Here is a 72,089-nt window from a genome sequence, read left to right on the forward strand (position 1 = left end):
ACCTCCACAGAAGTGAAATACCACATAAAGTTACTCACTGCCCATTCACGGGCTACTGGTTGAATAAACTGTGCAATCCGCAACAGAGGACTTGTAACCACAAAAAAGAATGAGGAACAGCTCCACAATCTGACGACACATGGAGTGACTTTTCAGGTTACATTAAGTAAAACAGGAAGATTCAAAAGAGGGTATATAGTATGCCACCTTTTGTGTAAGAAATGGAAAAAAGAATATTGCATAATTTTTGCAAAAAGAAACACAGGAGGTATAAACCAGAACCTAGTGATAATGACAACATATGGGGAGGCTGTGAGATTGGGATGGAAGTTGACAGGGATGGGAACATGACTTCTCTAATTTAGCTTTTTATTTGGTATTGACTTTTGAGCCATGTAAATGTTTTAATTATTCAAAAGATTAAATTAAAAGGGATGAAAAAAGTAAACCCTAAAACCGAACACATGCAGGAACGAATGAACTTATATCAAATAGATAAAATCACATAGCAAAAAAGAATTTATTCAAGTAATTTGAACACTTGACTATACGTCCATAGAGAAATAACACCTAAGGTCAAAAAGAATGTAAATAAATTTTTACTTTTTCTTAGTAGGTTCAGGATTGGTAGTTCTATTGGTACTGTAACTCTGAAATCATTTTGTAAGAGTGATTTAATTATACTTTTATTAATGAAAAGTGAACTGTGCAAGAGGTAAGTATAAACAGACATGTTTATAAAGGTACATGGTTATGCTCTCCAGCTAGTACTACAAGATTTATTAGTGTTGTTTTAGAGAAAACTTAGATGTTGGTTGTGTATTAACCTAAAAAAGGTGGTACGAGGGTGACACATGGGAATATTTAACTAGCTAAAAATTCCTAGTGAAGAAAATAGGGTAAATGAAGATGAATCTAAAAAGGACAGACCTTGTGGTCAGGAGCCTATACTATTTCCTGACACAGCAAGCTGAATACTTAGAGCACCCGTGGCATGTGCAGACTTCAGAGTGCTGAGACACATGGATGCTGTGTGGCTTGCGGTGAGGCCTGCTGTTAATATCCAGGTCTTTGCAATGGAGGGAACCTGGCACGATTCTCAACAGGTACCTCATTTGCATTTATCTACTCTACTTATAAATCACTATATCGTTTATTTCCAGTTCACTGTTCTAGACTACCTTTTTGCCTGTTAAAAAGACCACAGAGACAGGGACTGACCCAGTGGCGTAGTGGTTGGGTTCACACATTCATCTTCAGTGGCCCAGGGTTCATGGGTTCAGATCCCGGGCACAGACCTACACCCCACTTGTCAAGCCATTCTGTGGCAGCCGTCCCACGTATAAAGTGGAGGAAGGTGGGCACGGATGTTAGCCCTGGGCCAAACTTCCTCAGCAAAAAAAAGAGGAGGATTGGCAATAGATGTTAGCTCAGGGCTACCCTTCCTCACCAAAAAAAAAAAAAGAAAAAAAAAAGACCATGGGGACAAACTGCTTGCAAAAGGAAAACAAACATATGTGCACATGGAATGAGAAACTATAATCTTAGAAAAATAGTTTTTAAATGAATGTCTAATTTTGTTTCAGAAAAATTTTAAACCTTGAAAGAAAAAAATGCAGTTTTCTCTATGTGAATTATAGAAATTGACTTAAGGAACAATAGAAAAACTGAGAAGACCAACACCAAGATATGCTAATAATAACAGCTAACACTCATTGAAGTGCACCGTGTCGAGCTTTACACTCCCTAACTCATTTAATGCTCACGACAACCCTACAAAGTTGTTGAGAATATTATTATCCCCAATTTTCAACATGAAGAAACTGAGACCCAAAAAGGTTAAGTAACTGTCCCAAGATCATACAGTAGCAAAATAACTGAGCTGGGATATGAGATAACTCTGACCCCAAAAGGCCATACTAACCATTATGCTATACTGACTTCTAGGAAACTTGCAATGAACAGGCAATACCTATTTAAAAAAATTAAGTATTCCAGCATGCATAAAAAGATAGAATCTTCCCAATTTTATGAATCTTACAAAACAAGAAGTTAGCAACAACAGAAACAACAGCCCAGTCTCACTATGACTACATTAGAAAAAAGTCAGAAACTAGTGGATCCTAGGGTGAGCTTGGCCTATGGAAATCCAAGAGCCCTGGCCTTGGAGAGAGCTGGAAGGATCTGTGCTCCTGCCGGCCGAGGAGCTGTGTGACAGCGGCCTCTATGGAAGGCTGGGGTATGTAAGACTTAGCAGGAGTCGTGAAATGGGAGGTTTCCGCCAAACACTTTGTCAGGAAACAGACTCAAAACGGTATCAGAAACAAAACAGATGCCTGCAATTTCCTCTATGTAAACATATATTTAAAAATTACAATTTTATTTTTGCTATTTTACCTAGAAAACTAAAGAAACCCTAGTTTAAACCAAAGCACCGAACTGATCAGGTGGCTGGATACACAGAAAAGTCAATAGTTTTTCTTTATTAGCAACAATTACACATAGTTTCTGAAATGAGAAAACCAAATTCTATTCACACTAATGAAAAAAAATTCCTAGGAATAATTTTTAAAAAGAAGGTGCAGGATCTATATAAAGAAAACTATAAATCTAAAAAGCAGTATGAAATCTGAATAGACAGAAAGATATCCCATGTTTCCTAATGGCAAGTTTTATCATTATTAGTTTTCTCATAACTAATGTAGAAATATCATGTGAGTCTAATTAGAATCCCATTTGTAAAAAATTGATTAAAATGATTAAATTTTTGGTTTAAAAACATTTTAAATTATGCAGTATTTCAAGCAAATTCAAAAGACAAATCATTGATTGGAAGAAGACTCCGGCAATGTATCCTAATGACAAAGTATTAGTATCCCTAGGGCATTTTAGAAAAAACTTGTTTATTAAAAAGAAGGAACCACAAAGAGGCAAAATGGGCAAAGGATAAAGTGATCTTTAAGACTCATATGTAAAAAACAAGTTGCAAAAGAGTGAGAAAGGACTTGCCTTATCAGTCATGCACGCATTGTGGAGCCACTATCATCAAAACCCCCGTTTCACCAGCCTCTGCAGCAGTCTCATGAAACCTGCAGAGCCCTTCTAAGAATGTTTTTTAAAGCATAAATGAAATACACAGGATTAAAGAAAATCAATTACATTGAAATATATTACTTTTTGAGGTTGAGAGACACTAAAATAGAAGGCCAAAGTAGATTCCAGTACTCATGGGAATTTTATGTAGGAAAAAAGTGGTAATTCAGCTCAGTGGGAAAAAGAAAGTTTATTTAATGTGTAGTGTTGGCACAACTGGCTATCCATAAGAAGAGTAAAATGGCTCCCCATCTTGTGTCATAAACAAAGGTGAATTTCAAATTATTAAAGATTTAAAAAGAAAACAGAAGTCTCCGAAGACATTATAAGGAGATTGCATGTACAATCTAAGAGATGCAGAACCCAGAAGGTATAAAATATTTAAAAATAAATTGTAAGGAAAAACAGAGCATAAAAAAAGTGAAAAAAAAAACATTAGGTTAGAAAAAAATGCTTAAAACATACACATATAGGTTAATATCTATACTATACAAAAAGATCATAAAACAAAACCACAAAAAACTGAACAGGAAAACTGGCAAAGGATATAAATTATCATTTCAAAAAAGAGCAATACCAAATAGCCTACAAACATGAAAAAATGCTCTGCAGAGAAGCAAAGGAAAAAAACAGTTAACACCTTACAAATATCAAAGCAGCAAAAATTAAAATTTGAGAACACCCCCTGCTAATGGGGCATGGAGGGGGAAAAATGATACACTTACATATCGCTAGTAGAAATGCAAATTATTACAGATTTTTGGAAAGCAATCCACAAAATATATCAAAACTAAAAAATTACACATTTTGTTTGGCCCATATATCGAACTCTTAGATACCTACCCCACAGAAACAAAAAAATTTGTGTACAAGGATATTTAATGCAGCACCAACTGCAGAGGCAAAAGATGGAAACAATATAAATGACTTTTACTAGAGGAATGGTTAAATATGGATGTGGTACAATATGGATTAATATTGTACAGTCATTGAAACAGATGTTAGGTAAGTTGGCTTAGAAGGATTTTCACAATCTCTTATTAAGTAAGAAAAGCAACATGCAGAGATGAATATACAGATGATCCCATTTTTGTAAAATAGGTACATATACATATTTGCATATGATTATAGAGACATGGAGAAACAGAGAAACGGTACACATGCCAGGCTCTAACACTGACTACCTCAGGGAGGGGTGGGGAAGAGTGAGTGTTCAGGTGAGAGGAAATTAAACCAAAAAACATGAGACCCTATAAAACAAGGGGACCTTAAAATCACATTATTGCGTTAACTCATTTATATGTATATATCCAGAAAAAAGTACATGACAGTAACCTCACAAAAGTATTATTTAAGAGTAATGGTTTTTCAAGTGTTTTACTTTTTTCTTCTTTATGCATGTAAACATCAACATATTGAACTTGATGTACAAAGAGCCCCTACAAATAAGAACTCCTATACTCACACAGCATACATGCGGTTGCAAGAAAAAACAAAATCTAACTCAAACTGGCTTAAACAAAAAAGGAATTTATTGGCTCACATAAGTGAAAAGTCCAGAAGTAGATCTCACTTCAGGTCTAATTTGATGCAGAGGTTCCACAATGCAACAGGGCTCCAACTCAGACTCTCTCTTTTTCTTGGTACTGCCCTCAGGCTGGCTCCTTGGGATTAGAAAAATTAGCTGCAGCAAGTTCAGAACATGAATCCTCACACCACACTATCTCCAAGAAGATGTCTTCTTCAGCAGTTCCTGAGAAAGCCTCAGCAACCATCTTGTATCTACGTAGCCTGATCTGGGTCAGATGCTTATCCCTGACCATTTACTGGAGGGGAGTGGCACTAGTTAAAGGAAACCAGGCCAACTCGAGAGCTGGGAGTGTGATAATCTCATCCAAACCACATGCGAGATGACGGGGGCTAGTTATGTAAAGAAAAAGTGGATGGTATTGTGAGAGATGGAAGTGGATACTGGATGGGCAACCATGACATATATGAACAAGGAATTAAATAACACAAATATCCAATAAAATATTAAAAGCGCTCAATCTCACTAGCAACCAAAGAAATAAAGTTACATAATTTGTTGCTTATCAGGTTAATAAAAAAAGAAAAAAATATTTGTGTGTGTGTGAGAGAGATGGTGAGGTGGCAGAACTGAGAACAGGAGCTCACACTACTATTGGAAATGTGTGTGTGTACAATACAGCTGTAACTAAGACGTGCTTAAGCAAACTTTATACCAAATCAGAAACATTACTGATTCCTAAATATGAAAGAAAAAGCTAGCAACAAATAGTAAAATTTAAAGCCCATAACAGAAATTGATTACCTTTATTTTTTCCTCCAACCTGACAGATGTTTCCATTTTGGAAAAAATAAAATAAAACACATCAGAGATTCCTGGGTAAACCTATATTCCTTAGCTCCAAGTCTTGACTTAGCCTATCTACTTCTTTCCACTGTCTTCTTTCACCATTCCTAGATATAACCCAGAATTAAGTCTACAGCTGATCACCCTCAGCATAGCTGGGGTCAGAACTAGCAAAAAGTCTTCTGAAAACTGATTAAACGCTTTTACCCCTGTATCTAACTGGGGAAAATACACGCAGGACGAAAAACTTCTTAGGTATGACTGGTGAAGCAGACCCCAAGACCTAGAAGCATAACACTTGAATACTGAGAAGACCTACAATCTAGAGTACCTGGAGGATTATCCCAGTGCATCTGAAAATCAATTAGAAAAAATATATACTTAGCTGTATTTAAAGATATTATGGATATGAGGTAGGTCTGTGCCACCCCACAGGTAGAGTACGTAGTGGTGTAAGGATTCTCTTATGAGCTATAGGGCCAGTCCCACACTTAATACAGCATCATATATTTCTTAAATATGCAAAGTACAGTAAATCAAGATCAAATCCAATTCCATTGCCCTCTATTAGAAAGTCAACATCAAGTGTGAATTTGTAGATGGCAATCAAGTACATGAAATGAAAATATCCTCTAGATTTTAATTTTGAACAAAAGACTGTTCCCAGACTTAATTTTGTCTCTCAAGTCCAATAACAAATAGGAAGTTAAGGTGCCGTAAGTCCCCTGAATTTGAACTTTTTCTAAGTCAGGGATTTTCATTCCACCCTGACGAGGGAAAAGAACCGAGACACCTACTCCACTACCTTAACTTTTAGGTCAAATGACACACAGGGTTGGTTTACGTCAATGGGATTTGCTCTATAACGAAAAAAATCTGAAATACTTCTATTACATGTAACAAAAGAACAATCAAGAAACAGGGGAACTCTCTTAACCCTGCTGTGTTAAAACCAAAAGCCAGTAACTAGCCGTAGCAATGGGAGCAGTGGTTAAGAGCATGGACTCAGGAGTGAAAATGCCTTGACTGAATGCAGCTCCATCACGGATTAGCTACGTGATCTTTGGGAAGTTACCAACATACCTGTGTTTCATGAGTCTCATCTTTAAACTGGGCAGAATAGGAGTACTAACCAATTTCTTAAGGTTGCTGGGAGGTTTGATGAGATAATCCAGCACTTAGAACAGCACCTGGCACCAGGAAGCTTTCAATAAATGTTATTACTCTAAACTGAATAGTTATTTGTTTGTTCAGGTCTATGTCAGTATTCCTAGAACTCAAAACACTATATTCTAATTGTTCTAATTTGCACCATCTGCAAAAGGCACTTTAAAACTACTTCAAATGATTTGGAAAAAAAAGAAATTAACAAAATTCTCAGTTAAGTTAATTTTAGATATTACAATTATTTCACTTAGAAAACCTCGACTATGAAACAATAAGCCTGCAACAAAATAGTAAAGTGAAAGCTATATAATATAATAGAATTTGAGTAACACTATACTCAGATGTTCCTCAGCTGATGAGAGTAATAGAGAGATGTACAATACTTCCTGCACAAATACATCTAGGGAAAGCAGGCTATATTTATTCAAAAGCTATAAAAGGGTACAATATAAATCTATCAAACAAAATCAGTTTTTAAAAATTAAGTGACTAACATGTATCCAAATTCTGACCAAGACAACAATCCAATGCACAGAAAGATTATTATATAGCTCAAGAAGCAAAAAGCAATAAACAGAAACATCTTGTCAATACAGACACTACATAAATATACAAATCTACCGTTTTAATGTAACACAAACAAATCGTAGGTACATGTGTTAGCTACCTTTCTCCAACATTAAAGTAGTAAATGTTTAATATTTAGTAAAAGCATACAGAATGTATAAAGCCTTCAATTACATGTAATGTAGTCTAACAAATGTGAACCAAGTAGAATAGAAGGTTTTCTTATTTGAAGATGTACATTTCAGAAAGATCCAACTTGAAGTAAATACATTATCAAGCATATTGCAAAGGTGACCCACAAAAACGTTTACCATTTGAAATTGTATACAGAGAACAAACTGCCCAGAAATTAACATCAGAATTGTACCGAGAGGTATTATAGCGACCTGCCTGAAAGGACAAATTACTCACTTGGGGGCTTAACACAGCAGAGATCAATGTGAATTAAGTAACATAGGACTGAAAAAAAAAATACAATGTACAATAACCAAGAGGTTAGAAAACTGAATACTGTGAAAAGATTTATTAGTCTGTACAAGTTGGTTTTGATAAACTACTAGCTACTTGTTACAGTAAATTATCCAGATTTTCATCGCAACAGTATTGTCCCACACATATCAAAATCTGGAAGCAATATGCCTTTCTCAAATTGTCATTTAGTGTTCTTTTTTCCCCAACCCTCAAAACACAGACATACGTTTCTGAATATCAACTAGCCATTTATGGAAGTCATAAGATACAGATATTCGTAAACATTACACAAGCTACAACTGAGGTACCCAGACAAACACCACCAACATTTATGTAAAGAGGTGTTGGTTTTAAAAGTGGTAAGTACTACGTGAGTTACAGAAATACTATTTGTGTCCTTCCGAAACCAAAATGGGGGAAAACCTTATTGCCATTCTGTCAAACACCACACAAGTAAAAATGCTGCACACAGGGTCATGAATCCAATGCACGTATCACAGAATTAAAACTCCAGTTAAGCAGTGAGCTACTCATTGAAGTAAATTAAAAAGTAAGACCAAACTTCTTCTTTAACATATCAATGCTATTTTAGAAGCATCATCAGAACAGAGATTTAATTAAAGTTGGCCTGGACTATATCCTGTAAAGAGAATTTTGCTTAGTTACTAAAGGAGAATCTGTCAGCAAACATCCTAGAAAAGCTGTGGAATCATGCTCTTTGTTATTCCTGAGAGGAAAGTTGCCAGGTTTGATGATACCTGTATATCTCCCAGTGGTTCTAGGAGTTCTACATACCCAATAACTCAGTAATTGATAGGAGTATTTAAGCAAAAAGGAGACCAAAAGTAGACTTTGTATCAACATATACTAGGTAAGTGGATTTTTTTTAAATCACATGATAAATGTAAATCATAAAATCAAATGTACTTATAAAGGTACACCTATTTTATGTTACATAAAAAACTGTAGACTGCAAACCGTGCATGCTTACCATAACATTTTACCTGGGAAAGCCGGTGAGTGGGATTTCTTGCAAATATTTACTGCCATGATACAAAACAAATATGTGCAAACTGCAAGGTCCCTAAAATAGCAGTTAAAGAGTTTATATACAGAAAGATGTCACTATCTGATCAAATATGCAAGAGATGGAGCTTCCCAGAGTTTATAACACAGAACAATAACCACCACAGGCTCCTCCTCCATTGACTTCTTCCCTCTGTGACAGTTTGACTCCTTTATTCTGGTTCTCACTTTCCCACAGTCCAGGCGTCTGAATGATCTTTTCAACAAGTTCCTCAAAGGCACACTGCACACCATCACATGTTTTTGCACTTGCCTCTGAAATTCAAGGAAAAATGTCATAGTATATTCTTTTCTGGCGATATTCTTAAATTTTTCTGGGAAACTATTATGGCATAAAGACCAGCCTACAATATATAAAGACCCAAATTAGCAATTTCTCCCCACAGATTTAGTATTAGTAAATTTGCACCAACTGTCAAAGTTGAGCTACTTAAACTCTATCCATAAGAATATTCATATATAAGCCCAAGGTTTTATGATAGAATTGTGAATTGTAAAGCCTTACTTAAATACTATGCCAAAGTTCTTTCCTTTTTTTTCCGGGAATTCTTAAAACCAGCCGCTGAAGCAGATATTATTTCCATTTTAGAATAAGGAAATTTAGGCTCCAAGCTAAACAATTAATCTGGTTGTTCTGTGCCTACAACCAAGCAGCTACAGGTGGATGGATAAATGATATACAACCATGGACACTAGTCTCATTTTAAATTCATGCTTATGAAATGCATGTGGACATTTAGCATTGCTCCTCAATTGTTACTTTTCCCTGGTGATTACCTTTCTCACAGTCTATTTTATTCCTTCCTTTTAAAACTCCTCTAGCTTGATGCTGAGAAAAAGAGAAACAATCAGGCAAGAACCACCAACCATCCCACTAACAGCTTTACCAACATACCTGCATATGTATCCTTAGGCTCTGCCTTTACTCCTGTCACAACGGATGAACTGTCCCTGCTGCTATCTCAGGCCATTTCCTTTTCTAGTTCCTGGGATCCCACCCCTTCTCATCCACTGAAGGATCACGTACGCGCCCTCCCTACTGGATCATACCCATCAGTTTAAAAGCCTGCCAAAATTATTGTCCATCTTATTAACCAACCAACCAACCAATCAACTTGCCCTCCAGCCCACACATCCTTCTAGCAGCCACCCAGTTTCTCTATTCTCTTTCAAAGCAAAATTGTTGTAAAGAGTTATCTCTGCAAGCTGTTTCCACTGTCTTCGCTTGCATTCTTTCTTCAAACTACTCTACTTAAGCTTTTGTTCCCACCACTCCACTGAAACATTCTTCTCAAGACCACCACCACCCTCTATCTTTTCAAATCTAACGTCCTCATCTTATCTGACATCTTGCAGCATTTGATACAGCTGATCATTTTCTTCTTTAAATACTTTGTTCACCTGACTTCCAGGACACTGAACACTCCTGATATTCCTCCTCTCACTGGCATGTCATTCACAGCCTTATGTGCAGGCACCTCCTCTTTCTGTTGACTCTAATCGTTGGAGTACCCCGGGGTTCAACCTTCAGCCCTTTTCTATCCAGTTTTTCCCGTAGTGATTGTGCCAATCTATGACTTTAAATGCGAGTGGCCAGAATGTGGTTATCTGAAAGACGGTTCATTCTTATGCCTAAGCAGTATTCTTGATTCCTTATTCCCCCACCCAAACCTGTTCTTATCTCAGTCTTCCACATCCTAGTTAATGGCAGCACAATCCACCTAGTTGCTCATGCCAAAAACCTGGAGTTATCCTTGACTGCTCTCTCTCCTTATCCTCTACACCCAATCTATCAGCATAGCCTGTCAGCTTTACCGTCAGAGTTGGTGGATCTGCCAACTTTCCACCACCCACTACTCCTGTGGTAGTCACAGCCAGCAGCATCCTTCACCTGGGCCACTCCTGCTTCTGCTTCTCATGGTCCATTTTCTACACAAATGAGTCTTTTTTTTTTTTTTTTTTTAAAGAATATCAGATCACAGCACTACTCCCTTGCTTTCCACCACACTTAGAATAAAATCCATTTCTTTATCATATCCTATAAGGTCCAATATGGCCTTGTTAAATCTAATCTGCCATCATCACCACCCTTCCCCTCAACACACTCCATGCTCCAGCCAACAAGCCTTCATCCTGTTTCTTAAATACACTAAACTGGTTCCTACCTCAGGAAATATTTGCTATTCGCTCAGCCTGACATGCTTTCCTTCAAGATCTTCATATGATGGATTTGTGCTCGAATAGCACTGCCTCGAAGAACTTTTGCTAATCATCTTCCACCCCAGTCGTTCTCTCTCCCCTTACAACATTTTATTTCCTTCATAGCGCTACTTACTTATTTAAGGCTGTTTCCCATACTAGGGCAGGAGTTTGACCATTTTGTTCACTGTTATATCCTCAGTGTACAATAAATATTTATTGAACTAACGTACAGAAATGAAGGACACTCAGCAAATAAGCAGCAGAGATCGCACTCAATTCCTTTCTAGAATTCCCTAACCCTTCCACTTACACCACCCTGCTTCTATCTATATATGATCCATTTCCCGATTCCTAAAAGCTTCTAACAGTACAACAGCTAAATCAGTAATGCCTAAAACTGGCTTCACATCAGACACAAATAGGGTGCTTTTCATAAACTGCCTTCTAGGCTCCGTTTCAGACCTGTGATAAGGCCCAGGGATCTGTACTTTTAAAAAGCTCCCCACAAGATTCTGACATAGTCAGTTCACTTTTCTAGATGAGGGGTCAGCAAATTTTTCCTGTAAAGGGCCAGATAGTAAATATTTTAGGCTTTAAATGCCATACGGTTTCTTTTGTAACTACTGAACTCTGCCACGAAGCACAAAAGCAGCCACAGACAATATGGAGATGACGGGGCAAGGCTGTATTCCAATACAAACGGTGGGGCGAGTGTAGTCTGCCAACCCCTGCTCTACCGTGCTTCTCAAATATTAATGTGCCCACGAATCACACGAAGATCTTGTAAAATTGCAGATTCTAATTCAGAAAATCTGGGTTAGGGCCTGAGATGAAGCATTTCTAACAAGCTCCCAGGTAGTGCACTGCTGATGGCACATGGACCAGCAAGGTACAATTTTAGCATGGGTTCCTGGCTTTACTGAATGCCGTTATATCCTGAGAGGAATGATCTGACTGTGTTCCATATGACTTCACATAACGTTATCCTTTTTTTTTTTTTCCACAGAAGGGAAAATAAAGAACCTGGTTCTATAATTAGATTTTATAGCATGAGACAACCATAAACTAAACACATATTTTATGGTTCATAAAAAGAAAAATTCAGCAGAAACTCCATTTTAAAGTTCCTCATTAAAAAATAAAAGAATAAATATTCACACACCTACCTATAAATAACATGGAATGCTTGCGTGCAAATTTCAGGCCTTCATTTCTATCGACCTCACGATTTTCCTAAAAGATAAATGCAAAGATTAAGAAAAATGATCAAAATATACAGCCAAAATACCAAGAGTCTGACTTCTTACCTTATCAATTTTATTTCCAACTAGCATGTTCACTATGTCATTTCTCGTGCAGTATGTTTCCAATTCATTTAACCAATTATCCAGTTTAACAAAGGTGTCTCTTCTTGTGACATCATAAACTGAAATAAAGAGAGAGTAATTTATTAAATAAGCATTAAAAATAAGCAGCAATGACATTATGTTTCTGATATGTAACTAGGAGCTAATGTTACTACACAGACAAGTCTGTTTTTTTAAGCCTTCAATGCTTAACCATCAGTGTCTACTGATCCAGATGGAAGAAACAAGTATATTAAAAAAAACACACACATTTACATACATACACACTTCAATTTTATTAACACATACTGTGAGAAATAAAATTATATCCTGTGTGATAACTGAAAATTAATTTAAGTAAAACAACAGCTGCCCCCATTCATAACAATAAAAGGTTTGTCCAAAAACCAAAATGTGTTTAGATCCAAATCTGTGGGAAATACATAAAAATTTTACATGAATTTAAACATTTATGACTCTGTTAATTTGTTTCTTACAAGGATCAGAATTTGCAGCTTTGAAAACATATGTAAAGTTAGTGGATGAGATCCTGATTATCTTCCTGTTACCACTTTCATCTTACATCATTCTGCATCATAGTAAATAAAGAGCTTATTAATTTAAAAGTGTTTTCTAAACTTAAGAGATGCTAAACCAAAATAAGAGTCACTGTCAAATCAAGAGAAATGAAACCAAAGCCTCACAAGTCATGATATGAAAAAAGAATTCTCCCTACAATTGATCAGTATTCATTTTAAAGTTTCTCAGGAATATTAAGAACAAGACCTTTTCCACAAATTACACTGAGAATCACATTTGGTTTTTAAAGTCTGTGTGATTATGAATTAACAGTGTTAAGAGTTTTGTGCTATTTTTCAGGACAGATTCCAATTAGAAACAAATACACATCTTTTATAAACTGCAGCAAATATTAATATCTGCTGAGGATCAGTTTCCGGTAATACTCTATGACAGACTAACTATATGTGGGTTGATCCTCAATTATGTCCTCATCAACATGTGCTTTTAAACCAAATAAACTGCTCTGACCTTTATCTTTTAATTGGTAGACAAAAGGCTGAAAAGAAATTTAAAAAGTTTAAATATTCACTAAATGAAGTAAATATAACTTCAAGTTACATAAAAGTAGCCCTAAAGAAAAACAGAACAAAAACGTATTGACCTTCACAGACAAGGAAAATCAGAAATTCCAGCAATAAACAACAATATTTTTTAAACAGTATATTAAAGTAAAAACTTACCTAATATAACACCCTGTGCGCCTCTATAATAGCTGGGAGTTAATGTTCTGAACCTCTCTTGCCCAGCAGTATCCTAAAAGTAAAAATCAATTATTATTAAATAAAACGAAGCATAAATAAATAATAGACCTTCAATAGACTAATTTAGGAGTAGAAAGTCAAACAGCATTATTAAAAATAACATCAATGCATAAGTTCATTTAAAACTTGAAATTTAAATATGTGTTCTCTTACTGACAAGTGTTACGTAAAATAAAATTAATAAATACTGACATCTCTAGAAAAATGCAACTACGTAAAAGTTTTCTTATTGTTGTTAGTGCCATCCAGTCGATTCTGACTCCTAGCACCCTGTGGACAGCAGAGCAGAACCCTGCCTGGTCTTTCTGCGCCATCCTCTCACCTTCTGGCGCTGTATCAGACAATGCTCTGCTGCTATTCATAGGATTTCCATGGAATTTTTTCAGAAGTGGTTGGCCTGGTCCTTCTTCCTAGTCTGTCTTAGTCTGGAAGCTCCGCTGAAACCTGTCCACCATGGGTGACCCTGCTGGTATTTGAAAAACTGGTGGTAGAGCTTTCAGTATCCCAGCAACACATAGCTGCCACAGTATGACACCCGACAGATGAGTGGTGTGGTTCCCTGACCCCTGACTGGCAAACAAACCTGGGCCGTGGCTAAGAGAACGTCAAATCTTAACCACTAGACCACCAGGGCTGGCTGAAGGTTTTCTATCATTTTGGATTTAAGATTTTTATCACACCTGAAACCCATTTCATTGAAAACCATGCTTCTCAACCCTGGCTGAACAATAAAATTTCCTGGGAAACTAAAAATACCAATGACTAGGTTCAACCCCCAAAGATTCTGATTTAATTGGTCTAGGGTATGACAGAAGTTTTAAAAATCTTCGCAGGTGATTCTAACATAGAATCAAGACTAACAACCACTGATTTAAATAAAATTATAGGGGTGTCTTATCTGAGATAAGGAATTTTTAGGTTGGACTCTTTTAAGTGTTTCCTAGATATCTTGTTTTAGAAAAATGCATAAAACCAACCACTCATTATTACATGTTGTTTCTGACTCCTATCAGGGGTGATGAACAACATAAGATGTACACTAGCTGGGTAATGTAAATTTCATGAGGAAGGGACCTCATCTGCTATATTACCAGTTTAACCCCAGTGCCTAGGGCAATTTTTGCCTTAAGATAGCAGCTCAACTTTTGTTGGAGGGTGGGGTAGAGAGAATAACCTAATTAACAAGTCTCTACTTCTAGGCCTGGTTCCTTCTCTGTCTTCTTTCTACCATCCTTGGACTGTGGCTTCAAGGTACCTAAGATTATGCAAAGCAACAGCTGGTAAACTGCTGCCTCAGCCCACCACCTGTTTTATTATGTAAAGTTTTATTAAATAAACTTTTAGTGGCACAAAGCCAGGCCTATTTGCTTATATACAGCCATATGGCCCGCTTTAGGGTTGGACTAAATATTTACTATCCTGCCTTTTAAGAAAAAAGTTTGCAGTCTGTCAATGTTAAGTAACCTGAAGAAAAGTAAAGATGCGTATCAAACATCAACTTAACTACCAGTCCCACGGCTGTAAATGTGAGTTTAGCTATGGGACAAGTAGAAGCTCCTTTAGATATAAAAAGTGTTAATAATCTCTAAGAGGTTTGTAGGATTGGAGAGGAATTTTAAACCAGCAGTGATGGACTCCAACAATACCTAGTTTCTTTGTCTGGCCAAAGTAGAGAAAGCTTGAAGACAATAACAATAGGTAGAGAGTGTCTGAGGTAATTTATAGCCCAGAAGAGAAACTCAAGGGGAAAATTACTTTCAACATAAATCACTTGCACATCTACTACTCTTCCACAGGATAAGCTTACATAAATTCAGGCTGTCCTTGCTTCTAGATTCTCACCGCTACAGAAACTGCTCCCCTACCCCTGCCAAGCTGAAGTGATAAAACAACAACATTAAAATTAAACTTTCTAAACAGATAAATTTATAAGATGGAAAAAAATGATTTCTCTCTTTACAAAAATTCTCTTTGCCTCAAAGTTTCTTATAAAACCTGCCTCTGGTATTTAAGATTATTCTATTTGCATATTTAATCAACTTTTCAAAAACAATAATATAAATTAAAAGCTACATAGTTGAAGTGGACTTGCTATCTAAAGCAGATTATAATTTTGGTAATATGACATAGGTTAGGGCAAGGATGAAATATTTTAGTCCCAAGACTTTTTGTTATAATGGAGGGAAAATGTCACTCTATTTGCATAATGAAAATATCCACACTTTAATAAATTAATTTCCAGAACTAGCAGAAAGCATTTGAATATGAATTTTGTTCCCTTTGGTCTTCATTGAGATCAAATTCAATAACTGCCCTGATGAAACACAAAATCAGAACTGTAATTCCAGTAAAAATAACCATAAAGCCAAATGTTTTAAAAGTAAAGACTATAGCAAAAAATGTTTTAATGTTAAAATATTGCAAAAAAGTGATTTTGACACTTTATACGTGAATATTGAATTAGACCAGATGTTTCAAGTCTTGACATTTTTGATTCACTTATAAAAATGTTTAAATAGGTATAATAATCTGGGCAAAAAACTCTGTGCCATAGTATTGGATCAGGATTTATAACAACTATAGAAGTTAGATAAATAGCCAGATGTTAAATTTTTGCTTGTGTTTGTTTTCAAAACAGGAATATACAGTAAGTGTAACGACATTTTCGTAAGATAAAAGAAGCAGAGCTTGTTTTCTTTATCCTGTGGTTTTATTTTCTGATGGGAAAAGATAAAAGAGATTATTGAAGACAGAGATGTATGATGGCTAGAAAGGAGCTAGAAAAGCTAAATACTAGAATGTGGGGAGAGGAAGTGAGACAAGGACGTACAGAAAACCCCTTCCAGGTGCCAAGCAGGTCATGTGTATGCAGCACTTCCAGGAGGCAGTGGGGGCAGGACTCAGCTTGATTATCTTATTTGACTGATCCTAGAGGGAGCTTCCAAGTGGGAGAGGAACTGATTTTATTTATATAAATAAAACTACAGAAAAGTCAGAGGAAACAATGGATTCATATATTTTGAATATTGAGTGAGAAAGCCCTCCTAAATGTGACATGACACCGAGATGCATGAAGAAAATAATTGATCTGATCACATAAATACCAAAACCCTGGTATGGCAAAAAACATCTCTCCTCCTAGCCCCCACACCCCATACACACACACTTATCCTAAATAAGGTTTAAAGGTAAATGACAAACTGGAAAAAAAAGTCTACAGCATATGACAGAGTTACTAATACACACACACATAAGAACATCAACATATATTCAACTTAAGATTTTAAAGACAAATGACAGAGTGGAAAAAATGTAGCATATGACAAAAAGTTAGTATATTTATTATATAAAGACTTTAATCATGAAAAAGATGGATGCTAATATAGAATGGGGAAAGTATATAAAAAGAAAATTCATTAAAATATAATCCATAAATATGTGAAAGAAAAAACCTCACTGATCAAAAGAGAGCCAAATATAAGTAAACGATGATTACTAAGAGAGGTAAAAATAAGAAAGATTGGCAATATATAGTACAAAAGACCTTTTCCGTACGAAACAATGTTAAATTTTCACATTCTTTGAGCCAACAATTCTACTTTTAGGTATACACCCAAAAGTAACTGGACAAGTACACACATATGTATTAATTAGGATGCACATCACAGCATTGCTGATCTGTGTGTAAAACCAATAACAATGCAAATATCTTTCACTAAGGGTTGACGAAAGTAAGGTATAGCTATAAGATGGAATACAGGTGGCTACTTAAACTGATGTACCTCAATATTCATTGACAGAAAAACATACAGTGTATAGGTGTGTGTGTGTTTGGGGGAGGACAAACAGGTGAGAAAACACAAGATGTAATCTTTTCTTTTGGAAAACTGCATATGCATATACGTGTAACCATATGCACATGCCTAGATAATTTAAAGGATGTTCACTAAAATGCATACATTGGCTAAAGATGAACTTTCTTCTCTATTAATTTCTTATTGTTTCAATTATCCTTTTTAGAATGAACCTGTATTATCCTTATAGTCAGGGAGAGACCTCTCTTATTTATAATATATTTACAGGTCTATGATAAAGATGTCACTTCAATAATAACTGCCAGCCTTTTTATTAGGCAGGAACCAGAGAGTAAACTAAAAACAAACAAACAAAAAACCTCTTATATGAAAGAACCATCTCATGGCAAACATGAAGCCTCAGATCCTAGTCTAATCTTATATTTCACAAAGAAGTAGCAAGGGCAGAAAAGAGGTGATAAGTCAACAACGCAAAGCATTTGGAAAATCAGGCCTCCATTTTAGGACAGAAAGAAGTCAGCATTCTTTTGTTCAATATACTTTACTAGGCCTAGTCTAACATTTCCCAAATTGTTTTCTGCTAGACATTACTGTTCTGATTGATATTAAAATATATTTGAAGGAAGGCAAATAGGCCACCAATCATGTAAAGTACTGTATGTTAGAAAAAAGTAACAGAAAAACATTAGATAGACTTACACAGTTACTCGTTATTTCAGATAAAATGTGTGTTAGAAACAGCATACCATTCAGAGAATGCCAGGAAGATGAATGAGATCATACAATGCATGAACATTTCCTGTTTCAATCACAACTGATGCCCAGACAGCACTTACTGCTGAAGTACATCTCAATTTGATGATTGCTGACCAATTCTAATATCATTGTCATGTTATTAAAATATATATTTATCGTAGTATATGTGGGAATTAGATATATAAAATAGTATATTTTTATAAATTCTTATATATTTAATATATTAGCAGTCATATTTAGATAGACAGACATAGATAGGTAGGTAGGTAGGTAGGTAGATAGGAGAGAGGGAGAGATGAGCAGACAGGTATAGACATCTTGGATGTTTTTGACAGTTAATGCTACCTTATTCAGCACTACCATGAAGAGGTCTAGTTAGCAGAGCAATGTGGATGAGAATGGCTGGGTTCATAGGCAAATAAGAAGCCAGTAAGTAAAGACTGGGCATCAGTATTAAAAAATAAATCCAAAGTTGGCAAACTCACATTTTATATTTATACTAACAAATACGAAAAATATATAGTTTTTCTAAGTATCACTTCATTCATCTTCTCCCCCCCAACTGTCTTGAGAGTTAGTTCAGTCTAGATTGTCTTTTTAAAACTTTAAAGGAACACATTCAATAACAATGATTCTCTCTGGCAGACAAGATGACTTTTTTTAATACTTTGTTCTGTTTTTAAATATTCTGAAGGGATTATATATTTTTCAAATTTAAGTAAAACAAGTCTTTGTCTAATTACCCAATTAGGTAATTGGCAAGATATAAGATATAACTATTTATTGTTTACTCTTTAATCAACATCGTATCTCCCAAAAGTTATTTAATACAAATTGCTTGTTCACCTCTAGAACACTACACATATCAAGTTCTGCTTCTTTAAAAAGTACGAATTTAACATTTATACAAAATACATTTTAAAAACTCTTACCCATATTGCAAGTTTAGCCTTATTTCCATCCACTGAAATTGTTTTCACTTTAAAGTCAACACCTTGAAAAAATGAAAATTTTGATAAGAATCTCAATAAAATGTACTTTTAAGATGAATTACCAAGAAAACCAGAAAACAGAAAACTACTTGATCAAATATCCAAATTCACACCCCAAATTTTTCGAGTTATGAATGTGAAGATAAAAGAAAAAGTGTCACCAAAGTTCAGCAGCTTCGGACTTAATCAGGATAAATGAAAACCAAATGCTTGTAGAATTCAAACACTCACCTACCTGTGCTTCTTGAAAAAATAAAAATTTTATTGAAAAAATAAAAATCAAGGTAAGGTGGTGACTGACTATGCACATTAAAAGCCAGAAGCTAGAATTCACGGTGTTAATATAGAGAAGACTACCTACAGCTGACTGTGGATCAGGATAGTTTTCAGGGGCTCCCTAAACATCTACACACTATTATTAACAGTGTTGTCCACAGCCAGCCAACCCCCTAACTCAGTTTTGACTGTAGACAGCTTGGAGAATTGGTAAAAATGTAAAAGGGCCCACTCACTTATTTTCTTATGAATTCTTGCTTTTGTTTATATCCTAAAATACAGTAATTTGTTTTTTTTGAGGAAGATTAGCCCTGAGCTAACATCTGTTGCCAATCCTCCTCTTTACTGCTGAGGAAGATTGGCCCTGGGTTAACATCCGTGCCCACCTCCTATTACTCTACACGGGATGCCGCCACAGCATAGCTTGATGAGCAGTGCACAGGTCTGTGCCCGGGATCAGAACCTGCAAACCCCGGGCCGCTGAAGCTGAGCATGCGCACTTAACTGCTCTGCCACCGGGCCAGCCCTATAGTATCATTTTTATATAACCTTATCAATGTTCACTTGCTACTGCACAACTGCAAAATGAGAATTTACACACAAAAACATCTGTGCCCAACCCTCCAAGAATCTTCATCAGTGAAAGAGGGGTGCTCAAAGTTTTATGAAAATCTTCTATAAGTACTAAATAATTGATGTAAAGAGAAGAGCTTCCTAAGAAGTCACATAAGGTTTTACTATACCAGCCCAAAAAAACCCTCTCCCTTTCCAATATAAGGAGTTGACACATGCCATCTGGCTTAAATGAACAGTAATTGCCCACGTGTCTTTAAAGAGTTTCAAAAATAATGTGCAGCCTACCCCACTAGCCAGAGGGAGAGCATTAGCTCAAGAAGCTTGGAAAGAAATTTTCAAAAGATCTTATTAGCTTGTCACAATTAATTCAGAACAGCCCAACTAAGATGAACAGCACCCTCGTATACTAAACAGAATTCACCTGTCAGCAACATGAAACTATATTAGTAATTTTTGGATGATTTCTGGTGATCCATTACATACACAAATTAGGTAATAGAAATGCATTTCAAAATGTGCATTATGCCAGGTCTTTCTGTATGCCAAAGACTGAAAAAAAAATGTTTGGTGTTTTGCACTGGGATGATAAAGGAGTTGACAAAGCCATGCCTAGAATGATGGGCAACCTTTAGTTAAAGGACAGTGCTGATTACACAGTCCGAGGAAAACCTAAGTATAAGGTTTCTTTGTAGCCAAACAAACAAAAAATCCTGTATATTAAATAATCCTGTATTCACTGTGTATAGATCAAGATATATTATGCCACACCATCTATATAAAAGGATGAAATTATTTATATTTTATTCATATTGCTTTAAAAAAACCCAAAACTTGAGAAAATTCGGATGAGGGAAATGGTTCTGACTTGGTGCTGGTATTAAATGAAGGCCAATGGTATACACTACATAGAGACAACCTGTCATACATACTCTACAGCTAAATTCTCAAGGTTTTTCAGAGAGTATATTAAATCTGAAAGTTAGAGATAACACCCTCAGGAAACACTGCCCACTGGAGGCCTACCATCAAACCTAACAGACAAAGGTAGCCTAAAAAGGCACTCCATCTGGATCCAGACCCCTGAAGTCCCCATTAATCTTCTCTTCATTCCTCTGGTGTATCTCATGTACAGACATTGTGCTCTTTAGCTCTCATATGCTCCAACTGCTTCTTTACCAAGCCTGCTTCTTCCGTTTTGCAAGTGACTGCTAAATTTGTCTATATTGGTGGCAGCAGTGGCAATCGTTTTGATAAATCTGATGTTGCCAACTTCTTACTAGATTGGATTAAACTATCTTTTCAACCTCTTCATGTGGATGACTAGGAGCTCATAATAGAAGCAGAATGTCTAGGAAAAAACACTCCTATGTTTCTCCTCTTCTGTAGTACAATACTGAACACTTCTGTGACCAGATACATGAGGGGTTTTCCCACAGCAAGCTATTCTCTGACTCTCCAGGGATACCAGCTGGGTGTCCTACAATTGGATTCAGTTCTGACACCATCCACCTGGAGTTTGAGTCAGATCCCACAGGGTTAGGGCTCAGTTCCACAAGACCACCGCATCCCTCATTTCAGACACCAATCACACGTCCATGTTGTTACCTGTGCTTCTGACAAACTGGCTATAAATCAGAGGTTCCCACGATCCCCTCCTTGATTTGGTTAATTTTATGATAGCAGCTCACAGAACTCAGGAAACCAGTTTACTTACTAGATAGTTTTATTATAAAAGGATACAACCCAGGAACAGCCAGATAAAAGAGATGCATAGGGCAAGAGCTTCCATGCCCTCTCCAAGTGCACCATCCTCCTAGCACCTCCACATGTTTGCCAACATAGAACTCTCCGAATCCGTGGTTTAAGATTTTTATGGAGGCATCACTACATAGGCAGGACTGATTAAATCATTCACCTTTGGTGACTGAACAAAATCTCCAGCCCCTCTCCCCTTCCCAGAGGTGGGGGAGGTGTGGTGGGGCTGAAAGTTCCAATCCTCTAACCACATGGTTGGTTCTCCTGGCAACCAGCCCCCATCTTCAGGGGCTTTCTAGAATTCACCTTATTAACATAAACTCAGGTGTGGTTGAAAGGGGTTTGTTATGAAAAACAAAAGACATCTTTATTGCTCTTATCACTAAAGAAATTCCAAGGGTCTTAGAAGTTCTATGTCAAGAACCAAATACATATTTCTTATTATAAATCACAATATCACACAGAAGAACTGTCATTTCAGCTGTTTTCTTGCTGTTTTCTTGCTGTTTTCTTCATTTGGGCTTGCATTTTTAATTCAATATTTAATTCATTTTCTTTGTAGGAATCTTTTTTTAGGCACACTTGCCTATTTTATGAAGGTCTTAGTTAAAACTAGGTAATATAATTAATAAAACCTTTAAAACAAGGAGTAAGTAAAATATGAAAACTTCCCAAAGATAATATCAACAATATGATAAAGAGATACTTGTGAATAGAAACCAGAACATATCAATGGAATCATCTGCCTTGTGAAAAGGAGAAAAAGAAATCAATAGAAACTGACTCAGACCTAACAAAGATGTTAGAATTAGCAAACAAGGACATTAAACACAATTATAACTGCATACCACATGTTCAAAAAGTTAAGTAGACATGAAAGAGATTAGAAAGACCCATATCAAACATCCAGAGATGAAAATGACAATGTCTGAGATGAAAAATACAAAGGATGGAATTAACAGTAGATTTAGATATTGCAGAAGAAAATATTAGCGAATGTGAAGACAAAGCAATAGAAACTACTGAAAAGGAAACAGAGAGAAGAGAGTCAAAGAAATAAGAGAGCACCAGTGATCTGTGGGACAACTTCAAGCAGTCTAATATGCAAGCTACTGTAGATGACAAAAAATAAAAGAGAAAAGAAAGGCGGACAGAAGATATATCTGAAGAAATAATGGCCCCCAAATTTTCAAAATTAATAAAAAGTATAAACCCATAGATCAAAAAAAGCTTGATGAACCCCAAGCACAGAAACATGAAGAAAACTATACAAAGGGACATTATAATTAAATTGCTCAAAGGGACATTAGGAAGTATTTTAAAGTATTTCAAATGAAAAGAAAAACACATATTAAAATTTGTTGGGATCTCACTAAAGCAATACTTCTGGGAAAATTTATAGCACTAAATGCCCATATTAGAAAAGAAATAATCTCAAATCAATGACCTCAGCTTCCAACAATTTAAAAAGCAGACAAATTAAATCCAAAGCAAGCAGAAGAATGGAAGTAATACAGTTCAAATCAGAAATTGATAAAATCAAATCTTTAAAACAATTCAAAAAAATCAATGAAACAAAAAGATGGTTCTATAAGGAAAATCAATAAAACTGATAAACTTCTAGCCAAACTGATCAGGAGAAACAGAGAAGACAAAAATTACCATTTTAAAGAATGAGAAAGATCACATCATTTATAGATTGTACAGAGGTTAAAAGGATAATGAGGGAATGTTATGAACAAGTTTATGCCAACAAACTTGACAACTCACATGAAATGTTAACTTCCTGGAAAGAGTAAAAGCTACCAGAATTGACTCAAAAAGAAACAGATCACAAAGAAAATACCCATAAAATATTTACAAAAGGAAATGCAAAGAGAATCAAAGCATGTCACTATGAAAAACCAACTAAACACAAAATAAGGCAATAATGGAGGATGAGGGACAAAAACTCTTTAAAACATACAGAAAACAAATAGCAAAATGTCAGCAGTAAATCTTTATCAATAATTACATTAAATTAAGTAGATTAAACTCTCCAATCAAAAGTCAGAGACTGGCAGAATATATATTAAAAAAAAATCCAACTATATGCAGTCTACAAGAGACTCACTTTAGATCTAGAGATAAGTTGAAAGTAAAGGAATAAAAAGATATTCCATAATTATAGTAACCAAAAGAGAACATGGGTAGTTATACTAATATTAGATTAAAAAACTCTTACAACAGACAAAGGACAAAATATATTGATAAAAAGGTCAATTCATCAAGAAGATACAACAATTATAAATATATATACACCAAAGAAAAGAGCCACCAACATATATGAAGCAAACATTGACAGAATTGAAGGGAGAAACACAATAATACTTGGAGATTTCAATACACAACTTTTAATAATGGATAGAACAACCACATAGGAAACAGAGGATTTGAAAAATAATACAAACCAATTAGACTCAACAGAACACTCCACCCAACAACATTAGAATAAACATTTTTCTCAAGTGGACATGGAATATTCTCCAGGATAGATCATATGTTAGCTACAAGACAAGTATTAATAAATTTTAAAAGACTGAAATCATATGAAATATTTTTTTTGATCACAATGGAATGAAACTAGAATAACAGAAGGAAAAAGAGAAAATTCACAAATTTGTGGAAATTAAATAACACCCTTTTAAACAACCAATAGGTCAAAGATGAAATCATAAGGAAAAGAAAAGAATACTTGAGACAAATGAAAACACACAAAATTTGAGGTGTAGCAAAAGCAGTCCTAAGAGGAAAATTTATAACTATAAACACTTATATTATTAAAAAAGAAAGATCTCAAATCAATAATCTAACTTTACACTTTAAAGAGCTAGAAAAGAAGAGCAAACTAAATGCAAAGGTAGCAGAAGGAAGGAAATAATGAAGACTAGAACCAATACAAATGAAATAGAGAACTGAAACACAACAGAGAAAAATCAATGATCGACAATTGATTTTTTTAAAAGATCAACAAAATTGACGAACCTCTAACTAGACTAGGAAAAAAAGAGAGAAGATTCAAATTACAAAAATCAGATATGAAAGTGGGGACATTACTACCAATTTTACAGAAAAAAAAAGATTATTAGAGATACTATGGACAATTAAACACCAACAAATTGCATAACCTAGATGAAATGGACAAATTCTCAGAAATACATAATCTGACAAAACTGACTTATGAAGAAAAAGAAAATCTGAAGAAATCCATAACTAGTAAGGAGATTGAATCAGTAATCAAAAACCTCTCAAAAAAGAAAAGCCCAGGACCAGAGGGCTTCACTGAAGAATTCCACCAAACATTTAAAAACTTAGCACCAATTCTCCTCACTTTTCCAAAATATTGAAGGGAAAGGAATACTTCCAAGCTCATTCTATGAAGCCAGTACTGTCCTGATACCAAAGACACTACAAGTAAAGAAAACTACAGACTAATATCCCAGACGAATATTAAGGCAAAAATTCTCCACAAAATACAAAGTGAACTCAGTAGATTATTAAGAGGATTATACACCATCATAAAGTGAGTTTTAGTCCCATAATACAAGGATGGTTGAATATAAGAAAATCAATCAAAGATATATCACATTAACAGAATGAAGGGAAAAAACCCCATATGATCACCTCAATTGATGCAGAAAAAGTATTTGATAAAACTCAACATCCTTTTATGATAAAGACACTCAACAAACTAGGAATAGAAGGAAATTTCTTCAACATGATGAAAGCTACATAAGAAAAACCCATAGCTAACATCATATTTATTAGTAAAGGACTGAAAGCTCTTTCCCTCAGATCAGGAACAAGACAAGGATGCTTACTCTCACCATTTCTATCCTATAGAGTATTGGAAGTTCTAGCCAGAGCAATTAGGCAAGAAAAGGAAATAAAAGGCATCCAAATTGGAAACAAGGAAGTAAAATTACCTTTATTCACAGATGACATGATCTTATATGTGGAAACTCCTAATGATTCTATTCCCCCCCACCAACACAAACTGTGAGAACTAATAAAAGAACTCAGCAAAGTTGCAGATACAAAATCAACACACAAAAATCTATACACTAGCAATGAATAATCCAAAAAGAAAATTTTATAAAACCATTCCATTTACAATAGCATTAAAAACAGTAAAATACTTAGGAATAAATTTAACCAAGGAGGTTTAAGACTTGTACACTGAAAACTACAAAACACTACTGAAACAAATTAAAGAGGACATAAATAAGTGGAAAGACACGCTGTGTTCACGAATTAGAAGACTTAATATTGTTAAGATGACAATACTACCCAAAGCAATCTACAGATTCAACACAATCCCTATAAAAATCCAACAGCTTTTTTGCAGAAATGAAAAAGCTGACACTCAAATTCATACAGAAATGCAAGAGGCACTGAATAGCGAAATGATATCGAAAAAGAACAAAGCTGGAAGACTCATACTTTCCAACTTTGAAACTTACTTCATTAAAACAAATGGTACTAACATAAGGACAGACATTTAAACCAACGGAACAGAACAGAAAGCCCAGAAATAAACTCTCACCTATACAGCCAATTAATTTCAACAAGGTAGCCAAGACCATTCAATGGGAAAAGGACAGTCTTTTCAACAAATGGTGCTGGGAAAACTGGATATCCACATACAAAAGAATGAAGTTGGACCCTTACCTTACAGCATATACAAAAGTTAACACCAAATGGATCAAAGACCTAAAACGTAAGAGCTAAATCTTTAAATGTTTCTTAGAAGAAAACACAGGGAAAAATTTTTGTGATATGGGATTTGGCAATGGTCATTTGGATATGACACCAAAAGCACAGGCAACAAAACAGAAAAATTGGACTTTATCAAAATTAAAAACTTATTTATGTGCATCAAAGGACATTATCAAGAGAGAAAAGACAACTCATAGAATGGGAGAAAATATTTGCAAATCATGTATCTGGTAAGGGATTAATATCCAGAATATCTGAAAAACTCCTATAACTCAACAACAACAAAAAACAACCTAATTCAAAAATGAGCAAAGGATTTGAACAGACATTTGTCCAAAGAATATATACAAATGGCCAACAAGCACATGGCCAATAAGCACATAAAAAGATGTTCAACATCATTATCCATTAGGGAAATGCAAATCAAAACCACAATGAGATACTACTTCACACCCATTAAGATAGCTATTATTAAGAAAAGAAGAAAAAAAAGGAAAAAGAACAAGTGTTGACAAGGATATGGAGAAATTGGAACCCTTGGGCATTACAGTAGGAATGTGAAATGGTACAGCCACTACAAAAAATAATTTGGCTTTTCCTCAAAAAGTTAAAAATAGAATTACCATATAATGCAGCAATTCCACTCAGGTATACATTCAAAAGAGCTGACAGCAGGAACTCAAACACTCACTCAAACATATCTGTTTGAACAGATATGTTCATAGCAGTATTATTCACAATAGCCAAAAGGTAGAAGCAACCCAAGTGTCCGTGGATAGATGAATGGATAAACAAAATGTAAATACATAGAATGAAGCATTATTTAGCTATAAAATGGAATGAAATTCTGATACATGCTATAACATGGATGAACCTAAAACACACTATACTAACTGAAATAAGCTAGTCACAAAGGGACAAATATTATATGATTCTACTTATATTAGGTACCTAGAATAGGCTCATACAGACAGAAAGTAGAATAAAGGTTACCGGGGGTAAGGGGAGAGTGTAATGGGAGTTATTGTTACTTGGTACAGAGCTCCTGTTTGAGGTGATTAAAAAGTTCCGGAAATAAATAGTGGTAATGGTTAAGTAGTGGTAATGGTTGCAAAACAGTGTGAATGTACTTGAGGCCACTGAACTACACACTTAAAAATGGTTAAAATGGTAAATTTTATGTTATGTATATTTTACAATAAAAAATAGATAACTGGAGAACCCTTTCCACAAAAAAAACTCCAGGCCCAGAGTGAATTCTACTAAACATTTAAACAATAACCCATTCTAAACAAACTCTTCCAGGAAATTGAAGAGGAATGAATACTTCCTTACTCATTTTATGACTTCTACATTACCCTGATACCAAAACCAGACAAAGACATTACAGTTAAAGAAAACTAAAGACTAAGAGTCCTCATGTACATAGATGGAAATTCTAAACAAAATTTGATAACTAATCCAAATATGTATAAAAGAACAACACATCACAACCAAGTGGGTTTATATCAGAAACGAAAGGCTGATTTAACATTGAAAAACATCAATGTAGACTTTACTATATTAAACTAAAAAAGAAACTTCATAAGATCATCTAAACAGATGCAGAAAATGCATTTAACAAAATCCTACATGCATCCCTGATAAAGCCTCTCAGCAAACTAGAAATAGAAGGGAATTTCCTCAATCTGATAAAGAGCATCTATGAAAAACACACAGCTAACATTATAGTTAATGGTAAAAGACTGAATGTTTTTCCCTTAATATCAAGAAAAAAAGAAGGATATCAGCTCTCATCACTTCTATTCAACATTGTACTGGAAATTTTTAACCAGGGCAACAATACAAGAAATAAAAGGCATCCAGATTGGAAAGGAAGAATGTAGAAACCCAGTGGAATCTACAGGATAAAAAAAAGCTCCTAGAACTAATAAGAAAGTTTAGCAAGGGTTGGAGGCTACAAAATAAGTATTTAAAAAATCAATTGTATTTCACTACATTAGCAATAAACAAAAAGAAATTTAAACAAAAATTTTAAATAATATTTTACATAAAAATCTGTGACATATTTATGGCTAAATCTAACAAAAGATATGAAAGACATGTAACCACTCTGAGGGAAATTTTAAAAGACTTAAATGAATGGAAAGACATAACCTGCTCAGTGATCATAACCTGTTCAGTGATCATAAGACTCAATACTGTTAAGAGGTCAATTCTCCCCAAATTGAGCTATACGGATTCAATGCAATCCCTATGAAAATCCTAGCAGGCTCTTATTTTTAAATCAACAAGCTCATTCTAAAATTATTGGGAAATGTAAAGAAACTAGGATAGCCAAAACAACTTTGAAAAACACAAAGTTGATAGACTAACAATATATGATTGCAAGACTTATAAAGCTACAAAAATCTAGACACTGAGGTTCTGACATAAAGAAAGACAGATAAATGGAATAGAAGAGTCCAAAAAAAGACTCACACCTATATGGACAACTGATTTTTTACAAAGGTACAAACGCTATTCAGTGCAGAAAAGACAGTCTTTTCCACTGAGGGTGTTGGAACAACTGAATATCCATAAGCAAGAAAAGAAAAGAAAAAAAACCCTTCAATCCATATATTTCACATTGTATCCCAAAATTAATTCAAAATGAATCACAGACCTAATGTAACACATAAAATGATAAAACTTCTAGAGGAAAACATAGGAGAAAATCACTGCACCCTTCTGTTAAATAAAAGATACAACACTAACATCATCATCCATAAAAGAAAAAATTGATAAATTAGATTTCATCAAAATAAAAAAACTTCTGCTCTTAGAAATAAACTGTCAAGAGAATGACAAAAGGAGTCAGAGACTAAGAAAGTATTTGCAAAGCATAGATCATCTAATAAGGCTTATATGAAGAATATGTAAAGAACTCTCAAAACTCAACAATAAGAAAAAACCCAATTAAAAAATGAACAGAAGACTTGGAAACTTCACACACATCCACACCCACAATCTATGGATAGCAAATAAGAACTCTCAAAGATGCTTAATAGCGTTAGTCATTAGAGAACGTGAATTAAACCACCATGAAATAACCAATACACACCTATTAGAATGGCTAAAATTTAGAAATCTGATCATAATAAGCATAATAGGTGAGGACGTCACAGAACTTTCATATACTGCTAGTGGGAATGTAAAATGCTACAACCACTTTATTAAAAAATAGACAAACTGTTTTCCAAAGTTCAACATGCATTTACCATCTGATCCAGCAATCCCATTACTGGGTATTTACGCCAGAGAAATAAAAATTAATATTCATACAAAATCCTGTACCTGAATGTTTATAAAGGGTCTATTCATAACCATCAAAAACCGAAAATAACCCAAATGTTCTACAATGGGTGGATGGATAAACCAACTCTGAAATACCCACACAACGGAATACGACCCAGCAATAAAAAGGAATAACCTACTGACACACAACAATCTGATGCAGCTCAAAGGTATTATGCTAAGCAAGAAACCTTAGTTGGACAAGGTTACAAACTATATCATTCCATTTATATGACATTCTCAAAAAGACAAAACTATAGTGATGAAGACCTACCTAGTGGTTGCCAGTGGTTAGAGGCCGGGAAAAAGTCTATCTTAAAAAGGATAGCACTCGATAGCTTTTTGGGATGGTGGAACCGGTTGGTATTCTGATTGTGGTGGTGATATACACCATATGCATTTACCATATACATCTGTTATAATGCATATGTTAAAATTCAAAGAACTGTATACCAAAAAAAAAGTCAATTTTACCGTATGATATATATATTTTTAAATACTGCTATCGACTCATATGCTAGAACATAATAGATCAAAAATACTTTCTGAAAGAATAAATTATCAGAGAACGTGTATTGTAAAATTTTTGCTCTTTCCAATTTAAGACTTACTTTGCTGTCAAGTCCAAGACTGATTCTGTACAATTATTACACGGGCTTTGAAAGTAATGAGTTCTTTATTCAAAATATTTGTTGACTGTATTATTTATTCTATTACCCTACGGCCTTATCCTAATATAACTATATTTTCATGCAGTTCTTCTCTCTTGTTTGAACAGATTTTGCTTTTCTATATTGTTTCTAATGTTTGAATGCCTACTTGTTTACAACTGTTACAGCTGCTTTGTGGATTAACTGGGCCTTTCATCATTATGTAATATCCTATTTTATTCTTTCCAGTGTATTAACCTTAAATTCCACCTTAACTTACATTATACATTATACTACCACTTCTGCTTTTGTATTGTTTGCTTTTGCATGGCCTATCTCTTTATTTTCAACCTTTCCTAATTTAAGTTCGACTCCATCTGACCATGTGAATTATTAGGAGAAATGGATCCATTCACATTTAATTAACTGATACATTTAATTTTGCTGCTTCCCTCTTATGTTCAGCATTTTTGCCATTCTGTTCAAATCTGTGTTTCATCCTTTTTATTGCTGAGTTGTATTACTGTGATGTTATTAAAAGAATACCAACTTAGAAGTTGGGAGGCTGGGTTTAGTCTCAACTCTCTTACTAAGGTCTACATAGGCAAGAGGTTAACCTCTTTAAGTCAATTTTCCCCTTCTCATTAAGGAATATAAAAATTCCTTCTTTACCTGATTTTTAGTTATTTTTCAGGACGTGGGGTGGAGAGAAGTGGGCACCAAGAGAGATATATAAAAGCTTTAAGGATCCAATAGAGAACAAGAACCTAGATCCCCAAATCTGAGTTTACAAACAACTTAAAAATATTAACAATCAAAGGCGGTAAGTCCTCTGCTACCCTAGAGGACAGAAAAAATACATTTAAAGAGTAGAGAAGGAGCGGGAGCTGGAAGTGAGAAAAGTGGATGTACAAAACCTTATGAAGACTAGAATCAGGGTGAAAAAGAATAACCTGGGAGGCCAGGGCTTTTGTGGTGACTACTTAAAGAGGGGAAAACTGTATGATGTCTGATGATCTTGTGGCAGATGGCATAGCAAGATAAAAATGTCTGGAGAAGAAAGAGGGGTGTGGAGGAAGGTCTTGTCAGAAGCAGGCTAAATTCTGAGGCTCCATCTCAACTCCTGCTGATGGACACGATGCTGGCAGAGGAGTAGGTGGTCTTACTCTGAACAGGAATCATTATCCAATAAATAAGAAATAAAATAGTAACAAAAAAAGCCTGGAAATTAAGAAACATATTCCTAAATCAAAGATTTCAAATGTCCAAAACGGAAAGCAAAACAGAAAATTCAAACTATCCAGAGAGCAATGAAAAACACACCACACCAAAACCTATGGGACACAGTAAAATTTGTTCTTAGAGGAAGGACATCTTTACTAAAGAATAAAGAATAAAAAGAAGAGAATTTAATTCTTATCTTAAAAAACTAACAAAATAAACCAAAAGAAAAGTAGGAGGGAGAGAGAAGAAAAAATAAAGCAATTCCTCAAACAATAAAATAGATACAATCCTTAGGAAAACGCAGACTACAAAAATACACAAGTTTAGAAATGAGAGAGGAACACAGTCACAGATAATGAAGAGTTTAAAAGAATGCTATGAGCAATTGACTTAAGAGAGAAGTTGGGACGCTTTCCTAGTTACGCTCCCAAGGCTGTCCTAAGAAAGAGAAAACTTGAAGAGGCTGGAATGGTAAGAAAGGAGGAGGATCAGACTGACTTGGGGGTGAAATGTAAAGACAACTTAAAAAGATGGTGTAAAAGACCGACATGAGTGGAGCCACATTAAAATAGAGCTGGAGCAGCCGTTTCAGAAGAATTGCCTTGCACGTCTTGTTTTCTTTATCTTCCAAACTGGACCAAAACGCCAACATTCCAAGAAGTCAGTAAGGACACGTGTAGGGCCTGGGCCTTGCTTGCTCAGCAACAACCTGCATGCCCTATTACAACCGTGTGTCCTTCTGGCCCCCTTCTGGGCAGGACGCCAACGGTGTGGGCAGGACACCCAGCTTTGTAATGATCAAGGGCCTGGCCAGTCCAGATCATACCTTATCTCACTCAAAGAACATCACGTCTTAAAGGAACACAGAGCCCCTCCACGTGAGTTACTGTTCCTGGGAATGATGGCCGTACCAGGGACAGCCCTTCTTGGTAAGCACATAGCCTTCGTGCCCCCTGCCTATATAAGTAGCCCCCTCCCTGCCCGTGGTAGTGGTGAGCAGCTCCGTTCAGCCCCTAAGTAAATCCCAGTAAACCTATGTCTCATACGCTGTCTCCAGGTCTTTTGTTCGGTCTCTCCGCTACCTATCCCACACTGCTGGCACAACTGGGCATGCGGCCAGACAACAAGAGTATACTGTTTGTAAGGACCAACGAAATTGGGCTCGCTGATGACCGAATCGCTAACTAATCAATGATGTACAAGTCTAGCCTTTGGCCTAAAGACCGAATCACAAGCCAATCTATGAAGTACAAACCTAGTCTTACCTTATCTAGCACCAATGAACTCCTCTTTAATATACCTCAGCTCATCTTCCTCCCTTTTTCCCATAAAAACTCTGAGCCCCTCTCCTGTAATCAGGACACTATTTGGGTTTCTACCTGAAACTGTGCTCCCTGAACTGCAATTCTTTGATTCCAAATAAACGCTTTGCCTCTTAAACTGATTTCTGTTTTTGTAGGTTGACAATGGAAAGCTCCTTCATTTTATAAAGCAGTACAACTTTAATACCAAATTCTGATTTTAAAAAAATACAAAAAAGGAGAGACCATCTTAAGTACAAAAATAGATGTAAAAATTCTAAGTTAAATACTAGTCAATAGAATCCAGAAATATGTCAAACAATCTGACTGAATACTTATCTAGGAAAGCCAGGACATGTCAGTATAAAAAAGTCTATCAATCATTAATCAATGCTGAAAAGGCATATGAAAAAAATCACAACTTTTCCTAATAAAACCTCTAAGTAAAATAGAAAAAAGAAACTCTTTATATATCATGAAGACCACTTGTCATTATTTTAAATAGAGAAAAGCTAGAGACTTTTATTGCTTTATTCCAATTAGAATGCTTAATTGAATGAAATTATATGAAATAGAATCATTAACTTTTTCTTTGAATTACCTTATATTTCTAAATATTTTAACAAGTTTATGTCGTGACATTAAACAAGATGTATAAACTCATTACTTTCCACTTTAATTAAATTATTGTTTTGTTAAGTAAGCCCAAACTATAAGGTAACTTGTGGATGGAATAGATTTAGTCTCTGCCCTTAGAAGCCAGACACAGTTAATACGAGGGTACAGTTATGAGTATTTTTTAAAAGCTTATTGAGGAGTGATAAGAATCACTGATCTAAGTCAACCATTAACCAAAATTTGTTTAACTTTAGTTGAAATGTATCAACCGACAAAAAAACATTTTCACATATTTTAACAACTATAAATCTTACAAACAGATTAAGAAATAGTTTGTGAGCCTGTCTTAAGTAGAGAACTGGTTTTAAATTTTCTAATTTTTTTATTTCAGAAAAATTTTACTTAAAGCACTCTTTTTATATTCAAGGTAAAACGGCAAATCAAAAAAATCTTAACATGAAGCAAATTTTGCCTATTTAGTCAGATTATATAAAGTTAGTGTAACTAATTTCTACAAGGATCTAAGTTCCATGCTTAAATTGCAACCAATTCTACTTATCAGCTGATTAAGTACCCCAGGTAAATATCTAAGTACCATCATCTGGCCTTGCCATAGCAGAAAAAGAAATCTAATGTCTTTCCCCCCCCCCCCCACACTCCCATGTGACAAACAAAAAACCTGGTCAAAATATTCTTACAATTTTGTGTGTGTGTTTATTTTTATGTCAGAAATGTTACCTTGGATATCTTTAAATATTTGTTATGTTTCATTATCTTTCTTCTTCTGAGACTCAAATATACATATGTTGAATCTCCTTTCTGATTTCTGTATCTATCATTTTCTCTAATTTGTATTAACATTTTTATTCATTTTGGTAAATTCTACCCACTTTTTCCATTTCTAGCTTCTATGTCCTCTACTGTTTGCCAGTCTCTACTGTCCCTTGTGATCCTTCCAATTTCACTTTCATTTCAGTAACTGTTTTATTTTTTTCTTATTTCTTTTTCTTTCCGCTCAATCAGATTACATTGCATTTTCTCATGCAGTTACACCATCCCTTCCCTGACCTCTTATATCACTGCTTTGTGCCCTCAGTGGTAAACACTTCCATTAAGAATTTTAAACTCATGGCAAAATGTTTCATCATGATTTTCATCTACTTTACAGTAATATTTTTTCTGGTGAGTATTCTTCACCTGTCCTTTGTTTTTCTGTTCCTTTCTTCCTTTTTGATTCTTGAATGGTGGTAGCGGCCTTGAGCTGGATTCCTTTTGACTAATTCACCTCTGAAGGACGGGAGGTTTTCCTGGAGAAGCTATTTGTAGGAGGTTCATGCAGGCGGCGATAGTGGCTCCAGTTCTGGACTAGTAAAACTTTGTCTTGATCCAGGGTTTTACTTGAGAATTGTTTAGTTTTTTATTTCTCAACAGCCAGTGGAGATAGGCAGCCTTGAGGTTTTTCACTATGCAAAGGCATCTCCTCCCCTACTGCTACAGAGACAGGCAAACGCAAAAATGGCCTGTTTGTGTGACTCCTTGTTTGGCTTCATCTCCCCAACCTCTTAGAATCAAACCAGGTGCAGGAAACCTCCCGCCATTAGCTTAAGAAACCCATTTTGCTTTTGCAAACAAGGGATTTAGGTTTTGTGCCTCAGGGGGGGCCTCTCCATGAAACATCTCTCGCTGGCTCTGAGCTCTGCAGCTGTGGCATCCTCTCTCTACTTCTTCCCACACGCAGCCTGCTTCACCTCCACTGTTGTTGGCTGCCATTCCATCTATTTTGTGGCTTGGGGTTTTAGCCATCTTCTAGTTTAGTGGAATACGGGGTTTGTGCTTTAGTTTTTCCCTCTCTTCGGTGTTATTAGCTAATTGCCAGAACGCAAAAGAAGAAAATGCCAATTTCATAGTACCATCTTCAAACCCCAAATTCAACAATTATCTTAAAAGAATATTTTATATAAGACAGAAACTTGAATGTCAAACTATATTACTGAAAGATGAAGATGTGCTTTCCTTACCATTTTATTGAGGTAAAATACTAATTTTCAACAAAACACTAATTTTCACAAAAATGAACAACTGACCTAATTGTTTTTATTTTAAAAACTCATGTGTACATTGATTATAACCTAATGCAGAAAATAATCTGATGCCTAAATATAAAAGATACTTTTCAAGACCCAGGGCCCATCTGGGAAACAAATTATGTATATTCTCACCAGTGTGCCAAATCTTAGTATTTGTTTTTATAGCAGACAAAGCCTTTTTAATAATAAGGACAACACATAATCTGTCATTCTGCAGGTCCCCATTTTCCAATTGGGCTTGAAATGAAGACAGATCATTCCCTTAGTAAAATTTTAACTCCAGGCAAGTTTATTTTCCTGCCAGTTACTATTCTTCTACTCCTCGCTATCCATTACCAGGCATGTTCTGAGCAAAATGAAGTTTTACTACTAACCAATTTTTTAAAGGAACAAATAATATACCAAAGCCAAATTAAAATGCATTTTGAATTACTAGTGTTTTAAATGACTCCTTTTCACACAAACAAGAGTAAATCTGTAAATGTTAATATGTCATACAAAAGCTAAGTAATGCCTGATATAATTTATTAAACATTTAGAGGCATTATGAGTTCATATTAATAGAAAGAAACAAAGAAGAGCTCTTCCTTACAGAATGCTAAATGAAAGATGCAGCTGGAATGATGGAACTTGAAAAATCATCATTTGACAAGCACCATAGTTAGAATGACAGGATGACACTTCACGGTGGAGAAACGTCACATATTTCACCTTAAGTAACCAAAGTCCTATCACTAGCAATGGTACAAATATACACCATGCTCTGAGAAGCACTTTTGTGGACTTCCTGCCAAAAATGCATAACCTGAATCTAACTATGAGGAGACACTGGACAAATGCTGGACAAATGCAAGTGAAGGATATTCTACAAAATAACTGACCTGTATGTACTCTTCAAAAACGTCAAGGCCGTGAAAGACAAAGAAAGATTGAAGAACTGTTCAGGTTAAAAGAGACTAAAGAGAAATGACAACTAAATTCAATGTGTGATCCTAGACTAGATCCTGGACCAGAAACAACTCTTTTTCTTTTGCTATGTAAGACATTAGTGGAACAACTGATGAAATCTGTCTGTATAAAGTATTGTATCCATGTTTATTCAGTAAATACACATGAAAGTACTTAAAGACTAAAGACATCATGTCTGCAATTTACTCTCAAGCAATTCGCAAAAAACAAAAATACTGCGTATGTAGAGAGAAAATGATAAAGCATATGTGATAAATATTAACATTTGAGGAATTTGAGTAGGACATACAGAAATTCTTTGTACTATTTTTACAACTTTCCTTAAGAATAACACTATTTAACAATAAAAAGAAAAGGAAAAAAAAAACCCAGACACACAATAAATAAAAACCAATAAAGCCAGTTAACAGAAACTGTTTATTTTCCCTACTAATAATGCTAGGATCATCTTTACCACATTCTACTCATCAGATCATAAAATTTTAGAGCTGTAAGAAAAATGTATTACCACTCTCCAAAACTTCTCAATTTACAGATGAAGACAATGAAGTTAAATGACCTGCTCAAGATCACAACGAGTTTAAGGCAGAGCCAAAACTACTATCCTGCTCTGAGACTCAGCTCTTTCAACTACCACAAGCTCTCTTGATACCTTTATATTGTCGTCTAGTCCCTAAACATGTGATACCAAAATAGCTCTATCTTTTTATATGTTCTAATAAGCTAGTGTGGCAAACTACTTTCAGGCAATCTAAAGTTCATTTAAAAAAGGCATTTAGGTATTACTGCTCCTAACAATATTTAAAAACTAATATTAATAAAAATGTTGAGTTCAGAATACATGCCAGATACTGTAGCAAATGCTAAAAACACAAAATTAACATACTCTACTGTTAGGTGATACTACTAGGTCCATGATGATCGAGACCAAGTCTATATTATCCATCATTATAACCCTACCTCTTAGGACAGTGCCTGGCATACAAAAAATATTCAAATAATTGTATAATACAAAATAAAAGACAATCAGGAAATGTGTACAGATAATCATAACACTAGCAGTGTGCACAAAGTGCCATGAGACAACAGATAAGGAAGTTATTTTTGCTTGGTGAGATCTAGAAAGGCTTCAGAAATTTAATGACACCAAAGTTAAGCCTTGAAAGACAAATCAGATTCCAATGGACATGGAAGAAGCGGGGTGGTGAGAGGAGGGTAGGGGAAGTTAGATAAAACAGCCTGAGGGCAAGAAAATATTCAGCACTTCTATTGAATTTTGAAACATAGGCTTACCTATTGTTGCTGCAAGTTCTGGATCAAAAGTATCATCTGTGAACCTCAAGAGCAGGCTAAAAGAGATGTTAAAAAGACAGGTTAGAAATTTGACTTTTCTTTCTAATCATTTAGTAAATGTTCATAAATGTTATATTTTGTTACAAATTAGATAAAAATAGCTGATATAGGTCTGCTCCCAGAAATATTGCCTCAGTGCAGGTATACACAGAGGAATTAAATTATTGGAAAAGCAAGTAAAGAATCCCAAGAGCAAAGTAGTTTACTAGAAAATATATTCCCCATTCTCCCCTACACAATTCATCAAGTGTGAAAAGGTTTGTGGGTTGTTTTTTTTTTAACTGTACTGGTATGTCCTTCTGAGAAAATTATATCAGCAACACGTCATGCTTTAACTGAAGTGGATGAAAGGGAGAAAAATAAGTTTCTTGGAATGCAACCAATTAATTTAAAAAAAAATCTGGGGCCAGCCCTAGTGGCCTAGTGGTTAAGTTCAGCGCACTCCACTTCAGCAGCCCAGGTTCGGTTCCCAGGCGCAGACCTACAACACTTGTCTGTCAGTGGCCACGCTGTGATGGCAGCTCACATACAAAACAGAGGAAGACTGACAACAAATGTTAGCTCAGGGCAAATCTTCCTCAGCAAAAAAAGAGACCCAAAAAACTTGATGCGTAATCCACTCTGAATTCAAGTAAAAACAGAGAGGTGTGCAAGTCCAGCATTTTGTAACAAGTAGTATGACTACCACCTAAGCAGGAAGAGAAGATATAGTAAAAAGTGAGGGTAGAAAGATCACACGATGGCCAAAGCAGGTCTACTCGGTCAAATGCTAGGCTTTTTTTGTTGTTAGTGCCGACAAGTGGATTCTGACTCCTAGCGACCCTGTGTACAGCAGAGCGGAACCCTGCCCGGTCTTTTTGCACCATCCGTTGCTCCATCAGACAACACTCCACCGCTATTCACAGGGTTTCCATGGCCAATGTTTCGGAAGTGGGTGGCCAGGTCCTTCTTCCTAGTCTGTCTCAGTCTGGAAGCTCCACTGAAACCTGTCCACCATGGGTGACCCTGCTGGTATGTGAAATACCGGTGGCAGAGCTTTCAGCATCCCAGCAACAGGCAGCTGCCACAGTGTGACAATCGATGAGTGGTGTGGTTCCTTGACCGGGAAATAAACCTGGGCCATGACGGTGAGTGCTGAATCTTAACCACCAGACCACCAAAACGCTGGGAACACCAAATGAAATCAAGTAGGCAACAGGAAGGTACTGAAAGCTTTTAAAGAAAGGAATAGCAAGAACCTCAAATTAATGCCAGCAAAAAAAAAATCCAACAAAGACAACTGCCATCTTATGGTGAGAAATAACGAAGGACTAAACCTAGGAAATGGTAAAGAAACTAGAAAGGAAGGGATGAAATGAAAGCAAAGGACACCATAAGAAGACTTTAAGATTTTACGTCTCCCAGAATTATTTTATTTAAAATAAGGCAGAACTGTCAGTTATTAGAAGCTTTTCAAAAATAAAATCTAGTTTTAGTTAAAGCCCTAGATTTATAAAATTAATCAATCTTCCCTCACCTTATCTACTAAAGTAGGACAAGACTGTTCTATTGACCCGTTTGCATTAATAAAATCAAGCCAATAGCTATCAGATGTCTAAATTGCAGAAAAACATTTATGAATATTTCTATAGGTTGTAATTATTACTGCTAGAGATTTTTTTTTTGTCCACAGAGGAGACTGCAAAACATAACGGCTTCTTGGTAGTTCCCAAATCCAGTGTCATTAGCTGTATTTCAAGGATTAACTCTCCCTTTTTCGGTTTTGCTTTCTTGTGTTTACCATAAAACCAACAGCACAAAAGCAAGCAAAATAGAAGAGTCAAACTGTAGATCTTCCTACTTAACATTGAACTCTCTTGAATATAACTATTTTTACTTACTTCCAACATGAGTCAGGTGATAGCACAAATAAGCATCTTAAAACACTACTTATTTTCTTCTCTCCCCAACATTAAACTTTAAATAAACAAAAAGTGAAGATTTTACTAAAAATATCAGTTACGCATAATTTAAGAACAGAAAAGATATGTACCCATACTGGGTTGCCACAGAAAATACTATTACAAAAACACAGAACGTTGTAGAGTAGTAGTAGTAATAACAATAACATAAAAATAATACAAAGAATAACAATGGTATTGGCTATTATTGATTGAACATCAACAATATGCCAGATACTGAGCCAGTTTTGCTTACATAATTGCTAATCCTTACAACCACCCTTGTCATTAATGGTACTTTGTCAGGAAAGGCAGGGAATTGGTATGGTGCAAAGCAACAAATTTTAATATGGGTTCTGAGTATAAGTCAGCAGATCTTAGCCAAGAGTACACTATTAGCTTGAAATGTACACTATTCTATATATGCATTCTTCTAGGCAGAGAGTCTATTTCTCTATTAGATTTTGAAAGGAATCCACAACCTGAAAATGATTAAGAACCACTGCCCTAAAGGAAGTATATTTAAGCCTTCATATTTTCAAAGTTAAAGGAGCAAAATACTCTCCACGCAGAGCTATACAGATGGAAGCAGTAACTACCACCATTCCACTTAGAGGAGATCAAATCTATAATAAAAGGTATGATTATAACTAATCTGCATTTCTTAATTTACAAACGAAATTGGCCACAAGAGACATAGGAGGGACAGTAATTTAGATAACAGAAGGTCTCTACAATCCCTTCTAGTTTCTGAAACACTTTGTTACTTCTTTACTTCACCATGGCTAGCCACAGAATTAAAGAATATTATACATTTAACATTAGATAGGGTTTGAGAGATTTCTATTCCAACCTCATTTTTCAAATGAAGAAATGAAGGCCTAGAGTGTTCAAATATCACACACAAGGTCACACAAGGGGCAGCACCAGTTTCATAATCCTGATTTCCTGGCTCCTATCACACACACTCATTACACTCCAACAGTATGAAATAAACTGCAAAATAACCCACTAATTTGAATTTGTTACAATATCCTTTGTTGTGCAACGATTTCTCAACAACACAAGTGATATCTCACTTCCACTAACTAAATCTGTAAAAAAAATAGAAACAAACTATTGGTTACAACAACACTTTAAGATTATATCCATGACAAATATTTTTGTACTAACTCACCTTAAAAAGCACAGGCTTCTATATTAGTAGAGTCATTTATTCTCAGCCAAAAAGGTAAGTGTTCAAGGCTGTTTTTCATAGCATATCACATATACTAATAATGTATATCTAGCTAGAAAAATAAACCAAATTTCTCCCTAAATATAATCCTTTCTTGAAAGAGGTAAAGATGTTAAAATTTTGCAGTGAGCAGTTGATAATTCACTACTAAGTATTGAGAAAAAGTTTGGAGCAGATTAGATCCAAATAAGTTTGTTTGAGGGGAAGGAACTAAGGAAACCAATAAATTCAGTTAACAGATTTTACTCTAGAGAAAGAAACTCAATTATGTAAACACTGTACCTCCAGTTAACCTTCCAGAAAATTTTAACATAGCTTAACTAGTCATCCATCCAATACATTTAGAACAAGTGCCAACCAATCACGTATTGGGTTGAGCCACATGACATGACATTCGACCATTCCTGACTTCAAAATCAGCAATTTCATATGCCTTACCTAAATCTCAAGAAAAAAAGAAAGGTCCCAAGGCTAGAAATTCCCATTAAGACAATGTTCAATATAGTAACTAACTTTTTAACTCTCAAATATACTAAGATGGTGATCACAAAAAGGATTTTTTTCAGCCCTTTAAGTAACATACACACACACACAAATCATACTGTTTTGCTAGCTCATAATGTTTCACTAATTTATTCTTTGTTTTACTGTTTTGCTAGCTCATAATGTTTCATTAATTTATTCCTTGTTATGAACAAATCCCTCACTCCAACACACAGAGTACATTAAATGAGGAAAACTATGAAAATGTATTGTCATACTTTAAAATTACATAAAATTTCAAAACATTACAGAATAAGATTTCAAATCCTTTAGTACCTAAAAAAGTAAGACTTCTATGAAGTGATTTGAAAGATAAGGTTATCAGGAGGTATAGTTAAAATATAAAGTTGCTTACAGCTCCTGGAATTTGAATATTGTTTAAAGATCAAGGCAGCGTAGAATGTAACCTACTCATAATCAGACGGCAAGGGTAACTTCACCCGGAGAACTTTTTCTAAAGAGCTGCATGAAACACCCATCGAGCTCCACGTCTTACCTTATATTCAACTCTAAGTATTCTCAACAAGATTTCCCCCCAAGAAATAGGCAAGAAAGAAAAGGCACAAATGCTAGTTTGTTCTTTTACGTACAGATGACGTGGCCGAATGAGAAATAACAATCACACTTTATTTTCAAAGGTGGTCCAAAGCTTAAGCTCTAGCATCTTAGACTGAAGTGAGTTACTCAAGTGGTCAGAAGACCAATGAGCTCTTTACAGCTGACTCATAGAAAAACACACAGGAAGCGGCAAGGGGGTGCGCCAAAAGAGGCCAGGAATGCGACCCAAGGCGTCACGAAACTTCCAGTGTAGAACATTACGTAGCTTAGAGAAAGCCCGACAGAAAACCCAAAGTGGTCGAGTTACAACTCGCAACTCGCGGGGTGACAGGAGGCCTGAAACCCGAGGGGCCGAGACGAGGCCTCGCGCACGGCCGGACTTGGGCCCAAACCCGCCCGCCACGCCCCATGCTCCTCGGCCGCAACCCGGCCGGCCGAGCGGCGGCCCTCGGGATTGTTTTTCCCTCGGTGCGACAGGAGGGAAAGCGATCCAGAGCCCCCGGGCCTGGCAGAGGCCGCCAGCCAGGCGGGCGCGGGGCGCGGGGTCCGGGCCCGCAGGACCGCGCCGCCGAGGCGCCGGGAGGCCGCGAGCCGGGCCCGCCCCGCCGCCGCCGTTTACCGTTCCCGTCGCGGCCCAGGACACAGCGGCCACCGAGGCAGAAAGAGCCCCGCCGGCCTCGTCACGGCCCGCAGCCCCGCCTCACCTGGACTTGCCCACGCCACTCTCGCCGATGATGAGGATCTTCAGGGTGGTCAGCACGTCCTCGTCCATCCTGATCCTGCTCCGCTCCGAGCCCAGCTAGCCGCCCCGGTCCGGCGCTCAACCAACCCTGCACCAGCGACAGCTACTCGCGCATGCGCACCCCTCCGCGCCTGCCACCTTCCTTTTACACCGGGTGTTTAGGTTGCAGAAGCCTCAGACGCCCCAGTTCCGCCTTCAGGTAGCTCTGCGTCTGCGCAAACCCATAGGCCCAAGCGTCTTTCCGGAGAGCCTAGTCCTCCCTTGCGCAAGCGCAGATGGAGAGAGCCGTGTGCTATTTCACTGAAATCGCAGGCTCTTCCGCCTCCGCAATCCTGACCTACCCCTGCTTCTGTTGTGTACTCGGGAAAGACTGAGTAGGAGGAGTATAACACTCTCTTATTTCAGCAGCTGCTCATAACAGCTGCATTGCAGTGGGAAAAGCATTGTGCTTGCCGTCAGATTCTTAAATTTAGTCCCAGCTATACCATATAACCGCCTAATATTGCCTAGCCTTCTGAGCCTTTCCCCATCTCACAGATGGAGGCCGTAATACTTCTTAGAATAATACTGGCTTCTTAGAATTGTTATGAAGGTTAAATGAGTTAATTTGTGAAGACTCTTTGTAAACTCAAGTGTTCTATAGAAGGTATGATAAGATATTGTTAACTTCCGGGTGTACCCTGTGTTAGATTGCTAAGAGTACTCATCACGAGTCAGTTCATCTCGAAAGGGAGATGTCGACTTCAGGTAGATCAGGTGCATGCACACCTTTGGTGGTGCAACTTCAAACTAGCTATTCCAGCTCACAAGAACTGCTACACCACAGCTGCGGGAATTGCATGTCTTCTTCACTAAGTCTTCTTCACTTTGTCTTCTTCACTAAGTTGTAAATCTTAGCGAAGGTACCGTAATACCTAGCAAAGTTCCTGGTAACTGGCAGACCCCAAATAAGCATTAGTTTTCCAGTCAGATCTTCTTATACTTGCAGCAGATGCCAGATACAATAGATATTTTATTTAAAAATGCATATTAATAAAACTTAGAATAAGTTAAGAAATTAATTTTTCAAATACTTGGAGAAGCTCTGGCACCAGATATGCAAATAGCGCCTTCACCTTCAGGTCCTTGCTCAAATAATGCCTTCTTAATGAGGACCGCCCTGTCCGTACTACTGAAATTTGCGAATCCTTCCAGCATTTCCTATAGTGTTTTGCATTATTTTTCTGTGTAGCACTTACCACCCTCCGATATACGATATATTTTACTACTTTATTTGTTCACTGTCTAATCTTCCCCAAAGAGAAGGGAAACTTTATTAAGGCAAGGATTTTTGTCTGTTTTTTGTTATATCTTCTGTGTCTAGAGTAGTTCTTGGCGTATATTATGGCTAAATATTTGTTGAATTAATGAATTGAATGAACATTCCAGACTCAATTTCTAACTCTGGAAAATGATGTCAACCACACAACCTCAACCTCTCGTAAAATTGCCCTTGAAATCTCAATCAATTCTATCCAGCCTACTTTTGGCTATGCCATCAGAGCTTGTGTGAGAGGCTCACAGTATTGTCAAGCTCTCCTGCTCTGGGGCAATGATTCTAAAAGTGTAGTCCCCAGATCCCTAGAGGTCTCTTTCAGGGTGTCTGCAAGATCAAACTATTTTCATAATTATTTAAGATGTTATTTACTCTTTTCACTCATGTCCTCTCATAATACAGTGGAGTTTTCCAGAGGCTACATAAAGTGTGATAGCAAAGCAGGTTGAGGGCAGAACCAGATATGAGAATTTAGCTGTTTTCTATTAAGGCAGACATTAAAGAGACTTGCAAAAACGTAAAATAATGCCACTCTTCTTACTAATTTTTTTGTTTTAAAATAGTTATTTCCATAAACATTTATATTAACTAGTAATAAGTTTGATTTTTAATGAATTAATCTGTTTAAAATTTTCTGTCTTAATTTCTAACAGAGTAAATATTAATAGATATAGCCACATCATCAGCTCTTTTGAGTCCTCAATAATTTGTAAGAGTATACAATAATTTATACAGCCAAATAGTTTGAGAATTGTTGCACTATACTGTTCACACCAAGATTTTTTTTAAAAAAGACAAAAACTTTCTCATCAATAATAGGTCTGGATTTGTTGATGTTGCATGTAACATTGTTGACCTACTTTGGCAACACCATATTCTCTGAGATTTCCTCCTACCTCTTGGCCACTTCTCAGTTTTTTGTGAATTCCTCTTGCTCATCTTTTAAACATTTTTGTTCTTTGATTTTTAGCCTGGTTTTATTTTCTTACTTTGTATACACTTTACATGCACATTGTCTTCTTGGACTTACATGGCTTCCTCATCCCACTTGCTTTGAGGAGTCCCAAAGTTAAATCTATGGCCAAGATTTCCCTTCTGAGGTTCAGACCAACATACACAACTGCCAAGCTAGACATGACTGACACTGAACTCGTTATATTTGTCTCTATACCAGCCTTTTCTCCTGATTTCCTCCTTAGGGAATGACATTAACACCCATTTAACTTGCTTTCCCTCGCTCCAGACACCTAAACATTTAGTCCTCACAGTTCTACCCCTCGAGTGTCCCTGAAATTTATCCACATTTTTTATATCTACCACCGGGGCTATGGTCGGCTTATCATTAGCAGCTTTTTGCTGCATTACCTACCGTATCAGCTGCCCAACTGGCCTCCCTGCCTCCATTCTCCTCTCCTCTCAGACTATTCTCTACACTGCAACCAAGGGGATATTGCTAAAATGCAAATCTCGTTGAGTCATCTGCCTTCCGTCTGCTGCTCACTGCCCTGGTGAGTGTTTATTATCTTATCATAAGCCCTGATGATTGTTCCAGCCTCATCTCTTGCTATCCCATGCCTTGCACTCTGTGTTCCGGCCAAATTGAACTCCTTTCATATTCTCATGAACTATGTTTTGCTTGTCTCTAAGGACCTTGCACATGTCATTCTTTCTGCCTGCAGTATTCCTCTGTCCCCATCTTTCACCTGCGCGCGCACGCGCGCGAGCACACACACACACACACACTCTCTTTTGCTTAGGCAACTCCTACTCATCCTCCATGTTCCATCTTTTGGATCCCTTTCTCTGAGACAGCTTCCCTGGCCTCCAAGGTGAGCATTACATCTTCCTCTTATGAGTTCTGGTGATGTCCTAAGCGTCTATTGTGGTATGTACTCCACAGCATTATAATTGTATGTTTAATTATTTGTTCCCCTACCAGAATGGGTGCTTCTTAAAAGCAAAATTGATTAATGTCCTGTTCATTGTTGTGTCTCCAGCCTCTAGTACAATGCCTAATATAGAGTAGTTGCTCAAAAAAAATTTATTAATATAAAAACCCCAAGTCAACCTCAGGAATTTGGAACGCTGTTATCTGCTTGTTTATTTGTTTTTTTATATTGATTGGGATGTCTCTTGAATCTCTACCTTGAACATTAGAGGGGAAAAAAAAAAAACCTCAATAACTCTCATGCAAAACCATTACCAGGTACTGCTAGAAAGGAAGAAAGCATTCCTGCACAGAAAAGGCAAGGTAGTATTTTTTGTGCTAAGAGTGGTACAGACAATAAATGCTCCAAAATGCAGACAAGAGTAAGTGGTCTCTGAAGCTTAGGGCAACCAGAAAAGACTTCATGAAGGAAGCAGGACTTGAAAGAAAAGTACCGTTTAGACAAGCACAAGAAAGAAGGCAACTTCTCCCAGCAGAATGAATTCAGTTGAAATAAAAACATCAGGACGACATGTAACATATAGCCTTTGAGATGGATAAAACTGCTGTGTATAGGAAGTATTAAGGAAAGGGCAGGAGTAAGGTGTGAAGACCTCATAGGAAACTATTGGAAGACCTGAATGTGGTGGTGGCAGTGGGAGCTGAAAATGGAGGGATGTGTACAAAAGACACAAAGAATAATTGTCCCATACCTGGTGAAGGACAAGGAGAAGCAACGGGAGAGAAAAATTTTAAGGGGGCCGGCCCCGTGGCTTAGTGGTTAAGTGTGTGTGCTCCACTTCTGGTGGCCCGGGTTCGGATCCCGGGTGTGCACCGACACACCGCTTGTCTGGCCGTGCTGAGGCCACGTCCCACATACAACAACTAGAAGGATGTGCAACTGTCACATGCAACTATCTACTGGGGCTTTGGGGGGAAAAGAAAAGGAAGAGGATTGGCAATAGATGTTAGCTCAGGGCTGATCTTCCTCACAAAAAAAGAAAAGAAAAGAAAAGAAAAATATCAAGCATTTCTCTAATGTTTTAAGCCTCAGTGCCACCAATTAGAAATAGAACTCATGACAGAAACGGGGAGGAAAAAGAGTTTGGTTTCAGCCATGTTGACTTCCACGTGAAGGTGGGCCTTGGAGGCAAAAATTTTGGTGACTATTTTAGAGCTGTGGTTCTGAAATTCAGGGCAGATAAAAAGACACCATAACAGAAGAGTCAGGAAGATGACATTCCTAACCAATGATTCGGCCTGGGTGCCTTGTTCCATATATATGCTATTATCCTTAAATCCCTGGGGAAAAAAACAATCATTCTTTTTAGGCTTTCAGAGATACTTTATTGTCCTTTTCGTTGTGGGTCCATCTTCTGGTATTAATTCTACCATATTCAGAAGATGTGGTCAGCTCATAATCGAGTATTTAAGACAATATTCTTAAGGCCTGAAGTTTGGGATGACCTATGAGTAAGCCCAGTATGGAGGAAGGGAATGAAATTAAGAAACCACTCGGAGGTGTGATGGGGAAGTCATCCTGTGTCTGTGCTGTCCCCAGCATGCTCACAACAGTGGCCTCAGAAAGGGACGACAGGAGAGAAAAAAGATCGAATTTAGGCCATTGACTTTCCTGCATCTTTTTGCTGTTCCTCTTGGCATCAGTGGTGAAGCGAAGAATAGAAATGCTGCTTGCAGAACTCACATGCTCTGAACAGGTACCAACATGAGCACTGTGACTCATGGCTTGTATAGGGCTGCTCACATCCAAGTGTAACAGGCCTTTATGGCTGGAATTCAGGTGCTACTGGTGAGAAGAGTCATACATCATTCCCCCCACATAACCTTGACACAAGCAGTACTGTCTCAGGGCTTATGGGACAGCATAGCCCAGACCGAGGACCATTGTGTTGTCATTCTCCATTTGACCCCAGACCCATTATAATCCACACAATATTGCTTCCTAACAAGGAATTCATATTACAGCAAAAGAAATGTGGCAGTGGGCTCATGCATGACCTTGGACTTCACTGGTGCTTGGACTTTACCATACCCCACCAACCAGAAGAAGGTGGTCTGATAGACTGTGGAATGGCCTAATGCAGGCTCAGTTAAGGTGCCAGCAGGATGACAATATCTTGTGAGGTTGGGGTGCTGTCCTACAGGATGCAGTAAAAACTGTAAACCTGCAACCTATAAATGATGCTGCCTTCCTAATAGAAGTCATAGTCAACAGGGAGTATATGACTTCCAGATCTGTATTACCTGTTCCTCCTATGTGGCTCCTACCATAGCCCCAGCTCTCACTCGGCTCTGGTAACACTATTTCCTGCCTCTTCCCCTTTAGGTCTAGAGTAGAAAAGCCTTTCTACTAAGTTAGCCTCTGAATTCCTCCCTGGTTGGTTGCCCTGGCCTAATGATGCTGTAAACAGTCCCTTAATTATAATCTCTTGAGACACCTGAGTTAGTTTTGTTTCTTGCTGGGACCCTGACTGATGCACCCATTTTCTTTACCTCTTCATTGGACTGAGCACCTGGTATTATTCCCATTTTACAGTTAAAGAAACAGAATCACACAGGTTAAAGTGATTTGCCCTCAGTCATTAGGCCGGGGGTGAGAATTGAATCCTGCTCTCCTGATATACTTCCATTATCCCACATCATCACCATAGACATGCACTCTAGCTAGAGCTGGAAAAGTTTATTTCCCCAACCACCAGTACCCAGGGGCAGGAAGAAGAGTCCTAACTCACTTGGTTATTTTCTAGTTTCATACCACCAGGAAGCCACGAAGGAAGAGAAATTTACTTTGGAGAACACAGCAGTCTGATATTCGAACATGGGCGGGGGAGTGGATGGACCACGATTCAAGGTAGGCAGATTTTTCTTGAAAGACGTATTGTGAATAGTTAAAATTTAGAGTGAATGAAAAGAAGACCACAGTGCCAACAGCGAACAACTCAGAATACCAAAAGCCAGTAAGAGATAAGCTAACAAAGGACCTGAATAGGAAATATAGTGTTAAAGAGAGGTATTTTTTTTATTATAAAGTTAGTTGTGAATTATTAATCGTTGTAGTATGAGCATCTAAAACAGAGATAAACCTGGCATGGGTATGCTTGGAAGTCAAAATCGCAGAGTGCTAAAACCACTATCCTGTAAGGACGCTTGGGTTCTAGTCCTGGTTTTGCTACATATTGACCCTGTAATCTTTGATAAGTCACTTAGTCTTTCTGACATGTATCCTCATGTAAAATAAAAGACTAGAAAGTGTGACATAATAAGAAATATACATATTTGGTCTCTGCCCCCAGTTCCTGACACAGAGCTCCTAAAACCCTTATAATTTCCTGAGTGATGAGAGTGATAGGAGCATCTTACACAGAGTTCCTAAATCCTTTGGAATTTCCTGGATGATAAGAACATCTTTTGTTCTAATGTGGCAACTCTTGGTAAGCTCCTGGATAGCTTCAGGATGGGGCTGGTCACCAGAAATAGTAGTTGTAGTTTCTGATTATAAGATTCTCAAGATCAGGCCAAGAAATTAATAAAAATAAGGACAGTCCATGTAAATGCCATATGAGAAAAGAGTCAGAGCAAAGCCAAAGAGATAGAAGAGATGATGAAGGACCAAAGACGTTTACAGATAAAATAGAGGAGTTGGAGAGAGCAGGACATCAAAATGGTGAAATATAGGGTAGATCAGAGAGCTAGCAAAGATGAAAAAAAGGGCAACTGTTGAAGAGAGACAGATTCAGCATTAATCTCACCAACACTAAGTGATAGTCATCACAGTTCTTTGTTTCCAGGGTCTTAAAATGGTATATTGCTACGAGATCATGTTTTTCAGTCCTCAAGCCTGGCCTCAAAAGAACAAATAGCTTGCAGTAAATTGTCTCTCAGATCCCCTCCAACTTTTAGTATTTTATTAATCTTGGTAATTGAGTTGCAGAGCAAAACATAATAAGCTCCGACCTCTTGAAGAATCCATTGACCATGTTAGGAATGTCTAAGTTGGGGTAGGGGCTAAGCTGCTGTAATAAAGAGACCTCAGAATACAGTGGTTAAATAAGAAAGAAGTTTATTTCTCTCCCACTTGGTGGTTCAAAGAGACATGGGCAATGCAGGGTACACAGATGGCTAGATTCCAGGTGATCATCCAAACCCAAGCTGTAGGGCCAATTTGCCAAACTCAGCTTGCAGCTTCCATTTCTGCTGATTCTGTTGTTGTTTCCCATCCAGTGGGAAGGAGAAGAAATGAAGTAGAGGGAAAGGAACTTACCTTTAACTAAGTAATGCAGGAGTTGCCAAATTACTTCCTCACACCTCATTGGCCTGAGGTTAATCGTGTGGCCACAACTACCTTACCGGAGTCTGGAAAATTGAATGTGAGCTTGGCGGCCACGTGTCCAGCTAAATCATGAGGTTCTATTATCAGAAGGAAAAAGGAAGAATGAATACTGAGGGACACTGAATAGTCTTCATCATAAGATTCATCATCTCCGAGAATCAAAATGCTACTTTTTTTGAACCAGTGGCTTTTCCCCACTCTGTCTAACTTTTATTTTTTAAATTATCATACAGTGAAATTGATGTTTTTGGTGTACAGTTCTAGGAATTCTCACACATGAATAAATTTATGTAGCCACCACAACAGTCAGGATACAAAACAGTTCCATCTCTCCTCCAAACCTCCTTATATACCCCTTTATATTCACTACCCCTTTATATTCACACTCCCCCCCAACCCCAGTCTTTGGCAACCATTGCTCTATGCTTTATCACTATAGTTTTGTCATTTTGAGAATATCATATAAACCAAATCATATGTATGTAACCTTCTGCGACCAGCTTCTTTCACTCAAAATAATGTCTTTGAGATACATCCAAGTTGTCCATGTATCAATAGTTTGTTCCTTTTTATGGCTGACTAACATTCCATTGTATGGATGTAATACAGTTTATCTATTCACACATTGAAGGGCATTTGTTTCCATTTTTTGGAAGTATGACTAGAAGTTTAGGAAGTTTCCTTATACTAGGTTTCTGAGTTATTATTAAGAATGGTTGTTGTTTTGGTTAAATGCTTGTTCTGCATCAATTGATATGAACATGTGGCCTGCTAAGACAGTGGATTACATTGATTAGATTTTTGACTACTGAACCAGCCTTACATTCTCAGATAGTTTTGATGTACTATTCTTTTTACATATTATTGGAGTCAATTGGCTAATATTTTTTTGAGGATTTTTGTTTCTATGTTTATAGGAGATATTGGTCTATAGTTTTCTGTGTCCTGTCTTTGTCTAGCTTTGTTTTCAATGTAGTGCTGGTCTCATAAAATGAGTTCCGAAGTGTTCTCTCTTCTGTTTTCTGGAAGAGATTGTGGAGAATTTACCTAAACAATTTAAACTTAACTCTTCTTTAAATAGTTCCTTAAATTTAAATTCCTTAAAATTCACCTAGTGAAATCATCTAGGCCTGGTGCTTTATTTTCTGGAAGGTTATTTATTATTACTTTAATTTCTTTAGAAATTGGGTAGAATTGCTGTTATTTCTTCTTTACTTGTTTGGTAGAATTTACCAATAAAACTATTTGAGGCTCAAGATTTCTTTTTCAGAAATTTTTTAGATGAGAATTAGTTATTTAAAATAGTTATAGAACCATCCAAGTTATCTATTTTATCTTGAGTCAGTTGTGGTAGCTTGTGTTTTTTGAGGAATTAGTCTGTTTCATCTAAACTGTTGAATTTATGTGAGTAGAGTTATTATCCTTTCATGTATCCAGGGTGTGTAGTGTTTTCCCCTCCTTTTTTCCCTGACATTGGTAATTTAGTACCTCACACTTTTTTTTCTTTATCACTCTTGCTAGAGGTTTATTAAATTTATTGATTTTTTTGAAGAATCAACTTTTAGTTTCATTGATTTTCTCTAGTTTTTCTATTTTCACTTTCATTGATATCTCTTGTTTTTTGTGAGGAAGATTGGCCCTGAGCTAACATCTGTTGCCAATCCTCCTCTTTTTGCTTGAGGAAGATTGTTGCTGAGCTAACATCTGTGCCAGTCTTCCTCTACTTTATATATGGGACACTGCCGCAGCATGGCTTGATGAGTGGTGTGTAGGTCCGTGCCTGGGATCTGAACCTGCAAACCCTGGGCTGCCGAAGCAGAGTGCGTAAACTTAACCACTACGCCACTGGGCTGGCCCCTGGTATCTCTTTTTATCTTTCTTATTTCCTTCCTTCTGCTTGCTTTAGGATTATTTTGTTCTTGTTTTTCTGGTTTCACATAAGGAATTTTAGGTTATTGATTTGAGATCTTTCTTCTAATAAAAGCATTTAATGCCAGAAAATTCTTACGAAGCACTGATTTAGCAGGACCCCACAAATTTAGATGTACTGTATTCTCATTTTATTTCATTTGAAAACATTTTCTTATTTCACTTGAGACTTGGTCTTTGACCCATGAATTATACAAATGTGCGTGGTTTAATTCCCAAGTGTTTGGAGATTTTTCTGTTATCTTTCTGTTACTGATTTCTGCTTTGATTCCATTATGGTCAGAGAACCATTTCTATGATTTCAACTATTTTAAATTTGTTAAGATTTGTTTTATGAACAAGGATATCATGTGTCTTGGTGAATGTTCCATGTACACTTTAAAAGAATGAATATTCTGCTGCTTGGGGTGGTGTGTTCTATAAATGTCAATTGGATACAGTTGGTTGATAGTGTTGTTCAATTCTTTTACATGCTTGTTTACTATCAGAGAGGAATAATTATCTATTCCCCCTTTTACTTCTATCAGTTTTTGCTTCATGTACTTTCAAGCTCTATCGTGAGATGCAGAGAAATTTAAAATTATTTTGTCTTCGAGGTGAATTGACCTTTTAATCATTATATAGTGTTCCTCTTTACCCTGATAATTTTCTTTCCTCTGCAGTTTACTTTGATAAAATATAGCTATTCCTGTTCCCGTTTAGATGCTGTTTGCATGATATAGCAGTATGTTTAAAGTGAGTTTCCTTTAGATAGCGTAGAGTTAATTGAAGATATTTTTTAATCCATTCTGACGATCTCTGCTTTTTAATTAGTGTATTTAGAAAATTGAATTTGATGTATATCAAACTATTAATATGTTTGGACTTAAGCCTACAATTTGATTATTTGTTTTTTTCTTATTCTCTCTGTTTTTGATTCCTCTGTTTCCTCTTTCCTGACTTGTTTTGGGTTACTGAACATTTCTTAGTATTCCCTTTTAATTCACCTGTTTTTTAAAATTATATCTTTTTGCACAGTTTTTAATGGTTGCTCTAGAGGTTACAATAAACGTATTTATCTTTTTATAGCCTACTTAGAATCGGTATTTTACCTCTTCAATAGGGATGTAGAAATCTTACAAACATGTGGATCCCTGTTACTTCTCCCTCTTATGTTGTAGTGATCTTAAATATTATATCTGCATACATTGAAATCTCCATCAGACATGGTAAAATTTTTGCTTTCAAACACCAAACATATTTTAAAGAACTCATGAGGAAAATCATAATCTATTGTATTTACCCAGATATTTATCATTTCTCTTGCTCTTCCTTAATTTATGGTATTCCAACTATCCTCATGGCATCATTTCTCTTCTGTCTGAAAAACTTCCTTTAGCAATTGCTTCATATCAAGTCTTCTGGCAATGAATATTCTTAGTTCTCCTAATCTAAGAATGTATTTCTTTCACCTTCATTCCTGAAGGATATTTTTATCAGATATACTATTTTGCATTGACAGTTCTTTTCTTTCAGTGCTTGAAAATTGTCTTACTTCTTTCTGGCCTCCATGGTTTCTGATGAGAAATTCGTAGTCAGAATCATTTTTCTTCTATGGGCAATGAACCATTTTTTTCTGGCTGTTTTCAAGACTTTTTTCCTTGTCGTTAGTTTGTATGTTATATGTATATTAGTTATAATGTGTCTGGGAATAGATTTCCTTGGGTTTATCCTGTTCAGGATTTGTCAATTTTTCTTAAATCTGTAGGTTTATGTCTTTTGCCAAATTTGATAATTTTTAGTCATTTTTTTCTGTAAGTTGTTTTTCAGCACCACTCTTTCTCCTCTCCTTTTGTGACTCTGAAGACATGAGTGCTAGACCTTTTGCTATAGTCCCGTAGGTTCCTGAGTCTATGCTTTCTTTTCTTTCTATCTTTTTTCTCTCTGTTGTTCAGATTGGATAATTTCTATTGATCTATCTTCACATATACTGAGTCTTTCCTCTGACATCTCTATTCTGCTATTAATCCCATCCATTGAGTTTTTTTATTTCAGTTATTTTGTTTTTCAGTTCTAAAATTTCTATCTGCTTGTTTTTTACATTATTTTTTTCTGAGATTGTCTATTTTTCCATTCAAAAGTGTTTGTGATTGCCTGCTGGGGCATTTTAAAATATCTGCTTTAAAGTCTTTGTCAAATAATTTCAATATCTGTGTCATCTCAGCATTGGAATCTGCTCATTGTCTTTCCGAGTTGAAATTTTCCTGATTCTTTGTAAACTGAGTAATTTTGGATTATATTCTGGACATCTTAAATATTATGTTATGAGACTTTGAATCTTATTTAAAACCAATGAAAAATGTTTATAGGAGTCTACCTGATTAGGTTCATGGAAAAAGTTCCAATCCCCTTTCTGTTGGCTATGGTTCCAATATCAGTTCAGTTTTCAGAGCCTTTGCAGGGCTCCTTGGACCTATCTAGTGTATGCACCTCCCAATGACTAGTCCAGTACACGGGCAGTGATGTATCTGTTAGCTCATTTCTCAAAGTTTTTGGTATCCTGAGTAGGATCAGGCCCAATCGTGTGAACTTGGGGGTTAGTCCGGGAGTTCATAAACAACTGTATAGTGTCATTTCCCTGAGCTCCTCCCTCTTGGTAATATGCCTAATACTTTCCAATTCCCTGTAAATCCTCTCCTTCTGTCCTCCAGCCAGAAAGTTAGGGCTTTAGTTACCCTGGTATGCTGTGCACTTTCATAACTGAGCCTGTGTTCACGGTCAAATGGTGGGAGGACCAAGGGAGAAAAAAAGGCCATAGGAATTGGCCCTGATATCTTGATATCTCCACCACACAGAGAGGAGTTTTACCTGTAGCAAGCTCTTGTTGCCACTGGCTGCGTTTGCTGCCACAGGATTGCTTGGCGGCTGGGGCACAGGAGAACAAAGAAAAGAAAAAAAGGGAGCTAGGTTTCCACACTCTCTCTGAGCTTAGAAGTTACGTTTTCCACTCCTCGGGTCACCACCAGAGGCCTGCTCCTGGAGCTCTGTCTTTCTGTGCTCCATTACGCACTTCCATTGCATTGAGCTGAGGCCAGGAGACGCCAGAGGGGAAAAAATGGTAAACTTACTGCCTGTTTAGTGGTATTTCAAATTCTGGTCTTCTTCTCCAAGCCTTATGCTACTATTTACTTTTCAGACTCCTCAAATAGCTGCTCCACGCATTCTTTCCAGGTTTTATAACTTCATTCAGTGAGAGAGAAAAGGTGGAGTATACTTATTTGCTCTTATCTGAAACTGGACCCTTTGACCAGTGGCTTTTGAGTTTTGGAATTTCTGGCCCTTGAGTCTACTCACAGGGCTAGATCTATTGAATAACAAAAGATAATCTACCATGTCAAAAGCTCCAACTTCAACAGAATGTCTTTCATTAATGTATTTAAAACATAATGATTTATTTTATGATATGCCATTGACAATCCTTGATACACATGGAGGATATTGTCAGGGCCTGTCCCATACTCTTCTCAACCCAGTTATATTGTCCAAGGGTATCCATTTAGAAATAGGCTCCTGCCCTCTCCCACCCCTGAACCAATGATGAGCCAGCCCAGCACCATATCAAATCTCCTGTCCTGCTGCTGTCACCTAAGTGTGCTTACATTAAGTATGTCTAGAGTTCCAGTACACCAAAAGGTGTTGACAAATACACAACATGGCAAGTCTGGGCCCCTATCCGACTCTTTTCTATCTAGAGTGCTTGAAGACTCAGGTCTTCCCTCCTCTTGGTGCAAGGGTTTCAGTGTCCTATGGGTATCAAGCCAGCTGGCTAGAACCTGCTTCTGACTTCATTCCTGCCAGCCCCATTTCCAGAGAGCTGGGTCTAGTTCTTATTTTTCTCTAGTTCTGAGATAATTCTTAGAACAATTTGGCTCTGTATCTAACACTCCCACTGTCCTCATTCCAAAGTAAGCCTGTGTCCTCGTCCTTTAGATCAGGTTCTCCTTGTTGAGAAACTGGACTGAATCTGTCCACTTTTGTTAGTTTTGGTCTTTTCTTGGTAGAACAATTCTCCCACCTTCTATTTATGATACTTTTTGTATCTGCTTTATCCCTTAATGCATTGACTATCATTTCAGAAAAAAATATTAAACAATAGTGATAATAATGAGCATCATTTTTTCTTGTCCCTAATTTTAATGGGAACATCTATAGAGTTTCACCTATTGTTTGTTATTTCTCATAACTTATTAATGCAATGTCCTATATTAATGGATTTTGTTAAATTATTCTATGCTTGGATAAATCTTGATTGATTTTGGTAAATTGTTCCTTTATATACTGTTCACCTATATTTTCTGGTATTTTACTTGTGAGTTTGCATATATAAATATATTCCTAAGTAAGACTGATTTATATTTTCCTGTAAGTCACTTTCAGTTAGAGATGAGAGAGCACAGCAGGCATTGTTCTAAGATAATCATAGGTATAGTGTATAGGCAGTTCTTTGTGAAACGGCTTATTATGGTAGATGTTGTTCTTTCTTATTACTCCAAATCTATTTCCTTCTGCTTATTAACTCTCATAATTTCGTTAGGAAACTCCTCCTATAATGTCATTTGGGAGAAGTTGATCTCTTTTTCTCACCAGTTCCAGGAGGTGGCACATAACCAAAGCCTCGCTGGTTCCCTGGCTCACTCCCCTAGTCAAAATGATTTAATTCATGAATGGGCACATAATTCAACGGGATTAAATTCTAAAACTTTTACTGAAACTGTCAAGAGGGAGAAATCCATTTTACAAGAAATATTGAAAGGTTAGCACATAGGCCTGAAGCTAAGGGGAGCCCTCTAGCTATCATGAATAAGGAACCTAAACAAGAACAGAACCCAGACAGAAGAAAGTAGAGCCAAGATATGGAGACAGAGAGCTCCTAACAACATACTTGATCCTCTGGATTGAGCCAGACTCACAGCCAGATACTCCCAGATTTTTCTCTTACATGAGCCAGCAGATTCCCTTTTTAAAGAAAATTATGAAATATTTTAAACATACAGATCAGAGTAGAGAATGATATGATGAACACTCAGTTTTATTAAATATGTTAAGCATCATACTTTAGATGTTTTTAATATAAAACATTAAACATTAAAGACAGATTTGAGACACCTGTGTGCTCCTCCCTGATCTCTCCTCTCACTCCGGAGGTAATTACTGTCATAAATTCTGTGTTCATCATGCCCATACATGACATTATATTTTTACTACTTAGTTATGTATCCTTAAACCTGTTTTACAGAATTTTAAACTTTATAATTTTATCAAATTACACAGATACTTCTGCCACTTGACATTTTCATTCTGTGTTAGCTTTTGAAGATGGAACTGTGGTGAGACGTAGCTGTCGTTCATTTAAAGAGCTGTGTTTTAAGTTCCTTAAAGCTGTGCATTCAGCATTCTCTCTCTCCAAGTTTTTGAGCCTTGATTTCTTCATTTGTAAAATGAGATGAGTTATACCTATGTCTAAGGGTTGATTATGTTGTATAATATGATGAATATACAGTGAATAGCAGATCCTCAATAATTATGGCTATTATTATTATTAATTCAGCCAGTCCCATCAGTCAGGACTGCCATCAATGTTGTTGATTCCCCAGGGGTTTTACTATGGAAGGGTGACTTGAGAACTGTTTGCCTTGGGCCCAGTTTCAAAGGTAAGTTTATCAGGGGGTATACTTTTTCTTCCAGAAAAGACATATCTTAGAAGTATGGAGTTTGGAGCAAATCATCCAGTGTAACATCCATTCTCCTAGCCTTCGACATGGGAAAATATTAGGTTAGAAGGAACATGAAGAGCAATTTAAAAGAGAGGGAAGACAAAAAAAGGGGTATGAAGGGAAGGGGGCAGAAAGAAGAGGCTGAATTTCCAATTACTTTCTTTGAAACTTGTGGAGAAGGCTGAAATAGAGGTCAGAGATATTTGGGGCTAATTTCGTATCTGTGTATGACCTCCAGGCCAGGTGACATGTCGCCTCTGGGATGCCTTCTCAAGTCATTGCCCATCCTTTAGTTACTGCATTACTCAGGTGGTGGAGGCAGGATGCAGTTCTGAGGAAGATATTCTGGACACAGTACTTCCTAGTGGTAGAGAAAGAGCCAGAGAAAGCAGGTACATGATTACATGAAAGGAAACAGGGACTGATAGTTTCCATAAGAAAAGTTCTCCACGGCCCTGCCAATACCTACAGCTCTCTCTGGACTCTTTCTGAGCTAAACTTCTGGCATAGTCCCTTCCCCTGCCAGCTGCCTTGAGTAGACCCAGTCTTCTCACCTCCCTCTCTCCCACCCATCACCACTGCAGCTCACAGGCTATCAAAATGTAGCTGGTGAGTGACAGATGATTGTTGACAGTAAAATTTCTTTCAGAGACAAAAGAGAGCCATTTGTTTATGTGGCTCTGTTTAGGTAGACCTCGTGTCCTGAACTGAATGACCAGACGCAGGCATACTTGCATGCTAGAGAAGACTTGGCTTCCCCTGGCGGTGGATTCTAGGGATCAGACAGTAATTGGAGTTGCTGATATGCCTAAAATTGAAATGGAAGGGCACTCCCAGGAGAGGTTTGGAAATTGCAATGCTCTTCAACCCTTTAGAAACACCTGCAACTTTAAAACTGTTGATGCTGGACCTTACCCCTGAAGAGATTCTGATGTAACTGGTTTAGGGTGGGCATGAGGTTTTTTTGTTTCATTTTTCTGTAATTCTTCAAATAATTCTAATGTGCTGCCAGGGATGAGATCCACTGGGTAGAGAATTCTATGACTTCCGGGTCTTGTTTGTGTAGAAACGGTTACAGTGTAAAGTGGTAATACTGATGATTCTGGGAGCAGTAAGTTTCACCTGCAGTTAGTGTGAGCTCTGCTGGAAGAGCTATAATCACTTATCAGAATTGATAATACCCATGGAACCCAAAGAAAATCAGAGGTTCTTGGATGACTAGGAGAGAACCGCACCTAGGAAAGACTGATGGGCTCTGAGAAATCCCAGGAACAGGACCTGAAAGGCTTCTCTCCCCTCTTGAATCCCTAAATCACAATATTAACACAATCACTACGTGTTCGATGACTTGTGTACAAATAATAGAAGCAATTGTGCCTCATGTGTGAACTTCTGATTGAATGCAACACAGTAATAAAACCAAGTTACTCACTGTAGTGCTCTTGGTTAGAGAGCATACAGTGGCATATACAAACTCTGTCATTACAGAATATTACACTGATTGGTAGAGGGAACAAAGAGGCTTCTGGAATGCTTGTAATGTTCTGTTTCTTGTTCTGCCTGCTGGTTTTTCAGGTGTGTTCAGTTTGTAAAAATTCATAGAGATATACACTTAAGAATTGTGCACTTTTCAATATGTATTTTATACTTCAATGCAAACTGCCTAACCACTGCTTCCTTTCAAGATGTGCCTTGGTGGGTGGTGGCCAGATAGTTCTCATCAATAGGAAAATAAATGTCTATGTTGAACTCTTCCACTTACAGAGCTTGGGAGGAGGAAAATGGGGGTGGATGGTGAGTGAGGAAAGACAGAAATTGCAAAGTCTGCCATTTCTTCAGTTCTGCACAGGGGGTGAGCTCCTACAGAGATGGCCTTTTGTTTAGCAAAGCAATAAATGCATCTTCAAATATGCAGAGGTGGACTCCAACCTGAGTAGGGAGTGGAAAGCTAATTGCTCTGCTCTATAAATAAAGGGAATCTAATTTAGGGAAGAGTTAAAGGTGATGAGATCTAGAGAATCAGGGAATAAGAGGGAGGGGATACCTGAGAGAGAGGACTGATGAAGCTGAGTGATGACAGATTGGAGCCTGGGAAAAAGATAGCCGGAAAGAATGGGATGCATTTTGCAGATGCAGTGGCCGAAGGACTTTTAAGAAAAGGGGTATCTAATATTTCATTTCAAATTGTTTACGTGACAGCAGTGTAAACCCTCTCCATTGTTCCAGATCCCCAGCAACATCTGCTACCTAGCTACCCGCCTGCCTTATAATGTTACAAACCAGCCAGATGGAAAGATAATGTAACTTACTGACCCAGAGAGTGTGGGTTGATTTGGTTATTTTAACTGGCCTCCTGTAGAATATTGAATCTAATTTTCCTTTAATGATGATACATGCCTGCAACTTGGTGATTTGGGGCCAGTCTCTTCAACTGTAAAATGGAAAAGTGTGATATCCCCGTAAAAAATGACTGGGACTCCTTAGGAGATAGCTAATTTGGACACAGCAATGAAAATTACTATTTTCCCCTTCAAGTATAAAAGATCAGTGTCTCACTGGCAGCATTGATGTGGGGCAAAGGGTAGTAAAACTTGAAGTCAGAAGATGAGCTATAGTTCTTGGGAAAGCTACGTCTAAGCTTGTTTCTTCATCTATAAAATGGAGGGAAATAGCTCTCACGTAGAGATTCTCCAAGGTATAAATGGAAGAATGTATTTGAAGTAAGTCCTTTAGCAGATGGCATATGGTAAATACTCAATAAATATTAACTCCTTTCCTTCTTTCACTTCCATTATATTGTATGTAGAAGTATTTTGTAACTTGTAAAGCCATAAAAATAATTGTTATTAAAAATTAGTGAGAACTAAAATTTGTTATTTGAAAAATGAATTCCTTCATTAGAGCAAATTTCCAGAAGAGGAAACAGTATTTTTCTGCAGTAAATTAAATTCATGGTTTTAGTGCAGTGATTTTTCAACTGGGATCGATTTTGCCTCCCAGGGGTCGTTTGGCAATGTCTGGAGACATTTTTGATTGTCACAAGTGGGCAAGTGCTACTGGCATCTAGTGGCTAGAGGCCAGGGATGCTGCTGAATATCCTACAATGCACAGGACAGTCTCGAACAACAAAATTATCCAGCTTAAAATGTCAACAGCGCTGTTGTTGAGAAGCCTGTTTTGGTGGTAAGGCACGTTAGACTGGTTAGTCTTGGTTTCAACTTTGTTGATGCCTATGCACATATTAACATTCCTTGACCTTAAAAATTCCTTCCTTAGCCTGTGACCCTTCATAAAGAGTAGGAAAATTCTCTTCTTTTTTTTTTTTTTTTAAGATTTTATTTATTTATTTTTCCCCCAAAGCCCCAGTAGATAGTTGTCTGCCATAGCTGCACACCCCTCTAGTTGCTGCATGTGGGTCGCGGCCTCAGCATGGCTGGAGAAGCGGTGCGTCTGTGCGCACCGGGGATCCGAACCCCGGCCGCCAGCAGCGGAGCACAAGCACTCAACCGCCAAGCCACAGGGCCGGCCCGGAAAATTCTCTTCTAAAGGGACCTCTCTGATTCTATGTTCAGGTATAAACCGTATGCCTGTAATATCAATGCAAAGCTTGTGTTCTGCCCCAGAAAAGTCTGGAAAACACTGTCATTAGATGTTCTTCTCCACATCCCATTAAAATATGTATTATATTTTATAAAGTGCTACCATTTTGAAACCTGTACAATCCTGCTGGCCTAGGACAATACTTAGTAAACCAAATTCCACCATACTCAACTCATTTCATTATGCAACAATGTGGATGGAGCTCTTTCCAGTAGAAAAAGTAATTGCTTCAAAGTAAGAGTCCTCCTTCATATCCATCCTAAATATTAATCTTAGAGATCAGAATGAGAGAACTCAGAGCTAGAAAAAAAAATTGTTCAGAAACATTTCTGTTATTGCACAATAGTTGTCAGAAATGTCCTTCCCAGCTGTGAGTCTAATGGAGGGTGTAGCTGGTAACTTGAGGCAGCTGAGCTCTTGGTACCACTCTGTTCAGTTTCTTCATCTCCCATTGTCCACACCACTACTGCTGCCATCCTATCACTGGCTCCATGATGGGGCCTGAGGTCCAACAGCAAGGTCAGAGCTGAGTCAGGAGCAAAGGATACTGTGAAAGTAGGGGGAACAAGCAGCACAGAGTTGTTCTAGAGAGCAGTAATAATGATTCTACGATTTACTTGTATTTTCACAGCATATTATTTATTTGGTCCTTTTAACAACCCAATAATGTAGGCGAGATAACTAATTTTATCCCTAGCTTACAGATGAGAAAAAGCAAACTATAAAGTTTGAGTGTCTTGCTCTAAATCATGCAGCTATTAAGTGTCCAGGACCCAGATCTTCTATCTCTTAGTCTAGAGTTCTGTACATTATAGTACACAAAAGTATAGAGTTCACCTTACGGTCCTTTCCTTCCAGTTCTCTTCATTTGATTCACTTGTCTCAGTTGTAGGAGTGCAAAGGAGAACTGGAACACAGAACCTGGTGTAGCAGGGCCTGCAGACTGCAGAAATGGGGCACAAATTCTTCCCGAGAACAAAGAGATCTTAACTCGCTGGTATTCTCCAAACCAAAAAGGACCAGCCTAAAAAAAATCTTTGGGAAAATCATCATTTCCTAAAAAGTCATTTTCATACCATAATCAATCATCCTAGCAGAATTTTTCAAAATTAGCCTTTAAATAAAATAATAAATAATCTTGTTCTTGCCTAATTTTACCCCATTACTCTAATTTAAACCATATTACTGTGATTTAATGTGCTTTTCTTCAGGATGATTATTTTAAACATTTGAAGACAGCTTGTTCCAAATTAGCAATGTCATTACCTGAATGCATATATTTATTGCCTTCATTAACTCTTGTAGCTATTCATTCTCCCTTAAAAGGATCTTTTAGTTCCCTTTATTTCCTCTTACTTGAATACTCAATGTAATTGTTTTCATCCAGAACATACAGATCTTTTTTTCTTTCTGAGAATGTGGAGTCACACTTGTTCCAGTTATAGGAAGTTGTTTTGATGAGGGTTTTGTGTGTGTGTGTACAGTGGTAATTTTATTTTTATTTTTGTTTATTTTCAGAGGAGTTAAAAGTTTCACAAAGAACTCTTAGTACTATTTAAAGTCAAGATTGTTTTTTATATAGCTACAAAATTATAGGTTGTCTTTATAATTACAAAGGACAAACCAAGAATGCAGTATTGCTGCAGCAGTGTAGAAGCCCTGAATTAACAGTATATACCTTCTAATTTCTATAAACACAACTCAAAGTTACACTGTTATTCCTTGTTGCTACTGTACTTGGAAAATTCATACCTTCAGAGACACAGCAAAACGCTGAGTGGGTAGATGTGATTCATTCATTTCCTCCATAGTGAGAGAGGCTTCAGCTGGAGAAAACAGAACTATTCTGTTCTGGTATCATCTACTTCTAGGAGAAAACAGGGAGACAGTTATTTTAAAAGTCACTATGAATTTACAAAAATTCAGCAAAGATAAAGAGGGGCAAGAATGTCACTGGACGAAACCAATTTGCTTTATAGCGTTTCAGTCCTTGTCTATCTCTGAACTATACAATAATGACTTCTTGTAACTGAATGGTTATTTTCTCATTTTCAATCCATTTTTTTTAAGCAGCCAAAATTTTATTGTTGCTGATAAATGCTTGCTTCAGTGAACAATAAGTTTATTGGGATCACATAAATCAAACGAGGCATCAATGTCTCTCTCACACACACACACACGCATTTTTATTGTGAAACATTATTCACATTTAAAATGTACATGTAGAATTTAACAAATAGTTAAAAAACCATATGCCAGTGCAACCATCATGTAGGTCACAGAATAGAAATTTTCTAGGATAACAGCCACCCATCTGTGCAGTCCTTCCTTCTCCCAACGCCTGCCTCTCCATTAGAGATCACCCCTCATCCCAACTTTTATACTAATCATTTCCTGCTTTCCTTTATATTTTTACCATGCATGCATGCATCCATAAATAATATGTTTAGTTTTGTCTGTTTTTAAATTTCTTAAGTGGCATGATATATTTTGTCTTTCTTTGTTAAAAATTTGTTTATAAGATTCATCTGTATTGTGTGTAGCTGTAATTCATCCAATTTCATGGCCGTAAAGATTCTACTTTATAAAAATACTGCAATTTATTTATCTTTTCTGCTCATGATGGCCATTTGGGTTGTTTCTGGTAATTTTATCAACAACACTGCTGTGAACATTCTTGTATCTGTTTCTAGGGTATAGCTAGGAGTGAAATTTCTGAGTCATAGGGTAGGCATATCTTGAACATTACCATATAGTGTTGAACCATCTCCCAAAGTACTTGTACCAGTTTAAACGCTCATTTATTCTACATGTGAGTTCTTGTAGTTCCACATCCTTGCCAACTCTTGGTTTGGTGAGACTGTAACATTTTTTTTCAATCATGTAGTAACTTACATGTTGCAATGAAATGGTTCAAGGAAAAACAGTTTTGGGGTGTACCATTCTTGCAACTTTTCTGTAAATTCAAAATTATTTATCAAAAACTTCTCAATGTATAATGTTTTCAACAAGTGGAGCTCCACATACCACATGTCTAGATATTTAAAAGAAATAAGTCAAGCTAATAAACAGTGAAATCTAAAAGTCACCAATTCGATGATGTTGTAGTAGTATCTCGTGATTTTAATTTGCATTTCCCTGATCAGTAATAAGATCGAGCACCTTCTCATGTCTACTGGTCATCTGGATTTCCCCTTCCATGAAGTGTCTGTTGGGAGTCTTTTGCCCGTTTTTAGAGTTCTCCATCTTTTTCTCATTGTAGAAGTTCTCTAAATGCTCTGAATACTGGTCCTCTGTCGGTGATATAGTTGAAATATGTCTTCTCCCATACTATAGCTTGTGTTTTCATTCCTTTTACGGGTTTTTAAATGAAATTCTTAATTTCAATGTCATTGAACTTATATTTTCCATTATGTGCTTTTTTTTGTTTTTTTTAGTCATGTTTAAGATATTCTTCCCTTTCCTGAGGCAGTGAAGATAGTCTCCTTTATCGTCTTCTAAAATTTTATAGTTTTGCCTTTCCCATTTTGGCCTTCATCTGGTAGGGTTTGATTTTTGTATATGATATGAGGTTAGAGATTCAGTTTCATTTTCTTCCCTATGGACATCCAATTACCTCAGCATTATTATTATTATTTTTTTGGTGAGGAAGACTGGCCCTGAACTAACATCTGTTGTCATTCTCCCTCTTTTTGCTTGAGGAAGATTGTCCCTGAGCTAACATCTGTGCCAATCTTCCTCTCTTTTGTATGTGGGACGCCACCACAGCATGGCTTGATGAACAATGTGTGGGTCTGCACGCGGAATCCGAATCTGCAAACCCCAGGCTGCCAAAGTGGAGTGTGCAAACTTAACTGCTACGCCACCAGGTCGGCCCCACCTCAGCACTTTTGTTGAAAGAACTTTCCTTTCCTACTATTCTGCCTACCACTTCTTTCATATAGCAAGGTCCATATAGCTGCACAATGTTTATAAGCTCTCTATTTTGATCCATTTACTATTTGTGTATTACTGTACTAATATCAGGCTATCTTAACTATTAGAACTTTAAAAATTGTCTTGATATCTTTACTTCTTCTTCAAGAATACTTTGACTAATTTTAACCTTTTTAAATTTTAAATTTAGGCTTTTTTCTTTTTTGTATAAATTTTGAATCAGTTTGTCAAGTTTCACAGACACACACACACACACACACACACACATACAAACCTGTTGGAACTTTTCTTGAGATTTCACTGGAAAAATGTTTTTGAGATTTTTTTTTAATCTATAAATCAATTTGTGAAAAATTTAATTTTTGTATTATTGAGTATTTTAATTGATGAATGTAGTATTCCTCTTTATTTATTTAAATCTGTAAATGTTTCTTAAGTTTTGCAATTTTTCCTATAAAGGTTTTGTATATCCTTAGTCAGATTTATTCCTAGATAATTGACTTTGATATGATTGTAAATCTTATGTTTTTAAGAATTTGCTGGTTTATGGAAATATAATTGAAATTTGCATATTGATTTTACATAGAGCTACCTTATTAAACTCTCTGATTAATTCTAATATTTTATCTGTATATTATATTGTTTTATCTACAAACACAACCGTGTCATATGTGAATTATGCCAGTTTTATTTCTTCCTTTCCAATCCTCAAAACTTTGTCTTTCTTTGGCTTTATTGCTCTGCCCAAGAACACTACTAAAGTGCTGAATTGAAGATGAGATAATGAACATTCTTGTCTTTTCTTGAACTCCAAAGGAAATTCTCAATGACTCACCATTACATATGAAGCTTATGGAAGGTTTTTTGGCAGTCTACAAATAATTTTCCTTCTATGCCACAATTGCTGGGAGTTTTTAATTGTAAATGGGAATGAATTTGATCAAGTATTTTTTCTGAATCTGTTGAGATTATTATAGGAGGTATTTCTTTTGTCAATCAATTACATTTATTAATTTTCTAAGGTGAAATTTGCATCTTTAAATACAAACTCTACTTGGTAATGATGGATTATCCTTTTTACATATCACTCAACTTGGTTTGCTTGTGATTTTCCTTTCCTGTATTGTCCTTGTCAGGCTTTAGTATCAAAGTTACGCTACAGTCTCACCAAATAAGTCTTCCTCCTTCTTATTCCTATTATCTGAGAGATTTTGTGCAAGATCAGTGTTATTCCTTTCTTTAATGCTTGGTAAACCCTGCCAGTGAAGCCATGGGGGCCTGGAGTTTTGCTTTTTGTAGCTATTTGACCACTGATACAATTTTTTTAATGTTTCTTTGCTTATTATTTATTTATTTGATGATTATTAACGTTTTCTATTTCTGAGTTCATTTTAAGGTTTTTTTTTTTCTTTTTTTATCCATTGTAATTAAGTTTTCATGATTTTTTGGCATGCAATGTTTTATTTTATAACACCTTTTCATCTATTTAATTTCTGTGATATCTGTGGTATGTTTCATTTCTGTTATTGATTATTGATGCTTTTTCTTTTTTTCTTCAATTGATGTTCCCAGGAATTTATAATTCTTTACAAATACTTAACTTTGGCCTTTTTAAATCCTCTCCATTGTTGGTTGATTATCCATTTCATTAATTTTTTCCCTTATTTCTCCTCATTTGGGTTTATTTTGATGTTCCTTTTCTATCTTCTTTAGATGGAGCCTTATCTCATTGATTTTCAGCATTCTTTTCTTCTATAATATTCATTAAGGCCATATATTTCCTTATAAGACTACTTTAGCTGTATTTCATAATCTTAATGCCTCATGTGAGCTCTCATGCCAGAATCCCAAGGAGCCTTATCTGCAGATCAAGTCTACACCTACTTGTCAACTGTGTTCCATGGGCTTTCACTGAACATGCAGAAGTGGTAAGCCAAAGCCTGGGAGCAGCTAAGGAGAGCGGAGAGAAACCTCTCTGAATGTTTTACTCGGTGAAAGGCACTGGCTGGCACCTTCCTGTGGCTTGGGGAGGGCAGAGTGCTGAGTCCAAGACCCCTGGGCTCTATGGGCCTTCACTGGTGCACTGCAGAGGCCCTCCAAAGCCTCAGGATAGGGCACAGAGAGTTCTCCTGAGGCCCCCTGAATGGAGATCATAATTGAAAAGCAAAGAGAATTTCCCACTGACAGGAGGAAGCTAGCCTGTAAAGCAGAGAGAGATCTCCCACGTATTAGAAAGCTGGTGACTTGGCTATAGAGCATAAAGAGATCTATAGGGTCCTGAGCCCTGCTAACAGGAAAATGCTGGTCCTGCCCTCAAAATTTGAAGCCAGTGGTGATCTGAATCTAACAAAGCTGCAACAAAGCCCCTACTCAGCTCAACTACAGATTAGGTTAACTCAGTCTCCTACACTAAGGGCCAGATAGAAGAATCAGAAGGCACTTTTCTGAAAGTAAATATTATTTACTTCCCTCTCCATTGTTCTTTTACACACAATGGCTGATCTAATATTAAAAATTAACACATTTTAAGAAGCAAGAAAATGTGACCTATGGTTGAAAAAAGAAACAGTCAATAAAAGGAAACTCCAAGATATCCCAGATGTTGGGCTTATCAGGCAGGGACTTTAAAATAGCTATAATAAATATGTTAAAGGATATAGTGGGTTAAAAAATGGACATTGCATGAACAGGTGGGCAATATCCACAGAAAGTTGGAAATTATAAAAAAGAAACCAATAGAAATGTTAGAAATAAAAAATACATAACAGATATGAGACATTTAATGGACTTAGCAGACTGGACACAATAGAGGGGAAAAAAAATCAGTGAGCTTGTAGACAAGTCATTGAAATTATTCAAGTTAAACTAAACAGAGGGGAAAAAAGAGATTAAAAAAGAAAGAGAATCTGAGTTCTATAGGACAATAACAATGGCCCAACATTGTACATGTAATTAGAGTTCCAGAGAAGAGGAGAGAGAGTGGAGCATAGGAAAAATTTGAAGAAATAATGGCTGAGATAGTTCTTCAATTGATTAATGATATCAACCCACAGATTCAAGAATCTCAATGGACTCCAAGCAGGATAAACACAAAAAAATCAGCTTCTAGACACTTCAGAGTCAAACCAAAGACAGAGCAGATCTTAAAAGCATCCAGAAGGGGAAAAAACATTACTTTCAGGGAAATAATGATAAAAATGATGGCTCAATTCTCCCAGAAATGATGAAGATCAGAAAACACTAGAACCACATCTCTAAAGTCCTGAAAGGGAGAAAAAATATCTGATGATAAAATTCTATGTTCAGTGAAAATATCCTTCAAAAATGAAGGCAAGGTAAAGACATTTTCAAACAGTAAGACTGAGAGAATTCATTGCCAACAGTAACATAAGACTGTCACTGCAAGAAATGCTGACAGAAGTTTTTTTAGGCTGAAGGGAAATGATAACAAATGGAAGCAAGAATCTGCAGATAAAATGAAGAGGACGAAAAAGGGTAAATGTGTGGGTTTAGACCAACTCAGCATAAAAGGTTGGCTTTGATACCCAAGTCATGGTCACCAGTACTTTGCCCTAAGTGAAGTGGGAACTTTTGCTCCTAGAGTGTGGGCTCTCCACTGGTGATAAAGAGTTGGCCACCATCTGTAACTCTTTTAAGATGCTTGTGCAGGCCTAACCCTTACAGACACTGTTCTTGGGGCTCTTCTTTTTCTTCCTCATGACTATAGTTCTTTTGTAGAAATCATTGTATGTTGAAACATATCACTACCTGCCAGCTGTGTGACAGGAGTTTTGGAGTCTGAATAGATATAGAAGGAAAAGAGCAGTGTGGTGGGGCTGGGAGTGGGTAAGTGGAGAGCGGGTGTAACTCTGACCAGCTTACAACAGAGCTCATGTACAGAAGGGAGAGGGCTGAATGCCTCTTCGGTGTTTTAGTCCAAGAGAACTCCTTGTTCTGGGCAGGCAGTTGAGGTGAATAAAAGCCTTTTTCTTTCTTTTGTGGTGTTATCCTTGCTGCTTTAGTTTAGAATTCACAGCACATATAGCCCTAGAATGTGTTCCTTAACCCACCCCCAGTGATACAATGGTAGAATTATCTTTCAGTTTTGCAAAATCTTTTTTTTCCCCTTACTTTCCTGCATTGTTTCCAGTTTTTGTCCTTTTGTGTATCTTCTTGGTTATTTTAATGGGCAAGTTAGAGGGGATCATATCAGGTAAGTCTAGTCTGTTTTTTTTAAATAACTTTTTATTATTTAAATTTTCATATATATAGGAAAGTTAAAAGAATTTTATAGGGTATGCCCATATACTCACCACCTAGATTCTACCTAAAGTATTGCTTTTGCTTATTAATGTTAAATTTTAATTTTTAGACACACATTACAATAGATTTTAGTTTAATTCAAGTAGATTGTTATTATGCACATTATCAGGACCTATGAGCATTAGATATGCTTAAAAATATTCATAATAAAAAATAATTAATCAGAGGTATAAAAACGAGTATAAATAATTGGGTTATAAATGATATATCTGCATTACATTAATAAATGGAGAATTGAAGCAATCATTTTAACAACTCATGTTTTAAAACTTTTTGTGAGAGTTGCTTGAATAATTTTTTACAACTAACCACATCATTCCATAGATAAAAAATGGTCAAATGAAGGAAAAGGAGACATAAGTGACCTTGATGTCAATTTGAGCCTAAGCTGTCCCAAGTAGAAGTTTACCTAAAACATAAATTGATCTTAGAATTCGAGAGCTCTTCCTTTGTAGATGATTTTTAAAGAATATTATGTAATCGTATAGTCTCATGACAGATGATGAGGACAAGAGCGAGAAGATTCTTCTTGGCTTTGTGATTCATCACTTTCAACACTTTATGATTTGGGAAAAAATAAGAGCCACAGGCAAGTGGATTGACTTCTTTAGAAGCCAAAGGATGGCCTCAAAGTCCTTTAAAAGGAGTGCTTAAACTCTAATCTCCTTTAAAAGGGTATTTTTGTACCAAAACCTTGGTTGTAATATTCTCCCACTTTACGTTTTTCCCCTTGTAATATAGCATTTTAAACATCCCAGCCAAGGGACTCAAAGCAATCTTACTCTTACATAACAATTCCCTGCATATTATTATTATTTTTTTAAATTGCATTTCCCTGGCAGCACATTACAAAGAAGTTTTCCTACAGATCAAGACCAAAAGCTTGGACTGAGCCAATGTTCATTTCAACTTGAATCACCAACCACCTGGGCTTGACTCAGCCTGGCAGTCCAAAGGGAAAATACTGCCTAAGTGCATTACAGCCTCTGGATCTGTCCCCACTCAGGTGCACAGAACCAGATTAATCAGGAGAGGCGACAAGTCAAATTTGACTGGAGATGAATTCTGGAAGGCAGCAGGGGTAGCCCAAGCATTTGGCAAAGAGTAAGGAGAAATGACTTTTGAGTGAAATAGTTTGAGAAAGAACAAGGTTGTTCATAATTCCAAACCGTTGCCAGAGCTTGCTGAACATTTTTAACTAGAAATGCTCTCAAGACAAGACTTTTCCTTCTGGAGGAGCTTAAGACCTGAAAACCAGCCATCTTTTGCTATTGTGAAACTTTATAATATATAACATTTTAAAACAAAGACCCATGTTCAAGAATTTACTTAAAATAAAAAGAAACTAGAATTGATCTGTTCTTTGCTTCTAGAGATCCCTTTCAACTCTAGGTTTTTATATACTAAAAGTAGAATCCTTTTGCAAATTAACTTTCAGGAAAAGGAAGGGTATTTATATTAGGTATTTATTGTTCTTTCCTTTTTCCCATCAACCAGATTTTGCCTGGTGAGTAATCAGCGTCAGTTGGCTGAGTCTTTCTAGCTTTAAATATCTTTAGCTCTCTTAAACCTCTAGGATATGGCTTATTAAGGAGAGACATTAATTACTCTCTACCAGGGGCCTAGCAATGTGGTGAGTCTCCTGAAAAGTTGGTGAGGAGGAGGTGCTGTGTGCCTTATCTGGGTTTAGTCAAGAGCCCAGAAGCTTGGGAGACTATATTGGCTGCTCTTGGAGGTTTTATCGATGTGACTGTTTGGAGATCCATGATAGTGTTTCCATCTGTTCCATTTAGGGGCTGGATCAATTGACACAAGTTACT

At 36.7% G+C, this 72,089-nt stretch overlaps 1 protein-coding gene across 2 annotated transcripts; it reads right to left on the reverse strand.

The window, feature by feature from the left end:
- Positions 1–7,033: 7,033 nt before the first annotated feature.
- On the reverse strand, positions 7,034–43,266 carry RAB18 (RAB18, member RAS oncogene family). 2 transcript variants are annotated; one of them, XM_004425264.3, is made up of 7 exons: positions 43,098–43,260; positions 38,056–38,111; positions 19,153–19,214; positions 13,569–13,641; positions 12,268–12,386; positions 12,127–12,193; positions 7,034–9,013 (listed from the first exon to the last, which is right to left on the reverse strand). In XM_004425264.3, exons 1-7 carry the CDS (start codon positions 43,163–43,165, stop codon positions 8,838–8,840), a joined length of 621 nt encoding a protein of 206 aa, XP_004425321.1. In that variant the 5' UTR covers positions 43,166–43,260; the 3' UTR covers positions 7,034–8,837. The 2 variants fall into 2 exon arrangements, with proteins under 2 accessions (XP_004425321.1, XP_004425322.1); XM_004425265.3 differs by lacking the exon at positions 12,127–12,193 and having other exon boundaries at positions 43,098–43,266.
- Positions 43,267–72,089: the final 28,823 nt, after the last annotated feature.

The sequence above is a fragment of the Ceratotherium simum genome, chromosome 32 (assembly GCF_057802395.1).
Source record: "Ceratotherium simum simum isolate JZ-2026a chromosome 32, ASM5780239v1, whole genome shotgun sequence".
NCBI lineage: Eukaryota > Metazoa > Chordata > Mammalia > Perissodactyla > Rhinocerotidae > Ceratotherium > Ceratotherium simum.

Coding starts and splice junctions, on each gene's coding strand:
- RAB18 (XM_004425264.3), bottom strand. CDS start 43,165: ATGGACGAGGACGTGCTGACCACCCTGAAGATCCTCATCATCGGCGAG. Junction 12,387..13,568: donor CGCACAGGGTGTTATATTAG/GTAAGTTTTTAC, acceptor TCTTTATTTCAG/TTTATGATGTCACAAGAAGA. Junction 9,014..12,126: donor GCATTCCATGTTATTTATAG/GTAGGTGTGTGA, acceptor CTTGAATTTCAG/AGGCAAGTGCAAAAACATGT.